Genomic DNA, 72,089 nt, shown 5'->3' with positions numbered 1-72,089 from the left:
GAAAAATAAATACCAGTTTGTTGACTATAATTCAATGCAAATAATTTCATTATAAAATCTAAATATATTTCACTTGCTGTACTTTATGTTTTATATTAAGTGTTTTCATAGAAATTCTTTTATCAAACACACAATTTCTTAGTAATTCATCATGGGAAATAATATTTTTTCTTTTATTGATATCGCTTTTATTAATGACATGATCTAATAAATATAGAAATCAAATAATCATTATTGTTTCATCCTTAATTGTAAAATTATGGCAAAATCTGATAAAGACAGTCTTGTGAAAGAGGAAGATAAGTAAATTGATGGAATTCTAAATCAATAAATATTTTAGAGAATTATGGTTTATGTTTACATGGATACCAAAAGTAGGTTAATAAAGTGATATCAAATAAATGACCCCAAAAAGAACTGACTTAATAGATAAAAGAGAATGATTTATACAGTTTCCCATTTATCATTGCTTATTAATTATTAATGTTGTTTTTAGATTTTATTCTCTTAAATACTTTAGACATGCTTCTTGAAAACACTATTATCAAGGCTTAATTTTTTTTTTTTAAGTTAGCTGTATCGCCAGGGGTTAGAAATAAGTTCTAAGTAAGGAAAAACAGACACTTCAAATTCTACCCTCCAAACCAGTTCCTCTGACACCATAAATGAGAACATATTAATCCTGCTTCCCTTTCTGGTAACTGAAGTCAGAGGCTTATAAGGCATACTCTTGATTTACGTAAAAGCTATAATTCATATAATATATACAGTTTTGAGTAAAGAACTAGGAAAATTACCATGGCTAATCTAAATATTGTTTAGAACAGATAAATGATATCTAACATGCTTCACCTTTTCTTAAAATCTTGAGATTGTTGCAAGGAGACCTATATAACTTTAACATAGTGTCCTGTACTTTTTCCTCTAAAACTAGGGTGAAAGCTGCATGCATTCATTCAGACTTAGTAAAACTGCCAGGCATTGGGCAAGCTACTGAGTACACAGTTCAAAGCAGATACAGCCCTCACCCTCATGGTACATGGAGTGAAACAGATGAGCTGGATTCGACACAATCTACAATGCAAATAGATCATCACAATTGCTGTTCTGCTCTGAAGAAAAAAATAAAGAATGAGAAAAATGTAGGGGAAATTTTTGGTGGCATAGACAGGACCAGTTCTGGAACACTTTTGGATGATCTAGAACATCCACCCAATAGTAGAACCATGTTTCATACCACCATCAACTGTCATCTCCCTTCTCTATGTCCACTACTTGATCCTTCTAAATTTTATCCTAGTTCTGGTTTAACTACAATCCTCTCTTCTGCCTGAACAGTGGCCTTTGCTATGGCCTCCCAACTGGCCTTCCATTTTCCACCCAATCCTACTACCATCTGTTTCTCACACAGATCACCTCCAATTCTTGATTAATATCCTTCAGGATCTTTCAGCTCAATCTAGAATATAATCCTAATTTCTGGCCATATAATTGACTGACTCTTATGTGTTTTTAAAGTTGTATTTTTGCTGTTGCTTTTTGACCTGAGGTTGGGCTTATTTTTCTATAAAATGGAATAAGCACAAATGAGGTCATTAACAGTGACCTGCCCTCACCTGAAATCTATAGTGAGAATATTAGGTGGAGCAAGCAGCTCTGCCTGTTGCCCTGTCTTCCCTCCTGCTGCACCAATCATACTGGTGATCCTTGAGCCACAGATGGGAGGTAATTTATTGTCAATGACAGAATTTATTTGGTGTTCCAAATAAATTGCTATATACTGATATATATATATGTATGTATATACACACACACACATAGATATAGATATAGACATATATATACATAAAATATATTCTTTTAAAATTCACACATATATATATATACATAAAATATATTCTTTTAAAATTTATTTTTAACTAATATATATATATATATATATATATATATATATATATTACACATTTATGGGGTACTATGTGATGTTTTGATACAGATATATGTTGTATAATACTTTAATTGAGTCAAATGTATCTTTCTTCTTATACATTTATGTTGAAACATTTAAATCATTTTTTCCAGCTTTTTAGAATATATGGTCCTTTGGCATTGTCTATATTCACCCAACTATGCAGTTGTACACCAAAACTTTTTATTCTCTCAGAATTAATTATGATCCTTGAACATGTAGGCAAATATTGATAGCCATTATGGCAGCTGTCTGTTTGGAATAGTTTTATTTATTTATCTTTCTACAAGCTACCTCTTTTTCTTGCTGTCTCTCTAGTAATATGTCCAAGGAAAATAAATATCACATGAATTTTGTATATAATTAAAGGATCAATGAGAAGCTAAATTTGGACATTTTAATTTTCATTTTTAAATATCTTTTCAAAATTAGGTATAGGACTAAGGATCCAAAATTGGATAGGGTTTTAATACTATACCTGCTGACAACATTCAATTTGTGTAATTTCTCTAGTAGTTTGTTTGTTTTTAAAGGAAAAGTACTGAAGTTAGTGACCTTTCCACTTCTAAAATTCTATGACATCAGTAGTTTTCTAATTTAAGAAACATCACTTCTTTAAAAAAAATCCTGGATGCCACTTATTTATTTACATTACTTTGATTTTAAGCTAAGTAAATGTGTGTAAACAAAGCATGTATTAAAATTCTCTTTGCACGCATATTTCATATAGTGTTAAATGGAAATAATTAAATTAAATATAGGTAAACTACAACTTCTACAAAGTTAAATGTGAAAACATAAATTTAATATGCTAAGTAACATTATTTTTGTTATATTACAACTTTTGGGTTTAATGATGAAAAGATGTTTTTGCATGTTTTATGTCCCTCTCTTAATTATTTTGATTCTGTGGAACTCTTCAACTATTATGACATACTGATAGAAGACTGTGAGATCACTAGACAACAGGGTGCCAGTTATCTGCCATTGTCTTCAAGAAAAAAAAGAAATTTCTGCCATGGTGTATATTCTTAGGAGAAAAATAGTCTTTGTTTCAATTTTCAATAAATGTTATCTTTGCTTGGCTAGTTTTATGTTCATCTTTGGGAAAAAAACAGTAGGTTTCAAAGTATGAAAGAAAGTTTTTATGTATAGAACTATTTGTTGTTTTATGCTTATCTTTTGTAAAAAAGACTCAAATGAACAATGACTTTAAAGAAGACAACTATAGAAAAATGAATTTAAGTTTAAATCTAAAAAAATTGAACAGTACTTTATATAAGCTATCTGATTAAACCATAGCTGGAACAACTGCAGTGAACTTAGTTCACTTAGTTCCATTTTGCCTTCATATTTTATTATTCTAAGTTAACATTTGCATCAACTCCCTGAAGTATAGACCTTCAAGCTTCAGGTTAGTGAGAGGGTACCCTCAGAGCACTTCACTTGTCCACAGGGTGTGCCAGTTCAACCCTCTAAAGAAAAGAGAATTGAACACATCTATTCCGGCCTCACATTTTATAAAAGAAGGTCAACTCTTTGCTGTGACTCAAACTGCAAAAAACAGACTCATTTGATTCAAAATATGGTTCTTATGAATTGGCAAGATAATCCTAAAATTCCAAAAAGGATTTGGAATTAATTGGATTTGGAATTTGGATTAACTGGATTTCTAAAGATTTTGTTGTATTTATGGTTGTGGCCTAAGAGTCCTTGATTAAAACAAAGATTATTTTCAGGAAATAAAATTCTTTAATCTTGTGTCATCTTGTGTGTGTGCATGCACATGTGTGTACATGCCCATGCTCGCTCTCTCGTTCTCTCTCTCTCTCTCTCTCTCTCTCTCTCTCACACACACACACACACACACACACACACACACCTTAAGGCGATGCTCAATTCTATTGACGAATCTTTAAATTCCTACAAAACTCATACATAGGTTAATATCTAAAAGGGTGAGCACCTGGAAGGAGAATAAGAGATACAGTTATGCAAGGTGGCATCTTACAGAACCTTAGTGAGGTAATTATAAGAAGCACATCTTTGCAGCTCTCCAATTTCTACACACCTTTCAGAATAGCAGTTCCTGTGTCTCTGAAAGTTAAATGAAACCTATGACTAGTCCTAGCCCAGGAATAATAATGGGAACTATGTCTGTCACTTTTATGCCTGAGCAAAAAGGCCCTCTGTTGTCCATTTTCTTTTTGACATGGGAACATAATGTTCCAGAAGATGGATGTTCTTACTATGCTCAGCAACTCCTGGGTAATTTTCACGTACCTTAAAAGCGAAATACACCTTTTGTTTTAATTCACTGCAATCTTGAGTTTTTTACATACCATGATCTAGCCCAATCTGAATAATATATTTAATCATATTTTAATAAATACACAATTTTGCTAGAGCCTGATTTATCTAGAAGATGTGAATATTTTGTCAAATTGTACATACCTATTTCACAGGAAATATCAGAATAATAAGGATACTTTATATGTATATATCTTTTAATGACTGTCAAAATATTTTTACTGGTCTTCTTTATTTTAGAAAGCAATCCTTCTAGAAAATGTGAGAGAGTATTGTTTTATTATCACTGTTTATGAGGAAGTAATCAAGGTTAAGTATTGTAAAATAATTACTATTTAGTGGGAGAGCCAAGATTTAAATATTTCGTTATATCATACTTTGTTCTTCCTCTCCCTCTACCACTCTCCTTTTCCAAAATCATATGCATTCTGCATACACAAAAGATGTTAGCTATGCACAGTCAGAAAGTTAATAGGCCAGATCTTATAAAAGAAGTCATATTAACCAAAACAGAAATATCCTCATTGGAATGAAATCCATAACCACTGAAGTAATTACAAAGGTTTAACACAGCCAGGCTCCCTACATGTAAAAAAATGCAGTCATTAATTTTATCCAAGAGAGAATTAAAAATTATGTATATTATAATAACATTTCTGTCAAAGAATTATGGAAAACCCATCAATAATACTGGTTACCTGCTCACCAAAATAAAAGCTAGATATTTTCATCAAATTGGGAGTATAAAATCAGTCTATTGCAGTAAAATTGAGTAGCTAACTTTGTAATTTGTATTGAGGGTCAAAGCTTTTGTGAAGAAATATTCACATAAACTCTATTTTGGTAAATTTTAGGAGTCTTGAAAACTGGTAAATAATTATTGAAAAATATTGACTAATTGTTGATTATAATGGGTTTATGTGGAAGGGAACAATAGGAGGCACAACAAAAGCATAATTTATTCATTATTTAAACGATTTTTAAGGCAAAAGTACAAGTATAATAAACCTTGATCATTACTTCATGTGTATTGTGCTGTCAATATTGTGTGAATTTTGATTACTCAGATGCTTAAGTTTTGCTTTTCATAGAAAATGCTTCCTGGACTTGAAGAAAAATCTACATTTTGTCTTATGAGTGAATCTGTCAAATGTTTACAGAAATACAGTGACACTTCTGTAAGCCAACGTCCTTCCAAATTACATCTAGGCAGGCGTGAATCACAGGCCTGCATGTGTGACTTCTATCACAATGGAAATAAGGAATAAATGAGGTTATTAAGTGTACACTCCTAAATCCACCACGTTAACATACTCATCTTCAAAGACAATCTCAGTTTTTGCCAGAATCAACCCTATTTTTAAAGATGGCACTTCTTAGGAACATCTCAATTTGAATGTCAACTTAAGATTCAAGATAAACTGATATCTCATTCATCATATTTTGTAGTAAATATGAATTATACACATAGAATATTTAAATATTTATGTTTATTCACAGAACTTGGAGTACAGTCTTGCATTAAAAAAACTGCTTAAAAGTCTCTTCAGTGTAATTTTTCCATGCCATCGATTACCTAGCTACATGTGTATACAGAGTAAGATGTTTTTCCTATGAAAGAATTTAGAAATGTTTTATTAACACTAAAAAAATACTATGCTTGTGGAATTGAAGGTAAGTTCAATCCCTTTACCTGCCCCAGTTTCTTAAGGATCAGAAAAGAAACAACTAATATTTTCAAGTTTCAGGGGATAAAGAACAGGATTTTCTTTACCTTGGCAGAAGTAAGCTGTAAGAATCTTAATTCTGAGGTTAGCTATTTGTTCTGTTTCCCATCTATCAAGGTCTCTTTCAGTGCAGCTGATTGGTTATTTTACAGAAGGCAATTTACACCTGTGATAGAAAATGCCTTTTGAGGCTGATAGGCCTTAAGTCCTTAGGGTATTAGTAATTCTCTAGGGTATGGGCAGGAGAAGCAAGGAACATAATCTGTCCCCCACAGGCTGGGAAAATTGCATACTTAGGTAATGCTAAGGGTTTATGTAAATGCTTCATTAAAGGGAATGGGTTCTGGAGTACAAGTATCGGTAAGAGCTGGAGGTTCATAGGGTGGGTGTGATTGCAATAAACAAACTTTCTGAAAGCTTTGTTTATATATATATATATATCTCTTCAGCCAGCCTGTATAGTTTTTGTTCTATCTCATGAAAATAATAGATGAACACTAGTAAGAGAAGAATATATGTGAATATAAGTCCACAGACCATACAGAGACATTTTAAAAATCAGGCTAATGTACGTACTGTCTAACAAGAAGTCCAGTTTATTGCACATAGTATCAACAGTTGAGGAAATTGGGAGGCAACTATGGCACAGGACGCATAGGGACTGTAAGATACACTGAATAAAAAAAAGGTATCTTGTGAGCTAAATAAACCCCTTTTCTTCATAAAGTTAAAAAAAAAAAGGTATCCTCACAAAGCTAGAAAAAAAAAGTTAATGAATGCCTATATTCATCTTAATTTACTAGCTCTAAGACAGTTATTTTCACTGTGTACCAATAGGTTGGGGGGTGCCGAAGGTAACTTAAATATGTAGAAGTTCATAATGTGCTTACAAATAATAACAGCCCTGGTACCTCCAGAATTATGTCCTTGATTTATTCCACAAAGTTTTATTGAGCATGCTTCATGCAACAGCTATCTGTTGTCCTGATGGAGAGATCTATGAAACACATACTAGCACACACAATTCCAGTTCTCATGGAATTTAGAGTAGAGAACTGGCATTGCTTTCATCTGTCAGTATCTTCTCCCCATTCTCATTTATCTAAGCAAACGTCACCTAAGTAAGCCAATTGTAGGGTTGTTGTTTTTTTGTTTTGTTTTGGTTTTGCATTCTAGAATGTCATTATCATTAGTCTAATCAGGGGTAGGGGAAAGAGTAAGCCAAGGATTTTTAGAAAGTATTTGAAGCTAACCACTTTGTCCTGGTACCTACAAAAGAGAGGCAAGCTCTGGCTAATGTGGCCTCCATAACTGTTCTGCATCCAGTCTGCACTGAGCCTTAGTTTATTGTCTCTTCTCTTCATGCTCAGATAAATTCTGGCAGTTTTTCAATACCACCTTCTATTTTCAACTGAACAGCTTGAATTTTAACAGACTACATAAAAAATCATTTTCTAATCAAATGATTGTATCTCCAATATATACAATCAAAGAGAAATGACAGGATGTTATGGATACTTATAAAAGGAGATGTACCATCTGGAGTTTTACCACAAGTTATCCTTAAGAAAATGGCATTGGGTATGGGTTAAATCCTAGTATATTCCAGGCAGATGAAGACATAGATCTAAACACTTCCCATCTTTTGTTTCTGTATTCTTTTTTTCCTGGAGAAAGGAGGGGTACCGGGGATTGAACTCAGGGGCACTTGATCACTGAGCCACATACCCAGTCCTATTTGTATTTTATTAGAGACTGGTTCTCACTGAGTTGCTTAGCGCCTTGCTAAATTGCTGAGGCTGACTTTGAAATTGCCATCCTCCTGCCTCCACCTCCAGGGCTGCTGGGATTACAGGCGTGCACCACCATGCCTGGCTTGTTTCTGTATTCATTTAGAATTCAAATCTGGCCTGACAATATAGTTGTAGTACCTCCTTCTTGAAAGAAAGCATAGAATGTAAGACCCAGGTAGCTAAAAATGTAGCATATCCTTGAGTTTGGGGGTATGAGAAAGTGAAGCATATTACATAATACCATATTAGTTAGCTTTGGTGTCTTTGTGACCAAAACACCTGATAAGAACAACTTAGATGAGGAAACATTTATTTGGCTTTCAGGGTTTAAGTGGACTCAGTTCATTTATAGACAACTCCATTACTCTGGGCCAAGGTGAGGAGGCACATCATGAGGGAAGAGTCCAGTAAAGGAAAGCTGCACAGCTCACGGTGGGGACAAGAAGCAGAAAGAGGGGGAGGAGGAAGGAAGCCAGAGGAACAACAACCCTTCCAGGACACATTCCCAGGGACTCACCTCCTCCAGCCACACCCCACCTACCTAGAGATACACCGATTATGTCACAGCTTTCATTTTCTAATCTTTTTTTCTCTGAAAATACGAGCTTTTGGGGGACAACTCATATCCAAACCATAACAGATACATTTACGTCCATACTTTAAGTGTCACTCTCCTCATGAGAACTCAGAATCTAGAATTGGAAAAAGAGGAACGCAAAGTATTCTTTGCCTGTGCTTTACCCCTTTGTTCCTTTTTAAGGCTGACTCATCAAATTCCTGATATCTAGCAGATATGAGCTCAAAGGCCACATTTCTTGAGGGGGAAGTACTAAATTGGTAGCCTTTTTGTTTGGGGTTGAGAGAACATGAACTGTTATGCAGAGTTGGGATTTTGTGCACCTTCTCTCTTCCCTGCCTTGGCAGACAGCCAGGGAAATAAAGCTATAATCTGGGTATAAAAACTTAAAGAATGTCAAGCAATTGAAATTTTCTAGACACCTGTTGCTTCTGGATAAACCCTATTTCTTGTGAGAAAAGAATAAATTGATTTTGGTCCCAACCTCTTTATTATACTGATATTCATAGCTTTAAAAAAGACGCTGAGGGCTGGGGCTATTGCTCAGTGGTAGAATGCTTGCCTGGCATGTGTTGGGCACTGGGTTCGATCCTTAGCACCACGTAAAAATAAATAAAGGTATTTTGTCCATTGATAAGTACAAAATTTTTTTAAAAGTTAAAAAAAAGACTTTGATACCAAAAAAGTGTGAAGAATAAAGAATGGAAGTAAGGCACTCTGAGTGTTATCTAAGGCATATGATTAGTTGTTGTTTTTTTCTTTCATCCTTGAAAAGGCAAACTTTTTATGCTTATAGACATTGATCAGTTTGTGTTATAATTGTTTATTTAGAATTAGTAAGTACTACCATCTATCTAGCATTTACTTTGTGTAAAGGAAAGAGTTCCAGCCAATCCTCATGACAATTCTAAGAGGCAATTATTAATGCTACTACTCTTCATTTTAGAAATGGAGAGAATTTAAATAACCTACCAAAGTTTAAAGAGTTTAAATGTGCTAGAAGTAGGTTAAAAATCTTTCTCAGATGCCACAATAACAATCTTCCTTGCAAGTGTTAGTGTATAATTATTTACATCATGTGAGATGTGTATTTATTGCTATGCTTATGTTGATGTTTGTAAATTTAAAAAAAAATGACTTTCTGCTAATTTTCCTTATTAATAGGGTAACGGGGGTTATGATTAGTCACTCTCAACTATATAAATAAGATTGCCTTAAAGAGAGTTCAGTTTCTCAAATCTAATTAAAACTATTATGAGTAGCCAACTGCATTACAACATAAGATACTGTTAAAAGTATGAGTTAATGTGAATGGGGAGTTCTGAGTGTCACTTTAGAGACTATACTCCTTGTGTGTGTAATCTACCATGTAGAGACTTAACTGGTTAAATCTACTTGACAGACTGTGGAGACAGAACAGTGGTACTGAGCAATGGGAACATAAGACATGGAAATTCTTAGAAGGAAACATTGCCTGAGCATCCACTCACGGGAATGGATCTTTGCTAAACAGACTCAAGCATGAAGGTTTCTTTGGCAAGAGTATCCATCTAGCATGGAAAAACAATGCTAGTTAAAAGTCACTTAAGATAAACTGACTTCTCTTGTTCCGATGCCAAGCTCACTGCTGTGGTTGGCCAGCTTAAATATTCTGTTCAGTTTGATGTTTGTAAGGTAATGAATTAATTTTCTGGTTTATGAACCAACCTGTTTGCTGGTTAGTATGGGTCTTTTTCTGTAAACTAAGGAAGGAGAGATCTCTGTAGTAGAACAACCCTGAATATGGTGAGCCCATCATATGTAAGACCAGTTGCTGGGAATTTTCTGATTGGGGCACCCATCTCCCTATCACCCTCCTTCTATTTTTTTTTTTTTTACATATTTTTAAAACTTCTACAATTTGTACAAGTCTCAATAGGTGGATTATGGGGAGAAAAAAAACCTCCCCTGGGCAGAAGTTGTCTGCTGGAATATTTGGATACATATCTCTGACCTAAGTTACCAGTGTATATATCATTTGTTATAAAGCCGTTTTCTCATTAATCTCTACTCTCAGCTATTGTTGATTTACAGTAATCCAGAGAAAAATATTCTGATAAAGTGCTTTCATATATATTTCTAATTAGGATGCATATGCAGGACAATGAAGAACTGAAAAAGTATTCAGTGAATATGTGACTTTCAAACCCATTTTGCAATTCTATTAATGTTAATAATTATATACATTTAATGTAGTATAGTTTAAAAAACAAGTTTGGTAATGCTGTACTGTAAATTAATGTGTCTCCCCAAAGTTCATATATTGAAATTTAATCTCTTATAATAACAGTGTGAAGGGGTGAAATCTTTGGAAGGTGGTTGTAGAATTAGTGCCTTCATAAAAAAGGCTTGAGTGGGCTGGTGAGCAGCTTCCACCATGAGAAAGGGCAGCAGGAAGGTGTCATTCATGAGGAACAGGGCCCTAGCCAGACTCTGAGTTTGCTGTCACCCTTGATCTTACACTTTCTAGCCTCCACATCTGTGAAAAATAGATTTCTATTATTTATAAATTACTCAGCCTAATGTATTTTATTATAGCAGCCTGAACAGCTTAGGACATGTAATCACTGTCTTTGAATGATAGACAGACTCCAGGTGTTGGGAAGAAGCTTGACTCTGCTTACACTACCCAGCTTCTCCACCCTGACATTTATTGTGCTTTTACATACTAGGAAGTTAAGGAAAGACTAGGCAAACTGAAACCAAAGGGGCTGAGACAGAGAGGAGAGACCTTCCCAGGGCATACCTCATTGTAGTTGTTTTCTCTGGCTGGCTTCTGCTTTCCTCCCTTTTTCCATCTACCCCTCTCTTTAGGAGTCACGGATGGAGAATACATAGCTCACTGTGGCTCTGTTGTCATTAGCTCAGGTATGTGCATTCAAAGACACCTTTAGTTCTACCCTGCTTAATTTGAGAACTACTGTAACTGGAAACCTACTGCTTCTTCTCCCATTCTCCATAACCCTATTTTCTCTTTGTTGCTCACTGTTCAGTCAATTGAACATAAATGTCAGTGTGTTCCTACAGTACCCAATGTGTTATGCTATTCCACAGCAAATTAGCCCTAACTTCCCATTGGTGGCTATTTACATTTGCTAGAATGAAAAAATAACACTCACAGATACACATGCAAAAAATGCAGCCTAGTGAAAACATTGAGGGAAATCAAATAAAAAGAGTATGAGACAGGAGAGTAGTTCCAGAAGTGGCACTTGGTAAAGAAGCAAAAGTATCACCTCCACAAAGTGAAATACTTGGGTGGGGAAAGGTGGTTTCTTTCAGAATTCTTTGAGCCATAGAATCCAATTAGCCTGGTGTCTGGCTGATCAGAAAAGAAAATGATTAGAAATGTACTTAAATTTAATTAAAATAGATTGTCTGAGAGAATTCAGAAGTAAACAAGTTTCATTCCAGGAAATACCTGACAATTTGCCTTATACTTGCTTTGCCTGGTTTGCTGAACTTGCGATCCTCATGTCTCAGCCTCCTGAGCTGCTGGGGTTACAGGTGTGCACCACCATACCTGTCAGCATAGGAACATTTACGGCAACGTAAGTATAACATATGATAGTGCAATGAACAGATATATAATTAAGCATTTTTCAAAGGTAATAGAACTGAGTGAGCTCTAAAGTAAATTATGGATTTCAATTATCTGTATAATTGTATCTGTACTGGTTTATCAAGTGTAACAAGTATACTACACTAATATAAGATATTAATAACAGGTGTGCATGTATGAGTGCGGGCATGTGCGTGCTAAGAAGGGAGGGAGGGAGAAAAGGAGTATATTTTAAAAAATAATAAGATGTCACCTGGTAAGTTATAAGTATTTGTCTAGCTAAAAGAACACAATGAATATTTATCAAAAGAAAAGCTGTTTCTGCATTTTTCTATTCGGCATCAAAATATGGTTACTACAGCACATTGAAGAACACTTGAATCTCCAACATTTCTACTTTTTAAGAAAATTAGGTATGGTTTTTGATTTGACATTATTATTTTTTCATATTTATGTCACTATCTCTAACTTCTCAGGCATGTTTCAAGAAGCCAGGCAACAACTAAAAAAACGTGAAAAGTTTGAAAGATAACCTAGATATATTTTAAAACTCAATGGGCTCTGTAACAGCAAAAAGAAAACAAAACAAGTAAAAAAAACTGGACATCCAGCTTCAGAATTTTTTGATTTATTATTTTACTTTTATCTCATAGAAGTGCAAGCTTTTATTATTTCATTGTGCACAAGAGAAAAACTAGACAGGAAAATAAAGTGGCCAGGCCATTACCAGGAGGCTGCTCAGTAAATGAGCAGACAGTCCCAAAGAAAAACCAAATCCCTTGCAATATACCAGGCCCTTTTTGTCTCTTCTTCTCTTCCTCTAATATAGAAAATTTGCAATTCTGGTAGCTGATCATAAAAGTGAAGGAGATAAGTTAATATAAGGTGTTTTCTCAGTAAATAGAACTGTATGCTCACACCACTGAAGATGAGGCTCTTCATAAAGAATGAAAGGGCTAAGTCTTTCAATGCCATCCGGAGGTTCAGATTAATTACCCTTTCAGTCAAGGTCACTGACAGTGTAAAGAATTTCCAGGCCCCCTAGAGCCAAGTGTTATCTTTCTCATACAGCAACCGTGGATGCTTAAGCAAATCAATACATGGCAATTAGCAGGTAATAGGCATGATTTTTAAGTAGAAATAAGATATGATGATCTTGCTGTAGTACACATCTGGCTAGCCGTGAGTGAACACCTGCTGTTTCTGGCTGTTATAATAAAATATCCTTTTCAATATAGAAGGTAAAAGGATGTCAAAAATGGGGGGAGGGGTGCTGGGTTGGTTGGGGATCTGAAGTTTTCGGATTTTTTGGTTTTAAAAAAATATATAGGGAGGGATTTCAAGTAATTTAATGGATTCTTAGGGATTTCAGATATTTTAGCACGCTTTTAGGTAGGAGTGATATTATAATATTGCATTTAAATTTTTTATAAAAGGCTTTATTTTTAGAGCAGTTTTAAGTTTATAGAAAGTACAGAATTTCCATATACTCCTTTCCTTACTCCCTCCCTCCTTAACATACACAGACCCACAAACACACACATACACACACACTCATATATGCACACCTGTTATTAATATATTAGTGTAGTATACTTCTTATATTGGATAAACCAGTACAGACACACTACTTAAAAGAAACCCATAATTTACACTCAGTTCTATTAGCTTTGAAAAATGCTTAATTACATATCTGTTCACTGCATTATCATACGTAATACTTACGTTGCATAAACACTCCTATGGTGGTGACGCACACCTGTAACCGCAGCAACTCAGGAGGTTGAGACAGGAGGATTGCAAATTCAGCAACTTAGTGAGGCCCTAAGGAATTTAGTGAGATGCTGTCTCAATGTAATAAAATTAAAATGGCTGGGGATGTGGATCAGTGGGTAAATGCCTCTGTTCAATCCCTGGTACTAAAAAAAATAAAATAAAATACATAAAAAATAAAAATCCCTGTGCCTCAACCTGTGCCTCTACTTAAGAGTGATACTATAAAACTGCATTTTTAGGTATGAAACCCTAATGTAATTGTATTTTGACAATAAAATTCTACTTTACTGGTATTTCAAGATAGATCTAAGTGCCAGAATAGCATGATTCTTCCCAGAAATACTCTAATATTTTATCATTATACATCATTTCCATTAATTGTTTTGTGTCTACCAATATAACAAAGATTTTAAGATATTGTCCGTAACTCAAAGAATTTCTATTCTAATTTAAATTAATAAAAGAATGGCTGAAAAATTAAATAATAAAGGATCAAATGGCAGGTTACAAAGCTTTAAGATTAAGTGCTGAATGAGTGACATGGGTAAAACTGGGGAGGTGTTCCATGGAACTATCACATACAGAGCACAAGACTAAAGAGAAAGGCTATGTGCCCTAGGCGGGGCTTCAGGAGGAATGGGATACAAGTAGGTTAGGAGAAGAAATGACATTCAAGGCAGGTGACAGAGCTGGTCAAAGCTCTCAGGAAGGGAAATTCAAATGTTATAATTCTGTGTAACTCTCTAAGAGCAGGTAGCTTGTTGAGGCTACCTTTGGTCCCATATGCTAAAAGCCTTTGCCCTCATGCCTCACTGAGATCTTGTTAATTTCCTGGTGGCATTGCAAGGCAGCAAGACCTGTTCCCAAGAGTTACAGTCTTTGTCTTCTCAACTCTCCTTCCTTTAGCCCTGAAAGATCTCTTACAAGTTTAAACAAAAATTTATTATTATTATTATTTTACTTCATACAATTAAGTTCAGGAAAACTAGTATGGATTTAACCTTTCAGAGGGAGAAAAATGCTAAAAAAAAAAAAAAAAAAAAAAAGTAATTTTAGTTTTCTAGCCTGCTTCAAATGCCCTTTCAGGCAAAGATATGCAGAAAGAAATGCAGTGGTCTCTATGTTTGGTATAGGTGAGAAAAAAGAGGGGAGAAAATGAAAGCTGAATTTCAGTTGGTATCTCAAAATTCCCATCGTATCACAGAGATGATTAGACCCAAATATCCCAAACTTTTTTCAAAATTAATTCTGGAACTCAAAATGTCTAATGTTTTTAAGATGCATCTGATCCTGGTAAGTTGGAGGGACAGAGAGCAATTTCTGATGACAAGGGATGAATGACTAAAGAATGAATGAGTCATAATTTAATCTCAGCCCTGAGACAACACACCAAGCCATAGGACAGGTTTAACAAGAAGCCCCAGGACTAGTAACGTAGCTTCACCAGGATTCACCCTGAGAAACATGCATCTAAGGAGACAGAATAGACTTCAAAGGGAAGTTTGAGGCCATTAAAGTAGGCCTATAAGCCAAGTAAGGAAATTACACCAGACAAAAGAAGTATCTTAAGTCCACATGGGCAATTTGTAATGTAGAGAACACAAAGAAATTGTAAAATAATGTAAGGAGATCATAAAAAAGGAAAAAAAAAAAAACCTATGTTATGACCCCAAGACATGAGTTGCTTATAGTGGGGTCAGGGAAAGAGAAACCCAGAGGTTGGCATTCATCATTCTGGAGCAAAGAACTCAGTTGTGTCAGAGGTGAAGTTGGGGGTAAAGTAGAGATTAGGTAGAGACTATTATATTTAAATTGCGCTTGACAAATCAGAGGTTCTTAGTGGTTTCACTTAAACTCCTGTGGGCATTCTTATCTATCCCACTGTCTGGTCTTTGCACTCTGCCGGAAACACCACTTACTACATGGTAATTAAGATATTATGGTGGATATACCTAAGGTGGAATCCACAATTTATTGATAAGTTTTTTAAAATGTAGATTAACATAACACACTTTTATTATCTCACAGTTTCTGGAGTTAGAAGTCCAGGCACAGCTTGGCTGAATCCTCTGGACAGGATCATATCAGGTGGCAAACAAGGTCTCACTGGGTCGTGTTCCATTCAGGAACTCAGGGTCCTTTTCCAAGCTCATGTGCCTGCTAACAGAATTTAGTTACCTGCCTTTGCAGCACTGATGTCCTGTTTACTTTCTGTTATCACTCAGGATCCTTCTCCTCTTCTAGAAACTGTCTTCAGGCCCTTCTCACAACTGGGCTGGTATCTCTGTGAAGTCATCAGGTAGGAATTCTTCTTAGAAAAGGTTTGTATCTGATTGAGTCAAACCCACCTGGGGGATAATCTTTCTCTCTTTTTGACTAGCTCACAATAAAGTGACTTGGGACCCTAATTATATTTGCAAAGTGCCTTCACCTTTGCATTTTCTCATTGTAGCCTTTTAAAATTCAGCCTGGAACAAGTAAAAAAGAAAAAATCAATTTTTCCAAGTTCCTCTCTGATGTCAACTGGTAGAGAATATTGCAATATTGTTATCATTTTCTAAACTTTTATATCTAATTGAATATTATAAAAATAAAATATTTACATATTACAACCATATAATCAGGTATCACAGAATCAATAAATCACTGAAGTTTAGAGAATAAATAGAAAAATAGTTTAGTCCTATTTCCTTTAGTTATCCTTATCTACAAATACAATTTGTTCACTGTAAAATAAAATCCAAATAATTTTTTAGGTATATAACTATTAAATATCAAATGGAAATACTTGAAAATTCTAGAAAATAGAGATTCATTGAGCCTTATTGACTTTATCACCAGGACTCAAATAAAATCAGATTAACCAAAAACTTACTCATATCACAATTTCTTTGTCACATCTGAAGAGGAGATGAATGCAGCATCATTCGGGTCAGAGACACTCAGCTATTTTTCAGCAAGTACTACTTGAATGAACATTTTGATCTGTGAAAAAACAAGGTTAGCTCTTTTCTAATTTTATTTTATATTTTTTTGCATTCAAATCTCAGTGAGAATACATTTCCTGGTAATACCATTCTTGAGGGAGTACCTTAGTTTTCTATGGACTGAGGCTGGTGATTTAGAGTAGTTTCAACACTGTCTCTTTAAAGTTTTATATTCTCCACCTGCGAAGAATGAATGTTCAGCAAATAAAAGTATGTCAGTGGGAAAATGCACAGTTGATTGTTCACTGCTGGGAGGATTAAATAAATGTAAAGTTCCAAGCAGGCTTAGGCAGTGAACTGTAAAAGACCAAGCATGTGAGGGTAGAAAAATCTATCCTCCATCACAACCAGTGGTGTTGCCAGTGCCCTATTCTGAAAATGGCTTTGTGGTTATACTTCTTTACTCTGTCTCTCCAGTGGGTGGGAGGTTCCGGCTTCTGTACCAACACTGGTGGACAAATCAGGACACTGCTACTGTTGTGAACAGGGTAACAGACATGAACCCAGAGCCTGACCAAGCCCTGAGAGCACTGTCAACATGAGTGTTCCTTAAAACTTATAATTTCTGCCTCCTGGTTTCTTTTGAGACTCTCATGGGAGAATATCTACTGAAGTGTTTTGTAAGCAATATATAAATGCTATGTATATTATTATCAGGTATCACATATATGTGCATATATATGAATCTATGGCATGAATCATATGTACATACAAATATCTGACAATATTTAAGATAATATGTTAAACACATATCCAGACATTGTTAAACAGATAGATGTATATTCACACACATGCAGATACCATCAGAATCTTAATCAAATCTTCCTCTTCACAGCAATATTGGAATAAGAACTCTCAGTACCCAGTGTTCATGAAGTCATTCTTAAAACCAGTACCTAATAATAATTTTATGAACCTTTCATAGTATTTTGAAAACATTTAGAATAAAGTCTTTGACATCCTAGAAAATGATTTAAATTCTTTTCCAAATTAATGTCTCATTCATTTCTACAAATTACCATGTGATGTAGGTGTCATTATTTTAATTAGCAAATGAAAATCATATTTTTAAAAATCATACTTTTAAAAATCATATTTTTTATTCAGACATGAGAATCAAAACATCAAATCAGGGATACATGCCTTTGTATTTATGATAGTTAAAACCATAAACTGATAAGGTTGAGGCATGCATAAGAATTTAATAGGTAGATATGATTCTATCATCAGTACATGAGGAAATCGAAGATTGGAAGTTTTAATAATTTGACCAAGTTAAAGACAAGAACCAAGGTTTGAATCCAGATAGACTTGAGCTAAAATATGTAATATGTAATGTTTTCATTCATTGATTTATTCAGAAATATTTCTTGACCTACTAAGATACAGAATTTCTGAGCAAATCATTACAGCCACTGCTATCATGGAGCTTACAGCTAAGGGAGATACAGAAATAATCTAGTAATCATAAAAGGGAATGGAACCCATTCATCACTCAAGTCTCAGCAAATATGTCCCTAGAGAAGCTCTCCTTGCAATACGGCCTCCTCCCTCAATTGTTTCTAACACACTACTCTAGTTTAGTTGCCTCATATCACTTATGTGTTTGTCAACATGTCTTTCCTTTATTTATTGCATTTTTTTCCTACTAATTCAGAAGTTCCTGAGAGCAAAGAGCTTATCTAGTTGACTCTTCCTCCCTAGTGCTTGGAATCATTTCTATCTGCCCCATCATTAAATTATTCATTAAATGTCTGTCTAAAGAAGAGAAGGTGGCTTTTGAGGGGAAGTGCAGGTAGGATGCTTTGAAGAAGCATTTTGCTTGACATTTTTAAAATAACATTGGTTTATTCATATACCATAGTAGCATATTGTGAAAGAGGTTTTAAATAAAACCTCTTCCAAATTCATCTTCCTAAATCTTTAGGCAGAATTGAGTTGTAAATCTGAAGAATGAACAAGGTAGAAGTCACATAAAGGCCCATGGTAGGACAAAATGTCAATACAAAAAAGAAGAGGAGGCCATCAGAGAGCCCAGGGGAAGTTTAGTGCCACGAGTTTCAAGAGAAGGAGGCAAGGCCTAAGGATGGTAGGCATTTTTATTTTATTAGAAGAGCTACAAGAAGCCATTGAAATATTTTGACTACGACTGAAGTACAATGATGTTTGCATAGTCAGCAAGATTCCTTTTTGATGCCCAAATCAAAGCTTAAGTTCACATGGTCTAAAAAGGAAGCCAAAGAAGTTTCAATGACCTTTGGTGATGGCAATATGAAGAAAAATTGTTGAAGTCATGAGTTCTTTAGGAGTTAAAACTATTCCGAGTTCACGAAAGAGGGGAACAAAGAACAGACAAAATGCGGATAGAAGGGATGACCGTGAGGTTGCTACCCTGTGTGGTGCCATCTCTGAGAGGAAACATGGAGGATGGACATGGAAGGAGGGATGGGTCATGGGGTTTCCTCCCCTTTCCCTGGAATACCTCATTTTAATACCTCATTGGTCTTGAAAGCTTTTGTAGAGCACAAATATTACTTGGTGTACAAAAGCCTGAGTTTTTCCAGTAAGGATAAGGACAAAGCCTAACAACCAAACCAAGGTACCCTCATTTCATTCTTTTGTACAGGGAAACTATTCTATTGTTTATTTTAAATAATTATTGTATCTTAAGCAGAAAAAGGTTACAAATTTTGATTTAATTTCAGAAAATTTTTACCTTCTCAAACAAATTCCTACATAGATATCAAGTTCAAGATTGTGTTTTTAGCTACATTAACCTTAAGGATGAACAGCTTCACACTCTCTCAGGGTTTTGTTTTCATTTTAGAATCAAGAATAATATCCTGAAAAAAGTATAATTAACCATTTTCATTTTAATACATGTAACCAAACATTCCAAGGAGTTTCAATGAATGAAGAAAAATTTAAAATGGGTAGACATTGGAATAAGAACACACAGTACCTAAAATCTGAAAGTAGAATTGGATCTCATTATTCAATATAAAAATAATTACAAAACCCACAGCACAAAGGAGGTCTGTTTCTTCTCTTTTGATGTGCCTGTGTAGTGAAACTGCAATTAGTGGTAATAAGAGTTGCATGTGTAGCTCAAAGAGGCTAGATGCAAGATTCTAGTAGGATACAAAATGGTACAAGCAAAATCCTGTTCTCATTACCAACATATAATTTTATTGTCTCCTTTACCTAGTATGATTTTTCTGTTATCAGAATTTCTCCAACCCATTAAACCACAAATGCAATTATGAATGCATTACAAATTCACCCAAGGTGATAAAAAATCAAATATGGCAAATTGATTTGAAGTGAAGGAGGGGGTTAAAAAGGTCAAGTTGTACATGAAACATTACTTACTCCTAAGACTCCAAGGAAGACATCCTTAGAGACAAATGCTCTGTTATTATACAAAAGTATCTTTTTAAAAAAATAGGTTCTCATTTGAACATGCTAAATTATTCTCAGACAACAGGACATTCCTTAAATTTTAAAGTCTGACATTCATTTCCTATATTAATTGCTGCACCGTTTCCCCAGGATTAATCTGTATTTTTAACACTCTTGGATTTTGGTAGCTATGTGTAGAACTTAAATATATGTTAAAATCATTATACACATTCAAAGATGTGTAACCATTAAATTGGTATGCATATCACATGTATATGATATAGACATATAAATACATCACTAATCCAGATGATCCCTCAGGATGATCACTTTCACCTTTGACAAGATTTTCTTGCCCACCATATAATAACTCAATCAACTTTAAGTCATGCTAATAATTTTTTCTGAGAAAATCATACTGAAATAGGCATTAACTAGAATATTGCATCTCTTTTATCCCCTATCTAATTTATTTAAGAAATTACTTGCATAAATATATGTAATGGTGCCACAGATTTACCCACACTATTTTGTCCACTACCTTTCTAAACTTAAAATCCTGAATTTTTGGTTGTGTGTTGGGGGGGAGGGTTGTAAAACTGCCTGATTTAAACATAATTTGAGCCCAAAACTCAATAGTCTCCTTGTGTCAAGCTTAGACTCTTTAAATAAAAACTTTAAGAATTTCAGACTCAATTTACCTCCTCTCCTCTCTAAGCACTTAGCTCAAGAAAAAGTGGACTTTGGAGCGGACATGGTTCAGGGAAGTACCTGGCCTATCCCTGCTTACCTGACAGCTGTGTCACCCATTGTGGGCTCCTTAGCTTCGGAGTATGATGATGGGCTCCATCCTTTCTCTGGTCTTCATTCTTAAGACAGGCATAAACATAGCCTCAAAATAATCTACAAGATAGTTATCATTAATGCTAGTATGCATTTTCAAATACCAAGCCTCAGAGGGGCTAGCACTTTGCCCCTAATGACACAACTTCCAAGTGGCAGAACTGGTTTGAACCTGATTCTACAATTTCCTAAATTCTCTGAAATTTTCTGTAACCACAGCCCTAACATCTGCTCATCATTTAGGTCAATCTCCCTTCACAGAATTGAGGAGCTTGATACCACGGGCTTTATCGAGTTTTGACTCTATAGTGCTTTGAGACTCATGTTAGGCACTTCCTCTTCACCAGGAACCAGAAATACATGGGGAGTTGTTTCTCAAAATGTGAAGCATTCTCCTCTAAAGGTGGATCCAAAATCACAGGGGGCTATGTGAATTGTTCCATCTGGCCTGTCATGAACTACTCTCATATTTTCTCACCTAAAATACCTCTAATATCATAGGGTCTACAGGGTCATATGACCCCAATAGTGAAGGTCATTGCCCTGCAGTCTAGATCTGCTGCTGAGTTCTTGTCCTGCCCTGTGCTGTATTCATCATAGGCAGCTTTTCATGTCAGGAAGTACAGCAGATAGGAGTGGGCAGCCAGTAGTCTCCTAGATGTGGAATAGGCTACTTCCAAATCCTAAGGAGGCTTACCGGGTATTTTGTTTCCTTCTTTGTAGTGGAAGATGGGAGGTGCAATAACTTCTTTCCTTTGAAGGGATTGGCTCAAAATTCCTCAGATCTAAGGAGCTTCAAAAATGTTAGGTATGAGCCAGATGTGATGGCATGCACACCAGTAGTCCCAGCTACTCAGGAGGCTGAGGCTGGAGAATCATGAGTTCAAGGCCAGCCTCAACAACTTAGTGAGACCCTAACCAACTCAGCAAGACCGTATCTCAAAATAAAATACCAAAAAGGGTTGGAGATGTAGCTCAGTGATTAAGCATCCCTGGGTTCAATCCCTAGTACAAAACAAAAACAAAAACAAAAACAAAAAAAAACAGTTACATGCGTGGCAGGCTCTTAATACTCGGTGGGTTTATCTCCTACTCTTTAGACCACACCTATCTTACTACAGCCTACAACACACTTGTCACTGCTAGTTTATTTAGTTCCATTAGCATGATGTCAGCAGTACAGAGTAGTGGCGGGATGTTCCTCAGGATGGGCAACCAGTCCAGATTTATCTGACAGAGGGAGAAAATGTGAACACAGCCTTGGGAGAATGTTAATTGTATTTCTTTTTTTCTGAGATGGGTAAAAAAGGAATATTCTGATCATTACTACTTAAATCACAAATCTCACTTATATCTCAAATATAGTCCCTACAAAAGCCAGATGTTTGTTTTTCAAGTATGCATATTAGGAGTGGTCCATTTTCATTGGGGTTCATGAGCTGAGTGGACCTTGGTTAAAATTAAGAACTGATCTTATATCTGACCCTTCTTCAATAAGGGATTTGTGATGGTACCCTAGCTTCCCAGGGCTCAGTGTTAACAAGGACCACATGTCTTATAACCTAGAAATGTTCAGGACATTTTTCAGATTAAAGGCCTTACACCATGTACTTGAGGCTGTGTTAACAATGATAGAATATCATTACCAGTGGCAATGAGGCTATATCTGATGAAGCTTGGAGTAGCTGACAGTCATCACACAGGAATCACCCAGTTTTTCTAGGGACCAGATTAGTAATTTAAGTGAACACAGATCGAGGACCACCAGCTCTACCTCTTTTAGGGGTGCTAATTTATGTCATTCTTTAAACAATAAAATAGTATTCTCTTTTTAAAATCATGTCTGGGAGAGTGGTTTCAGATGTTACACACTAAAACAGGATCCAGTCAAGGGAGCTAAGGCAGAGGCCATGCTGATTACCAAATACGTCCATTTCAAGTAATGGACCATTACCAGTAGGGTTCATGAGCTGAATGGACCTTGGTCAAGACTCTGTTTAATACCCAGCCTTGTGTATGTCCCTTCTTCAACAGAGGACTTGTGATGTCACTCGAGTTTTCTAGGGCTCAGTGTCAACAAGGACCTGGTGCCCTATGACGTGGAAATGTTCACGTCTTCTCTTTTCATCAAAGATCAGTAACTTACTCTGAGATGGAAAGAAATACAAGAAGTTTAGTAGGCAGTGAGGGACTCGGCCTCTATGGAAGGACAGGGAATGAAGCAGGACTAACAGAGGGAGAGGCTGGGCTTAGTGCACCTTCAACAAAGCGCTCAGCTGCCCCTGAGTGGAGTTCACAGGTTGCCCCATCAAGCTGTCTCACATTTTGGTGAGGAGTCAGCCTTTATATTCCCTCTCCCTAGGATAGAGGCTCTCCAGGACACAGATGTGACCTTGAGCAGTATAGTTCTGCAGCTCTAGGCAATTTTATGACTAGACTGAGAACAGAGTAGGCAGCCTGCAACGGTTCCAGCAGTGCTGCAGATTTTCAGTTCTGAAGATGGATCTGTGTGGCACATGCCAATCCCCCTGCCGTCAATCAATTCTGGGAAAATCTTGCTGCTAGAAATAAACCAGGCATTCAAAATCACAAACATAAAATTATAAATATAAAACTATCTACAACACATCAGCCCTAAACAGTTTGCTACTTTTACTTTTCATTGTTTTAATGATATCTTATTTTTTAAAAATTACAGTTAAAACTATTCTTAAAACCTATCCTTTTAACCATTTTAAATCTACAATTCAGTAGCATTGAATCCATTTACAATGTTGTGTAACCATTATCAATATTTCCAGAACATTTTCACAATCCCACACAGAATCTTTGTACCTAATGAACAATGATTCGCCATCCTCCTATCTCCCCTAACTTACCACCATTCTATTTTCCTTGAACTTATCTATTCTACTAAGTATCACAGTTAAGTAGAATTATACAATAGTGGTTCCTTTGGGTTTGGTTTATTTACCATAATATTTTCAAGGTTCATTCTTGTTGTAGTGAGTCTCAGAATTTCATTCCTTTTTAAGGCTGAATAATATTCTATTGTATATGTATATTGCTTTTTTGAGAGAGAGAGAGATGTTTGGGTTGTTACCTTTGTATATAAATAATACTTCCATGAACTCTGGTGTAATATATCTGAGTCCCTGATTTCCTTTTTTTTTTTTTTTTTAGGCATATGGTTTGAAGCAAATTTGCTAGAATAATAATTATATTTTAAATTATAATAGTACATAATATTGTAATCATAATGTCCACTATTGAGAGAGTATATTATTGCCCACAAAAGTATATTTATTTAATAAACTTGCTTTTATTCATTGAATATATGACTTAGCTAAGCACTTTATATTCATGATGCCTTAGATAATTATCAGCTGATAGTAGATGCAAATTAAATGGTAGTGACTGATATTTATTCTTAATATATCATTGAATGCTAATGGTAACATTTGAAGAAAGGGTATGATTTTTTTTAAAGAGAGAGAGAATTTTTTAATATTTATTTTTTAGTTTTCGGTGGACACAACATCTTTATTTTTATGTGGTGCTGAGGATCGAACCCAGAGCCCCACACATGCCAGGCGGGTGTGCTACAGCTTGAGCCACATCCCCAGCCCAATAAATTTTTTATACTAAGTTTATTAAATGGAAAATCTGAGGTTTAGAGAGGTTAATAACTTGCCTAAGGTTACATAGATTGATGGTAGCAAGCCAGGCTTAGCAACTAGAATGGTTTTCCTCAAAGACAAGCTCTGATTTATTACTTTGTCTTATATTTACAGAACTATTAGACCTTCATCCATATATTAAGGGCCTCATTCGTACCTTTAAATATGTATTAAATTACTTTAAAGTATAAAGTTCCTTAACACAAATTGTGTGGGCTTTTTTTGCTTTTGTTTTTCTTTCTTTTGGTTTTGGTTTTGTTGTCACATATTCTATATCTGATAAAAATATTACTCAATTTCCTCTTTGTCCTCTATTTTCATGAATGTACATGAAATATTTAGGGCTGGCCTAGAATACATGTGATTTTTTATTTTCATATTTGTGAGAACTAAAAGTCAATCAATTTTCTACCCTCAATTCATTTACTCAATGGATATTAGATTTTAGAGTTTGGGGTCACTTACCGGAAATATTATTTTCTTTAGAACAAATAGAAGATTATTTAAAAATATTTTATCTTTGTTTTCAGAAACAGAAAGCTTATATTTTCAGGTAGTTAATTCTTTTCCACATTAGGAATTTTATCTTAGATCAAAACAAAAAGAAAATAATTCTATCTTGCTTTTATCATCTTTTAAAATTCATTTTCTATACTACAATAGCTCAAAAGTACATTGATAAAAATATATAAAATGTTCAAATGATAGTTATGTTTCTGTCCTATTGGTTATTATATTTTTATGAGTTGTTCTATGAAATGGCATTGGTACCTGTCTAAAGGAATCAATATGAGTCAAAGACAAAATGTATGGGTCAAATTGCTTTCATATTATATTGAATTTGAAAAATAACCTTTGATCAGAATAGTACTTTTTGCTATCAGTTTGTTCCTTAATGATCATTTTTATTACATGATTTATTCTTTTTAAAAGCTATCATATTTCATCAGACTGTGGTTTGGATGTATGCAAACTAGAATAACATTAGTTAAGATAGTTGACATCTATGAGTTTATCAGAGTCTTTAACTTTTAATAACAAAAATCACAATCTCATGGCATTACTATTTATACACAATCCAACTGAGACGTTTAACTTCTAATCACTAGTTCACTTAAGCTTGGTAAGTAAACATTGTTTATATGTCAATACTTCGCACTCCAGGTTGATGATTTGGAACAGAATTTTCCAAAATAAACTTTTTAATATTCAGTCTCTAGATGGTTTGACCAAATGTTTGGGGACACCCACACAATTATCTCCTCCTGGAGAATGGCAACAGATATCATAGCTCATTCTGAGTTGTAGTAACTAAATGTGATTAATGTATTTATGCAAAAGTTTTGAAATCCTGATGTAGAAATTGTATTATATATGCTGTGCTTAAACTTTGTTTAGTTTCAACGTGGCAGTTGACCGTAAAACAAAGTGAAAATGTTTGTGGATTTCATGGTAGTATAAATTTTTGCCTTAATATATTTTACCAGTACCAAACTTCAGTTTGCACAGTAGTAGGTCCCTGGTGAGATTGTTTTCAGTTGATATAGTTCTAAATTAACTTTTTTGACTTATTGATACATGGCTAGCATATTAGAATCTGGTGCTGAAAATTAGTTACAGGTTATAAGTGTTTAGTCTGAAATACATTGTGTAATTGAAAACACAATGGAATTTTTGTACTAGAATGAGTGTCGTGCCACACGCCTCAGGCTGAAGCAAGAGGATTGTAAGCTTGGGCAACTTAGCAAGATCCCATCTCAAAATAAAATCAAAAGGGCTGTGGGTATAGCTCTGGGATAGAGCACTTGACTAGCATGAGGGATGAACCCTGAGTCTGAGCCCCAGCTAAATAAGTAAATAAATGTACAAATAAATTGAAGTATCCACTTTTTCTATTCTTACCAATAAATAAGAAATATGTAAACCTACAATATTTTATGAAATTAAATAACTAATTTTGTATCTAATATTGAGTTTTAAAATGAACTTTGTTTATTCATATGGCACACTAGAATATTGTGGAATAGGTTTTATATGAAAGAAGGGGTTATGTGAAATAATATCACAGTCAGACAAAGGAAAGATTCGATTATAAAGTTGTTCTTGCAATTTATTGTAATTTCCTACAGAAAAGACAAGATGCACTAACTGTATGTGAATTGTTACCTATGTGCTTTACATATTTTAAAAAGCTAATTTTCATTTAAAAAGTAAGACATGTTTACATCAAATATGATGAGCATGTAAGATATGGTATAAAACTTTTAGGTGCCTATAATGCATTTATTGAAAGTACTTTAACTTCTTTATTGTACTGCTCAAATGCTAAACTTCATTACCATAATGCTTTATACCTCTCAGTACAAGTATTACAAGTAGTATAAGTAAAAATTGCCTGATAATACTTTGAGAATCCATTTAATGTCTTTGCAAGTGATGGAGTTCTTCACGCATACTTGAGTTCTCAGGTGCAACTAATGATAGGATGAAAATCAGAATTAATTTTTATTGGCTATCAGATATCATTTAGATAGTGAAAATTTCCAGATATTAGTCACTGAAATTCAAAAAGTTAAAGATTCTCTCGACAGATTCTTGCAACTTGTCTTCCTTCCACTCCACTCTTAAAATGACCTTATTTCCTGGGGCTAGGGTTGTGATTCAGCAGTAGACCACTCTCCTAGCACATGTGAGGCACTAGGCTCAATCCTCAGCACCACATAGAAATAAATAAATAAAAAACATAGAGGTATTGTGTCCATCTACAACTAAAATAATATCACGGTCATACAAAGGAAAGACGAACTAAAAAAAATTTTTTAAATGATCTTAGTTCCTTAAGAAGGTTGTTGCGACCTTTGTAAGGAGTGTAATAAATAACGACCTGCATGAGACATGAACAAACTGATAGAAAAAAGTGCTTCAGATGGAGAACAACAAACATTAGCATTATTAGCATATTTATTACTTTGCAATAAGTTGGAGAATGTACTTAGTTTAAGAGGTAGATGAGCTATTAATTCAACTCTAAATTAATCCAAGCATCTAGTTCTGAGTAAAAATTATGGCATAGGGGGCTGGACATGGTGGCACACATATGTAATCCCACTGTCTTGGGAAACTGAGGCAGGAGGACCACAAGTTCAAAGCCAGCGCTGGCAACTTAGCGAAGCCCTAAGCAATTTAGTGAGACCCTGTCTCAAAATTTAAAAAAAAAAAAAATTAAAAAGGGGTGGGGATGTGACTCTTTTGTTAAGGGCCCTAGGTTTAATCCTTGGAACCAAGAAAAACAAGACCAAAAAAGAAAACAATTATGACATGGAAGTACTGAGCAGAAGTTGTGCTATCTGTGTTCCTCAAAACACCCAGCAGAAAAAGGGATGAGCTGATTGAAGCAGTGCATGCTCAATTTGTTTTGCTCAAATTAAGCAATCAGGAGACTCATCCCCTTTTCCATGGGACAGAAAGAATCCAGATTCTTCAATTTGGAAAAACATGTGAGGAGTATGAAAGAAGTGTTCTCTAACAATGTTATTTCAGTCATGTTGAGAGAGGCAACTGCGATGCCATTGAATATACACTGGGTTCTTGAATCAAAGGATCTCAGGTAAGCATTGAGTTTCCTATTCAGGTGATGTTTAATCTTCAAGATGTCAAGACTCCAAGGGGTGGTTTTACTTATTTGTTTCAGTTAATAATAATAATAATACTAATATTTCAGAGTTGCTCTAAGGGTTAGGTAAATAAAGCCTGAGAAACTATACAATAAGTAGAAATATTAAATATTATTGTTATTAAATGGTACAGGTCAACCAAGAATAATTGAGCTCTATGCTAACCTTTGGAGATATAAATATTAAATTATTTTTTGTGTGAGATTTTTGTGTGAGAAATAAAAATATAAACATATCAGATTTTTAGGGATATAGCTGTAATGAGAAATGGCTTAAATACTAATGGCCACACCAAAGTTTCATTCATTAAAATCTCCAGGGACTTCTTAAGTGATATACTAATTTTAATACAGGTCATATGAATCCAGGAAAATAACTGCAGCAAAGCTTTATGTCCAGGGCTGTCTGATGCTTAGTTTCCTCTTCTAAAACCCATATATATATATGCACACAAATTCCACAAAAATACCAAACACTATGCTATCTAGGTCATGTCATGTGGTGGTAACACTGGATTTTCTAACATCAGGCTGTATATTGTGAAAAACTAGGGAGAAAGTCATGGAATCAGCAAGCTTATAGAAAAGGATTGACATCTAGGATGAAAGCCAAAGCCAAGACATTGTTCCTAATATAATAGGAGATACAAAAATGCAAAAGCCAGAATCTGTGCACTAGTCCAGGGTCAAACCAAATAGAAACTAAAAATCAAGAAAATATATGGAAACTATAGGCTTTCACTGAAGATAATTAATTCCTTGAACTGAAATAGTCCAATCCATCCTGCTCTTAAAAAAAGCTGTCATATGTAGACAGCTGAAAGTACTGTTCAGCCTACTTTTTTCCGCCAAATTCATCCATTTTTAAGTTATATTAAAATATATGTACTAGGGCTGAGGTTGTGTAGAGCGCTCACCTAGCACGCCTAGCTCACCTAACGCTGGGCTCAATCCTCAGCACTACATAAAAAATAAATAAATAAATAAAACAAGCAAATGTATTGTGTTCAACTAAAAAAAATATTTTTTTAAAAAAATATATATATACTAAAAAATTTAACATGCAGGGGCTGGGGCTATGGCGCAGTAGTAGAACACTTGCCTGGCACGCGTGAAGCACTGGGTTTGATCTCAGCACCACATAAAAATAAAATAAAGGTATTGAGTCCACCTACAACTAGAAAAGTACATTTAAAAAAAAAAAAGTTTAACATTTAAACATTTTAAGTGTATAATTCAGTATTCAGTGGCATTGGGTACATTCACAATACTCTGTAGCTATTACCACTATTCCAAAACTTTTTCATCATCCCAAACAGTAATTCTGTACCTATTAAATAGTAACTCTCATTCCTCCATTTCCTGAACCTTAGGTTGCCTCTATTCTGCTTTCTGTGTATGGATTTGGCTGTTCTATGTAACTCATATGAGAGATATCATACAATATTTATGCTTTTGTTTCTGGCTTATTTTGCTTAGCATAACATTTTCATGTTTATGTTGCAACATGTATCAAAAATTTATTCTGTTTTAAGGAAAATGCTGCTATGAACACTGTGAACAAATATTTGGTAAGACCCTGCTTTCAACTCTTTTAGATATATACCTGGAAGTATAATTGCTGGATCATATGACAACTCTGTTTTAGTTTTTAAGAAACCACCATACTATTTTTTACTTTGGCTAACCATTTTGCGTTTACATTCCCATCAGGAATGCAGGGGAGTTCTGGTTTCACTGCATCTTCATCAATACTTGTTAACTTTCTTGTTTGTTGTTTGTTTGTTTGTGCTACTTTTAATCACAGTCATTCTACTGAGTAAGAAATGGTGCGGTAATATTCTATCACTGAGAGAATAGCTGAAAAAAAAAATCACTTACAAGGAGGACAGGTTTGTTTTGGCTCATGGTTTCAGCGGTTTTGGTCCATGTTCATTTGGCCCTGTTACTTTGGGCCTGAGGCAGAACAGAACATCATGGCTGGAGTGTGTGGTCCAGGAAAATGCTCACGTTATAGTGACCAGAAAGAAGAGAGAGGAGGGGCCAACTGGGGTCCCAATAGTCCTTTCAAGGGCATAACTTCTCTCAGTGATCTAACTTCCTCCAACTAGGCCTTACCTCTTATAGATTCTACTCCCAATTGACCCATGGTCACAGGTCCCAGTCTTTAACCCATAGGTCTTTTGGGGAGATTTCAGATTCAAAATACAGCCAGTGGCATAGGGTTTCCATTCATGCTTCCAAGATAATTAATGATGTTGGGCATCTTTTCATGTGCTTATTGGCTACTTGTATATCTTCTTTGGAAAAATGTCTATTCAAGTCCTTTGCTTATTTTTTAATTGGGTTGTTTGTTTTATTGTTGTTGAGTTGTAGGGATTCTTTAATTTCTTATCAGATATATTACTTGCAAATATTTTCTTCCTTTCTGAGTTATTTTCACTCTTTTGTTATTGTCCTTTGATACACAAATATTTTCATTTTCATGAAATCAGATTCATTTTTTTTCTCTCATATCCAAGAAATCACTGCCAGCCTACCTTTTTAAAAACAGAAGACAAAAAAATACTGCAAAATGTCCAATATTTTCAATATTATTTATGCTTATTTTCATTTTTACATTAGTAAATAAGAAAAAAATGCAATGGTGAAAACTTACTGAGACATGGCTAACTATATTTTTCTTGTTGCATAGAGAATTTTTACTAAAAATATTTAAAGAAAAAAGACAATGCCTAATATTGTCTCTATACTATACCAAATAAAAAAGAGAAGCTGTCTTTGTCCATTGGGAAGCCCAAATAAAAGATTTTCATGACATTCATGAAATACTACAATATCTGGTTTGTTTGTAGTGATAAATGAAAAGGATTGATTTTATTACTGATGGGTAAAATTGGAAAACGTCTTTCTTCTCAGATTCTAAGTATAATTTACAGGTTAATTGTGCGTCACATACACAAAGTATTTAGATTAGAGAGTTGCTTTCTCTATATTGTTATTGATCTAAACTCACATGAACAAAAAAAGGCATTAATTTGTGGGCAAAAAGTGTCAGAAATGATTTATAGATTTCATGGAGTGTCAGGAAATGGACATCACTATCTAGTAGCTTTCATGAATACTAAGGATGAAACTCTGAAGGAACTAGGCTACAAAGTATCATTTCAAAGAAGTAAAATATTGACATAAGACCAATATTTCTTATTCTTAAATGACTCATAGATATGAATCATAGAGAATACCCAACATTGTTTTTAGGAACAAGATTGTCTAACCAAATCTGTTTTCCAAGAATAACAAAGATTCCTTTGTGCTCTAAAAGTACTCTGAATTCCTGAAGCAAAAACCTGAAATAAGCTGGACTCACCCTCGTAAACAGAATGCAAAAGTCACCCATCTGTTACAGATGAATGACCTCTATGTTTACTTATCCAAAATTACCTGCTTAGAAAGCCATCTGGATAGTGTTACACTGTCCCTGTTTGCCAGAATTCGTATTAAGAGGGCTAGATGCCACCCACAGAAAAGCAAACAGTTCAAATAGGAAACATTGGGAAAGGATATAAATTCCTATATTCTACCAAAAAATTAAAACACAAGACAAAGGAAAATGTTTCAACAAGAAAGAAAATGGTGGTGGTGGTGGTGGTGGTTGTTAGTCATCTGGGTAAATATTTGCTGCAACAACTGATGGCAGGTGGTGGTGTTAAAAGTGAAACCTGGGTAGCAGTGGAAGCTGGTGTACTTTTATATATATAACTGAGTTTCTCCTAAAATGAAGAGCTGACTGTTTTTTAACACATCATTTCTCCAAAAATATTTCCCTCGTTTTCTATCAATTAACAGAAGCCCAAGTCAACATATTCGAGCTTAGTGCTACCTTCTTCAGATACATCGGGGAATTCATTAAAGTAATAAGTAGCAGTTTGTTTCTGAAAGTACCAACTACTTGGCATATTTCTCTTAAACGGCTTTTAATTGAGAGAATATTTTTTCAGGCACCTTAGCATAGCAGTTTTATTTTATTCAAAATGACATCTATTCCCTGCCATAATCTGAATTGTGGCAGGTGAGAGTAGGGAATGAGTGATATATGAGGATGGTGATTATTCGTAACTGACATGTTGAAAATAGAAAAAAGAAATACTTTTTCCAATACTCAAAAATGACGTTTTCTTAAAAGAAAATGATTTTACATTTTGAAGTTGTTTTCACTATATAGTTTTATCATGGCTCATCAAATTTCAGTTTCTACAGTACTTCTGAAATTCAGGTAGAATGTTAAAAATATTACCTTTAGAGTTTCCAAAAGGAAAAGGAAAGAAAAAGATAAAAAGAAAATAAAATGATAGTTTTAATAAAAACCAGTAATATTTAAGAAGAACAATGAAAATTTCCTCATAAGTTGTCTTTATAACTGATGAAAAAATATAAAAATCACTGTCATACAAGATTAAAAAGAGTCACTATATACATCACTATATACATTGTTCCATTTTCTGTTTGTGTCATCTATAGGCCTGAAAAATGGAACCAATATCAACTGTCATGTGCTCCAAGCAACATTCTGACTATCTAAGGGGGTTGAGCTAAACCCAGGATTTTATCAAAATGGTGGAACAAATTACTTCAACATTGCCATTATCTGAGCAAGCAGGACGGGGTTAATCTATTGCTCTGATGACTAATATTCAGCTGTGCAGGCATCAAATAACTCTGTGCATTATTGCTGAAGGTCTTCCTGGCTCAAAGGCATATTTGTTCTGAAAGGGTTTGCATTTATTTGGTTGAGGGTTGAGGGTTTGGTTGTTGACCAGGCTGAGATCACAGGGTAAGACTAGGTATTTGTATGAAATGCACATCTTGATTTCATTATCCAGAAGGTTAAAAAAAAAAAAAAGAAAGAAAGAAAAGAAAACAAGCATTAAAAGGCATGAAGTCCTGCATACAGAGCTAGCTATCCTCACTCCAGTGCTTACTATCTACATGTTTTCCCTCATCCATTCATATTTAAAATAAAACAAAGTCTTGGAATTGATAGGAATTGTCATTATGCTTTTCTCAATTACAATATTTTCCTTTTTACTCTCTGTCCAGAAGGATGGTCAGGCCAGTACGTGAGTTGTCTTTCTTTCCTGAGTCTTTGGAAGTCATCCAAATTTGTTGGCTGCCAGTTTATGTCCCTTTATCTAATGATGTGATAGTCACAGCTGATTCTCATGGCACACATGAAATCTATGATAAACGGGAAAATCAGTTAGTGTCTTGGGAAACAGATGAAATTTGCAAAGCTATTTGTCATTGTCTTGACATTGACTTACATTTTAGTGTTTAGCATGATATGTTATTTGTTAGTTATTTAAAAAGAGAGAGAGAGAGTATTTGACCATGGTAGTGCTCTTTTTTCCTAAAGTTCTTTGGGGTATATTTACTGCATAAAATAGTTTTAAAGGTAAAGAATTCACTATAAATGATTCTGATCCTCTGATTAAGGTACTTTGGAAATATTCTTCATAAAAGAAATGCTTATAACTACTAAGAAGACACCATTTAGGATTAACACTACATAAAAGAAAATTATTTCTTTTGAAAAACAAGTTAGTATTCAGGGGTATGAGGCAAGTTATGTTTCTCATTCAATCTTGAATATTTTACTTCTGTTTGCCTTGCCAAAAACAACGTGATTTGAAAATTTTAGTTTTGGCATTTAAGATTCAGATACGTAGGAAATTTCCTTTGTGTATCAAATATCAATGTTTTATTTCTTTAAAAAAATATTTTAATAAACAAAACCCTTTTCTCAGATCTCAGCAAATCAAAATAAAATCTATATGCTATAAATCATTTTTTCATTAATTCAATAGTCTTTTAATATCTAATATATGTTAGCTAGAGAAACAGACTCAATAGGTATGTTCACACATACATACATGGAAAGATTTATTATGAAGTATTAGCTTATGTGATTTTATGGAATCTGAGAAGTTCCATGGTATGCCCTCTAAAAGCTGAAAACCTAAGAAAGCTGGCATTATTGTTCAAAGGACTAAGAGCCAAAGAGCTATAAATTTCAGTTGAAGTCTCAAGGCCTGAGATCCAAGAGCACCAAGGGCAGGAGAAGATCAATGTCCCAACTCAGCAGTCAAGCAGAGAGCAAATTCCACCTTCTTCCAACTTTTTGTTCTATTCTGGCCCTCAATGAATTGGATGATGTCCACCTACATTGGATAGGGCCATCTGCTTTACTCAGTCCACTAATTCAAATGCTAATCTTTTTTGGAAACACCTTCACTGACACACCCAGAAATGATGTTTAACCAGCTATCTGAGCATCCCAGGACCCAATTGAACTCGCATACAAAATTAGCCATCACATTTACCAAGTTCCAGAAACTTTTGTTTTTGTGGGAATTTTTGTTATTGAAAAATAAGAGAAAAAAACAAAACCTGAGCTCCCTACCCTCATGATAAGACAACATCGAAAAGGATAGTACAATATACAGTGTGTTGGATTGTGATAAATGGCGAGAGAAAGTAATGAGGCAAGGGGTAGAGAAAGTGTATGTGTACAGGGCAATCTCTTAGGGGCTATGGCGATGCAGACAGTGGGTACCAGAAGTTCTCCCTGAAGGGATGATGCTTGAGTGAGTCCCTAAAGGAGGTGAAGGAAGAAAACATGGGATTTCTAGGACAGGACCCATCCAGAAATTCACTCCAAGGACAATACTGAGGCAGAAATGCACCTGGCCACAGCATGGTGAGTCACAGTAATCAATGAGGAGAGAGTCAGGGTGGATAAGCATTTAGAAGTGAGAAGGATCAGATATGGCAGGCCTTGTGCATCACTAGGGAATAATTAAAGATTTTAAGCAGAAGAGTAAAGTTATTTGGCCTTTTAAAACACAATTCTTCTTTATATTCTATTGTGAATAAATTGTCCAATACAGAGCAAAGAAACTAGTTAGATTATTGAAATAATATTTCAGAAGATAAAGCTTATACCTATCAAATTATTAGAAAGTAATGCAAAAAAAAAAAAGATGTAATGGTGCTATAGACTGCTCAGCAATACCAGTTGCTTCATATTGTTTCTTCTTTTCTCATACTTTTCTTCTTTTCCTAACTATAAAAAAATGAAAAAAAAAACGCCTCCAACTTTATAAAAATATTAATTCATCTATTCTTTCTTGAACATCAAATATGTGGTAGGCATAAAGACAGTCACTAGAGATATAGGGATAGATATGTAACAGCTTTTCTTCAAAATTCTTAGTCTCATGAGCAAAACAGAAATATGAAAAGATGTATATAATACAACTTAGAATCCCATTGCCATAGATGTGTACAGGGAATTATAGAAGCACAGAAGACAGAATATGGATATATATTTTACTCTAGGAAATCAGGAAAAGTTTCTGAATATAATTCCTAGTAAACTTAACTTACCTCAAACACTGGTGGTTACACCCTCAGACACAAGAATATTATATATCCAGGAAGTTGTTTTCAGAGACTTAAGAGGATGGATGCTTCTCTAGATAGTCAAGAATCATTTTAAAATATATTTTAAAAATATAAAAATTTCAAAATGTCTCATCATTTTGAAATGTCAAATACATTTTTGAAATCTATTCAATTTCATTTTTTTCTTTTCCTCATATTGTTGCTATGACTTGCAAAAAACAGGCTATTGATACCAAAGTCTGTGTATATTCACCATGGCATTCATCCATCTCTGAAAATCATTCTAGTTTTTCCTTACAATGCTACTCTGCTGCTATCTAATGACATGATGGTCACTGTCAATTCTCATATTACTAATCAAAATGTAAGAAAGGCAATGAATTATGCTTTTGGGAAAAGGGGACAACATCAGCAATAGCAGCCATTAGTACAAGATACAATGGATTTACTTAAAAAGAAGAAATAAAACTAATATTGTCTTGTGTCTCTCTCAGGTAACTATCAAAGATATAATAAATTTTGATTTCAACATGCTTTTTTGACAGATATTTCTCATGAATTTCGTTTCGACATTATATCTGTTTTAATTGAGTAGTGTCAATTTGGAAAGCAGTAGTTATATCAAGAATATATAAAAGACCTTTTCAAAACACCTGCCACACACACCAATGTTTTCAGTAATGCACAAGAGAATGTGTGGAATGTTTGGGGACATCCAAGCAGAGATGTGCTCTACTATGTCATATATACTAATCTAGGGTGAAGAAAGAGCATGAGGTGAAAAGTGGGTCAAATCATTCAGAGTCTGCAGAAAAAGTCCCAAGGTAAGAGTAGAAGTTGCCACTGAGATTGAGTCAGAGTTGCCCAGAAAGTAGATATAAGCCAGATTCTTGTTTAATAGAGAGCACGGATTTCAAAGAATTAGTGATATACAATCATAGTTTGTAAGAATGAATAAATATTTGTAAATTTCATAGAATAATGCCTGAACCATGGTAGATCAGTGCTGTAAATGGTGATCAATGCTGTTGAGAAATTAAGCAAATTTAACCCAAACGTGCCTTAACCCCACCAACCCTTCATTGAAAAAGGAAACATAGTCTTATTCTGTTTGTGCAGCTATAATAACATACCTGTGAATGGGAAACTTACACAAAAAATAGAAATGTATGTCTCACAGTTCTGGAAACTAGGAAGTCCCAGATCAAATTGCTGCTGTTCATTGGCTTATGAAAGCCTTCTTCTTTGTCCTCACATGGCAGGAGGAATGAAGGGCAAAAAAGGGCCTAAACTAGTTCCTTTCATCTCTTTTAAAAGGCATTAATCCACTCAGGAGGGCAGAGCCCTTATGACTTAATTACTTCCCCAAAGGCCCTACCTCTTAATACCTTTACAAAGAGGATTAAGTGTCAACATGAATTTTTTAAGCCTTAGTAGACATATCAGCAATGATACCATATTTTTTCTTGTTGTCTTCATCAGAGCATGCCTTTCATGGAATGACCCTGCTGTTGTTTGGATCTGGAATGTTCCCTAAGGGCCCATGTATTAAAGGCTTAATCCCACAGCAAGGCAATATTGAGATAGTGGAGCCTTTAAAAGGTGGAGCCTAGTAATTGGTCCTTAGGTCATTGGGAGTATGCCCTTTAAGGGGATTATGGGACCTTGATCCCTTTCTTTCTCTCTGGCTTCCTGGCTATCAAGTGAACAATTTACTCTGTTACATGCTCCTACCATGATGTACTGCCTTGCCACAGGCCAAAATGCAATGGGGCCAATCAATCATGGACTGAAAACTCCAAAACTATAAGTCAAAATAATGCTTTTCTCTTTATAACTTGAGTTTATCAGGTATTTGTTATAGTGACCGAAAGCTGACTGGTACAGCGCCTCTATAAGTACTACCCACATTTATCAGCTCTAGTAATTGCATTCCATATTCCCTTGCTAGCTACTCCTATTTGACTCCCTTCTAACAATGTCATCTACATAGGAAAGAACCTCACTCTCCCACCTATCAAATGGGCCAACTCTGTCAATCCAATGCTCTGTTGTTTCCAAATGGTCACAGATAAACCAGTCCTTGAAATGGTAATGGGTTATTTGAACTCATTGAGAAAGATGGCAGGACTTAGCTGGATGAAGAAACTGGTGTCAAGTTCCTGATGACATTAATCAATGAAATAAAGTGACTAGATCCTGGCAGAGAATGATGATGAGAGACACAGGAGTGCAAAGATGGAGAGCAGGAGTATCCAAGGCACAAAGGGTTTGACATAAAAGAGATGGAAAATCATCTGGAAGCCATACTGTGAATGAAGAAGAGGAAAGGATGACTCTTACTTCCTATACTGAAGTGTGTAGAGCTCTTGTGACTGGATAAAAGGTGAACCTGGCAAAGCTCAGGAGTTAGTTATTGCAGAAATGTTCAGGGGTAAAGTTATTAGATTATGATGGCTACAATATAGTCAGCAGATTAATCAATTTGATAGATTAATAATTTGAAAGGATATTAGTAGGTGTAACTATAGCAGTTAGAATGTGGCTGGAGGAAGTAAGTTAGTGGGGTTGTGTCCTTGAGGATTGTATTTTCCCCCCTGGCTCTTCATACTGTCTCTCTCTGCTTCCTGGCTGCCACGAGCTGAGCAGCTTTCCTTTGCCATGCCCTTCTGCCACGATGTGCTGTCTGACCTCAAGCCCAAATGATGGAGTTCACTGACCATGGACTGAACCTCTAAAAGAGAGATCCAAAATAAACATTTCCTCCTCTCAGTTGTTCTCATCAGGTATTTTGGTCACAACAATGAAAAGTTGTGTAACACAGCATGCAAAAACAATCATCAGTGAAGAAAATGACCTCAAGAATGAAGCAGGTTCTAGTTAAGAACAAAATATGTTATTCAGAGACTGAGGATACAGAGAAATTTGCTTACAGTGGGAAAACCAGAGTGCAACCAAAAAAAAAAAAAAAAAAAAGAGAGTAATGTAGGGAAAAGAGAGCAGCAAAAGGATTGACTAGTGATAGGAAGTATAGGTGCATGTGTAGTTAAAATTAAGAGAAAGTGGTCAGAGGATCTGATACTATAAGAGAGTATGTCAGCCTCTCATGAAATAGATGCTTGTGGCATAGTGAGATTTTATTCTATAGAGGACAATGACAAAGGGGAGAGTCACAAACTCTCCTGCCCTACAGCTATGAGATGTTTTCCCAGGTCATCCGTGACATTGTTCCTTCTCTCAGAACTCTCTGAGGCTGTGAGACTGAGGTTGCTTTATTTGTTCATCCATATCTGCGGCTGGGCACTGGGATACCAAGAAGATTCCAAATGGATCCCCACAGTGTTGATTTTAGAAAACAGCCCACCTTCTCCTATAGATAGATCAGCGCCATTACTCTTGCCAAGATGGTGACCACCTTGAATAAAATTAGGTCTAGTATGTACGTTCTACCCTGGATTATGCTTCTTGCTTAGTAAAGGCACCCCACACAGAGAATGGAAGCAAATGTTAATGTATTTTCTTCAAATTTACTTCTGATTTTGTTTCCATTTTTTCTATTGTTGGATTTCTCAGCAACTACACTATTCCCCTATGAGAACAGATAATTTGTTGTTGTGTGTAGAGGAGAGTAGAGGTGTCTTGTGCAATGTGTGATGTAAGGCAGCATCCCTGACCTCTATCAGAGATGCTTGGAGCATGCCTTGAGTGGGACAACCAAAAATGTTTCCAGATATTCAAGAACATCCTGAACATCTCGAACATTCTAGACTCAGTAGAGCCTTAGAGTCATGATTTTTTTTTTTTTTTTTTAACCAGACCAATCAGATATTCATGCAGGTGTCATTTTGGTCACTTACCTGTTGATTCCAGGTTTTTAGTGGGATATGCAAATTAGATATACCCTTTCATACCTTGAATACCTTCTAATCGCTGTCCCACTTGGATTATCCAAGTACTGGATAATCCAATGGTACTGCAATAAAAAGTTTTATGGTTTATTCTTTCTAATACAAACAACTAAATTCACAGTCTTTTAGATGTAGATATATTTAGGTTTTCCTTTAATGGACAAAGCAAGTAAGAAACCTGTCTTTCATTGAACCATTTGGTAGAAACCACATTCATGTTAACATTCTAATAATTTTAGATTTTGGGAAAAAAAGTATATTTCTCCAACTAAAATATCAGGCATTTCTCTCTCTTTTTTTCAGATATCTCCCTCTCTCTCTCTCTCTCTCTCTCTCTCTCTCTCTCCCTTCCTCCCTCCCTCCCTCCCTCCCTCCCTCCCTCCCTCCTTCCCTCCCTGTCCCCCTTTTCCATTTACAAGGGATTGAACTCAGGGGCACTCAACCACTGAGCCACATCCTCAGCCCTATTTTGTTTTTATTTAGAGACAGGGTCTCACTTATTTGCTTAGTGCCTCACTGTTGCTGAGTCTGGCTTTGAACTCATGATCCACCTGCCTTAGCCTCCAGAGCCACTGGGATTACAGGTGTACACCACTGCGACTGGCAAAAATATCAGATATGCCTTCTGTATGTATGAGGATTTCTTTAGAACTTTTTTCTTCTAACTCTATTTCATTAATTCCACTCTAATTAACTTGTTCAGATATTAGAAACTTTGTAGCAAAGCAATTAATTGTCTTGACAATATTTTTATCAAAGAATTAATATACTTTTAATTCCCTGCAGATAGTGTCCCCATAAGACTTTTCAATTTTTTTTAAAGTTATTGAATCAAAATGTTTCTGATACCTTGTCTTTGGGAGAAAATTTAAAAAATAGGATGCACAATGGTGCAAAATAACTAGTATATCAAGTAATTACTAAAGTTTGAATAATGCCATATAAGTCATATTGAATGTGCTTCACAAGACTAGAGTCATATCATAGTCTGGTCATGTTTTGAAGGTTGTAGTAATGATTTATTAATTTATGTATATAAGAAGAAATTTATCCAGAGGAATAAAATAAGAACTCACTGCTTTGAAACTAGATTCTAAAATATAAATATTTTTCTCTGAAATATTTTGAAGATACTCTTTTGGATAGTCCTTTTCGTTTACAAATTATAAGGGTAGAAAATTTAAAATCAACATCCTGGGAAACATTTTACTAAGGACAAATACTGCAGTCCAATTAAAATCTGTCAGTGCTCTATAAACCATAATAAACTAAGAATCATTTCTAAGATGTTTTAAAAAATCAAATGCATTTCTTTTAAAAAAGCCAAAGAAATGAAGACAACAAAAAAGATAGTAAATTATAATTAATCACACCAATGGTAGTTTTAGAACTTCCAATTACTTCTTTACACACTAGACATATACTGGAAAATAATTATTTTAAACTTACACTTAAAATTTAGCACCCATAGAACATTTGGAATTTTTTTTAATTAAAAAAACTGGGGATAGAAATGCAAATCTGGATATTATATATTAAGGAACATATGAGGTACATTAAGTATGAAACAGTAAAGACTTATGCATTTTCCTCAGTGCATCTTTCATTTCTTTGATATGAGAAAGATACTTGTGAATATAAATAATTATCTAACCCATATTTGTAAATTTAAATAATCTCTTGTTTAAAACCATGGTTTAAGGGAATTGCAAAGTCAACACACATACATACCCCACACACATACATGCACACATCAATGATTATTTTCTCTTGCACTTTGGCTTCAAACCACATTTATTATAGCTTTTACAGAACACTACACCTATGCATCACTTCCCATTACAACATAGATTCTTCTTTGATTTGAATTTTTTTATAACTTGATAATGATACTCTCATTAGAGGTGATGAGAATTAATTCAAGAAAATCATCAGCTTTAGAGAATGAATCGATTATTCAAGAAACACTAAAGCTCCAACGTTATGAGGTGATAGAAATGGAAAGAAAAGGCAAGCGTACAAGATTATGAAACATGTTCCCTTTGTCTTCTGCTTCTGACCCAACAGCAACCATTCCTAGAATAATGGCAAAAAATGACAGACTTCAAAAGTCACAGTGCTTCACTTGATTTTAGAATCAATTTGATTCTAAAAATTAAATCTCTCAAATTAAAAGAAATATATGAAATTCAACATTTTTTAAAAAATAGGAAATGCAGTGCAATGATAAAGAGAATAAACTTTGAAATCACACAGACTGGTATTCAGTTGAATTTATTAGGTATGGAATTTATTAAAACCATTTCCTCAGCAGTAAAATGGATACATCATCATACATACCTCACAGAGATATGTTCTGATTAAACTAACCAATGAATGGAAATTAGTTGCCATAGTTCTTGTAAAATAATAAGCATTCAGTAAGTATAAGCTATTTTATTATTATGTAAGAACTGGTTAAAGTTCATATACAAAACAAATAAAAATTGTGCATTGGATACATTAAAAATATATACCATAAACTGTACATACTTGCTCTTTTTATTTAATTTCTCAGTTGGGGAATTCTTGATGCCAAAGACTATGGGTCTAGAGATGGATGAGTGGGCTAGTCTCATACTAAACTGTCAAGAATCATTCATGCTCCTGATTGTGAAATAGATTCTGTCTTCACATAGACTGGACTCTGTTAAAATTTTGAATTGAGGTGATTGTTTTTTTTTTTTAGTTTTTCTGAATCTAATCTTTTTCTAAACTAAAAAAGATGATGAAGGATAATTTCATATAAAAGCAAGTGCTTCATAGTTATATGTACACTATACATAATTTATGATGCTAAATTCATAAATTTAATATATAAGAAAAACAATAATCCTATTTATTTAATATAACCTTTAGTGGAAGGTAAAATTAATTTCTCTTGGAAAAGATGTGAGGAAGATATAATTAATGTAATGAACTGTACTTTATGAACTTCAAGAACCATAAGTCAATATAAGATGTTATATATAAAAACAGAAAGGAATATTATGAACACTGTTATTTTCTTTCCAAACAATAACCAATTAAACTGTAACAAACACATGTATAAAATGAAAATTCATTTTAGTGAATATTACATATTCTGTATTTTATCTCCAAAATTAGTTTTTCAGAAATATAATTCTGTTTATGTATACTAACTATCACGTTTCATTTAATTATACCTATTCAGTAACTCAAAAAGTCCAATTCATGGACTGAAATTTACAGGAGGAAATGAATAAAAATGATTTTAAAATAATTGTAATAGTTATTGACAAAAGATAATAAATTTTTTTTTATATTTTATTTGTTGTTAATGGGCCTTTATTTATTTATATGTAGTGCTGAGAATTGAACCCAGTGCCTCACACATGCTAGGCAAGCACTCTACCATTGAGCCACAATTCCAGCCCCATATAATTAGGTTTTATATTTCAAGTTCGACCATGAATGTTACCCTTGAAAATCCTCAATACTGATTATTGATCGTGTCTGATGTAATGTGTCTCAAAATTTTTACAGAGGAAATGGAATTTGCTCCATTCTCTCCGAATTTGAAGTGGGGAATATGATGTTCCTTTTGGGGTGATATCCTTCTAGAAGAATGAGGGCAAATATTGGAAATCTGCACATCTGGTACCTAAATTGTGACAAGATTTAAGTCCTAAAGTTAACAGGGAACTGGAGTTAGTTGGTATGATCAGCAAATGAAATTTCAGAGAAGGCAGAGCAGAGTGGACAAGGAAAGTGGTGTGGTTCACCACTGGAGATGCCAAAATGGCTTTCTGTTCATTTTCCATTCTCAAAAACCAAATCAGATCATAAAGGAGGCAGGCTGGAAGAATTATGAAGCCACTTCTTACTAAAGAAAAATTCAAATGCCCTAGAATGCTCAATTTCTCTAAATCTGCATTTATTTCATCCATGCACTCATTTTTTATTCACTCTCCAAATGCATCAAGCTCCATGTTTTTTCATATGTAAACTGTGGATGTAAGCCCTATAACAATTCCAAACAACTCCACTTAAGAGGTGGTTCTGATTTGCTGGAATGTCTTTGCCCCACTGGAAGCAGGAGTTGGTTCAGTATCTGTAATAGAAGACTAACTCTGTTTCAGCTTATCTGAAGGTTTTACAATTTTTTCAGTACGTTTTAATTTTTTTTTTTTTTTTAAATTTCTGAGACAGGGTGTCACCGAGTTTCTTAGAGTCTAAGTTGCTAAGAGGACTTTAAACTTGAGGTTCTCCTGCCTGAGCCTCCTAAACTGTTGGGATCATAGGTGTGAAAAATCGAATCCTTAATAAAATTAAAGGAGAGTATCAATACAGTTTGTCTCATTTTTAGCATTCATTGAAACAGAGACCCCAGAAGTACTCTTTGTTGGGTCCTCAGCCTTTCCTTCCCTCTCCCCTTTCAGAGCAGCTGTGGGCGGGGACTTTCCACCTGGCTGAGGAGACCAGAAATGGCCAATCAGAAGATGACATGGCAATGGACCCCAACCATCATGGGTTCCCAGCAGCTGAAACAATTGCCCTGTGAACTCACATCAGCCCTGACCAACCCACGAAAGACAGGATCCCCCAAAACTCAGCTCAGCCAAACTACTGTGATAGCTGCAATTTAGAAGGTCTAGGCCGTCCTACCTCCAGTTTCCCTTATTAGCATTACTTTTGCCTTTCATGCCTGCAACTTCCCCTGCCCACCTGGGAGTGCCCCTCCCAATAAACCTTCTTTTGGTGCCTCATTCTTGTTCAGTGGTTCCTGATCTCCCGGGCCCCTTTCTACTTTACACTCTTAATTACTAGATGTGACTGTGCACAAATCCAGATTATGTTTTCATCCAGAGGTGATTCTTGAGAGTTTTCATTAGAAGGAAGTTTTTGTTAGTGCATGATTTGAGATCAACAGGGGCCAGGAAAAGCAGAGTTGACATTGTGTCTAGTATACAACTTTACCACCACGAAACCCATCAGCACACAATAGTTGGGGAGGCATTGTATATTCTAGGAGCTCTTAGGTTATAAAACCTCCGGAAAGTGACTAGTTGCAAATTTTACTCATTTGACCAAGATTCCTAATTTATAGTGTGATCCGATCAGATAAATGATCATAAATCTGTACCTAAAGTGTTGTTGTTGTTGGTGGTGGTGGTGATATGTATGTGTTTTAAGTTGGTCTCTATTCCCTTATAATTTAGCTAAGTTTTGAGGATTTATGTTTATAAACCACTTAGGAAAAAGGAAGAAGGAATAAAAGGAAAATTGGAAGGAGCAAAATAGGGGAAACTGTAATGCATTATAGAAACATATAAAACTAGATGTCATGATAGTGATTGAAAGAGGGATAAAAAGAGAGTGCAAAAAGGAGACCAGGAAAACAAAGAATCATGATGTGATTGATATTGAATCAACCTGGCAGTGAGATATGGAGCTAGAGAAGAGGTGGGGAACTGATTGAGATTTGAAAGGCACTTTCATGTGCTTTGAATTTTCTAATTTTCCCATTGAATGTGCACTGCCTTACAGTTTGCAAATTTTGTTGAGTTTGGCAAATATTCCAAACAAGAATGGCTGGATACAGTATTCAAGGTCACCTTTCCCATATTCTATTCTGACTACTGAAATTAGCTGGAATGCTGATAATAGGAGAGCAGTTTTCAGGATTGACGGAAGCTCTGCAATTACTGTTCTTTCTAACAAAGCCCTAGTTTGCTGATGTTCAGACCAGAGGAAGAAAAGAGGTTATCTTTAAATTTACCCTTTTCTAATTTAAAAAAAGACTGTGCCATTGAATGGAAAACAGGTTTCCTTTGTCTTTTTAAAAATGTATATTTAAATAATGCCCTACTTAATCTTTGTGCTGTTCATACATCTCTCATAAAGTAAAATAATAAAGAATCCGCCTAGCTTCATTATTTGTTTCCTTTTTACACTCATTAAGCTTGAAAAACACAACTACAAACGTATTTTGAATCTGAGGTTGGTAAATTCTTCCAAATAAAGACTTGTTTGCCAGCAGCCTTATTTATATAATTAACCTTGTGAAATTTCTGGCCCTTGAAATTTTTAATAACTTTACCAATAGAGCCATTCAAGTGACAAATATTATCACGTGAAAGATCTAAGAACAGACCAGAGTTCCATCACAAGTGTTTGCTTTTTATTTCCTCCTAGAACTCTGACCTTGACCTTACCTTCCATATAAAAATAAGACAAAAAACTTCCAGAAAAAAAATATTTTCCTTAGGAGTATTTATGTTAGATTAAAAATTCTGTTGGGCTGGGGATGTAGCTCAAGCGGTAACACACTTGCCTGGCATGCATAGGGCACTGGGTTTGATCCTCAGCACCACATAAAATAAAATAAAGATGTGTCCAACGAAAACTGAAAAAAAAATATTAAAAAAAATTCTCTCTCTTCTCTCTTTAAAAAAAATTCTGTAAAGGAAACTATGACATAAAACATACAAATAATTTTACTATTTAGAAAGAGAAAAAGGCAGCAATAGATATTTATGGAAATAATACTATCATTATAAACAGTTATAATTATCTCCTGCTGCAGGCAAAAGGGAGTCAAATGCAAACAGTTGGCTCTTTCTCCACACACCTACTCACACACATGCAAACTGACTGAGTTCTCTCCACAGGGTGACTTCCACTTCAGTTTAATATGCACCTTTTAGGAACCAAACAAAACATTGTCTTATTTAAGTTCAGACTGAACTATCAACATAAATGTAAAAGAGCTTTGGATATTTCTACTTTTTAAAAAAGTGTGCACTTATTTATATTAGAACAGGAGAGGACACATCCTATATATATTACAAAAAAGAATACTAGAAACCACTTAAAATTCCACTTGTATTCTCAGGGATATAATTTATTCTAGCATGATTCAGCGCTACTCATTTATTGTAATAGCCACAAATTCACTCTATGTTTTCACCAGGAATACCACTTCTTTGAGCCTTTATATTTTAAGACGTATTTAAATATGTTAGCTTTAATTGTGATGGAATTTCAACTCAATACTAAATTAATTCCAAAATCCTTCTAAAGACAGTTGCTTACTTCTTTGCAATTTATAGTCTTCTAAAAATCTACTCAGATCAGTTTGAAAATATATAATTATTCAGGTTTAAAAATCATCTGTAATAATCATATTTCTGTCTTGTACTTTGGATACGAGGGTTGTATCTTTCAAGCTACGTTACTAATATTATTCAGGGTGAATTTCAAAAACCTACATTGCTAGTCCACCTTTTACTTTAATATTGTCACCCATATAGATCACACAAAGGATTTTTCCCCCTGAGGCCAGTCTTTAAATTCAACAGCTAGTAGTATTAAAAAACTGTTGGGGGTTGGTGGAGGGCTGAATATGTAGAGAGAATATAGGACTAAACAAAACTCCAGCAGAGAGAAAAACACCTCCTGTGTGTCACAAATAAACAGTGCATGATCTCATTTGTACCTCAAGACAACCCACTAAGACCTCTGTTGAATAAACGATGAAGGACTTTAACTATAATACTTTGGAATTTACTGAGGCTATTTTGATATTTATTGCAGTTTCACTCTGAGTAAATACCTATGTATATATGTATTTATATATATTTATATAATTAATAAGAGCTTTTCTATGTGTATTGTGTTAGTATGGGGTAAAACAGCTGTCGTTGAAGATAGGGAGCTTTAACAACACAGAGTGATATGTGAAAAAAGGACTTGTCTTTCTTCTATTGACTTCCCATAGAGTCTGAAGACTTTATCTCTGATAAGCTGATTTTTAATCAAAGAGTTGTGAATATGAAGGGGAATGTTGGAAGCATTTTCTCTTAGTTCTCTTTTCACTGTTTCAAATTGGCTTCTATTTCCCGGTCATTTCTATGATATTTACATTCAGGTAGCTGAGTCAGCAGAGGGATTATTGGAGCGGACTAGTAATGGAAATGATTTGCTTGGGGACCCCTGGCAGAGCAGGCTTTAGTCCAGAGGTGTACTGCTACATGATTTGCATGCTAGTGGGGTGGGGAGAGGACACCACAGTGCCTTGTTCTCGATTTTTCCCACTACCTACTTCTGTTCTTGCAGATAGAAGACTCACTGAAATGTACTACTGAAAAAGAGAATTGATAGTTTTCATGGGAGATATTTAAACTTGCATGGAATAATGTTTTCCAGCCAATCTAAAACCTCAGGAATTCTCTTCCCTGTCTTTGACATATAATTTTGTTGAATTTTTTAACATGGCTAAGGATGTCAGAATGCACCATGAGCATATTTTAGTGTATCACAGATATCTTGCACTGAAAGGAAATGTTTTTGGCTAAGAGTAAAAATAAACATACCTATTAAATACAAACTGATTGATGCCCATAAAAGTGAAAATAGGGCTGTGGATGTAGCTCAGTGGTAGATCACCTGCCTAGTGTGCACAAGACACTGAGTTTGATCCCCATCTCTGCAAATAAATACTTGATGAATAAATGAATGAATAAGCAGATATAAACAAACAACATTAAAAGTGAAAGCAAATGAAGCACAAAATAAATTGTTAGAGCATTACTTTTCTTCTAGACCACTGACTCTTGGACACACTGGCCTAGTTTCTTTTCCTCCAATGGGGGAAAATGGTAGGCTTATTTCTAAATCAGGATTTTTTGTAGTACCTGTAACTGGCTCCTCCTTATCATTCAGATCTCAGTTTAAATATACTTTCAAAGACAGTGCTCTTCTGATATACCCAAACCAAAGAAGCCATGCAATTACACACTATGCATCAATTTAATTCATTCTCCTCATAGTGTTTGTCCTTTAATGAATATATATTATTTATATATTTGCCTCCTTCCCTGCTGTAACCCATTCCTCTACTGACTACAGTGTGAACCCCAGGAGAACAAGAAATACCTGTATTATCCACTGCTTTGCCTTAGTCTGGTCTCAGAATAGCAATCAAGAAATTCTAAGTGTTCATTAAATATTTGTTGAATTCTTGGAAGCATATTACTTCTTAAAAAATGCTTTGCTTAGGAGATAAAGATAGCTATTTTTCTAGCAAATTGCAAAAAAAATTCAATTTATATTTTTCACCACTTATTTCTATTAGAGAGGGTAACTGGGAGTTATTTTTCTGTGGTAGTTATCGTTTTGTTTCTGGAACACAATACTTGAGAAAATCAACTTAAAGGAGGAACATTCTATTTTGCTTATGGTTTCAGAGGCTTTAGTCCATGGCCAGCTGGCTCCCTTGCTTCCAGGCCTGTAGTGAGGCAGAACGTCATGTCAGAAGAGCAAGGCAGAGTTAAGCTGTTCACCTCATAGCAGCCAGGAAGGGAGGGAGGAAGGAGCCAGGGACAAAATATACCCTTCTGGGGCTCCCTCAGTGACCTACTTCCTCTAACAAGGTTCTGATGCTTATAGTGTTGACCCCTTCCAATATTGCCATTAAATAGGAATCCCGCTATGGATTAATCTGCTGATGAGGTTAGAGCTCATCAGCCAATCATTTCCCCAAAGCCTCACATCAGAACATTGCTTCATTAGGAACTAAGTCTTCAACACAGGAGCCCTTAGGGGACATTCCAGATTCATAGCATTCCATGATACACACACGCACGCACACACACACACACACATATGTATGTGTGTGTGTGTGTGTGCGTGTGTGTATTTAGCTGCCCAATGTGTAGGAAAATTTTATATTGTAACTGACTTAGCAATTTTAGCTTCTATGCATATGAATATTAATAATAAGCATCTAATGAAAGTTAAGTAACTAATCCCAAATTATTCTAATTATGGATCCTGAATTTGAACCATGCTATGTGGGATGTACAAAACCAGTGATCTCAATCCCTTCGTTTTGCAACCTCTATTGGACAGCTGTTTTACTTACACGTTTTCCTTATTTACACAGTTGAGCTATATTTTTTTTTATTTTTCACAAATTCTGCCCACAGTTTAAGTAACAATCAAGCACATGCTTTTCCTCCTCCTTTTTTCATCTTTTGTTGTTGTTTTGTTTTGTTGAAGTAAAGATGCGCAACTTTTAATCACACATTTTCTTTCTCAACCAAGACTATGTCTTTCTTTTTAGGATGATTACACCACAGTGTGGGAATGTGGCAATAGAGAAGAATGTGAAGGGAGAAAACCTCAAAGGTGGCCTTCCTTCTGTAACAGCATCAGCACATACCTAACCAGCATACATTCCCTGAAAATCCCTCTCAGGTCTATTTTACAGTCCTGTGGGAAAGTTTTTCTAAGACTTTGGAGGCAGGCTAAATCCACAAATAGTAGATTAAGCTATCATCTCATAGCTTTTCCTTGCAAATGGAGTTTCATTCTTAACACAAGAATGGATTTTATCTTGTGTTTGGTTTTATGTCAAACTCCATTCATTTTGCATTATGTAAAATAATAAGGATGTTCTCCCACAATTAAAAATAGTACTATACCAAGATCCAGCATTCACTCTACTGGGTTTATAACCAAAGAAAATGACATTGGTATATTGAAGACACATCTGCACTCTCATGTTTATTGTAGCACTATGACTATGCACCTATAGTTAAGAAATGAAAGCAATCAAAGTGTCCACCAAGTGATATGAGTGGATAATGAAAATGTGGTATTCATTCTCTCAGCCATAAAGAAGAATGAAGTCCTTTCATTTGTAACAATGTGGATGGTACTGGATATCATTACTTTGAGTGAAATAAACCAGGCACAGAAAGATAAACATTTCATGTCTCATTTCTGTAGAATAATAATAAAAAAAAATCTTGTAGAAGTTGAGAGTAGAACAGTGATTACCAGAGACAGGGGAAGTAGAAGAAAGGGAAAAATGGGAAAAGATAGACTGACAGGTATTAATTAACGTATAATTAAAGGAAATATAAGTCCTGGTGATCTAATGCACAGCAGGGTGACTGCAGATAGTTTACTACATATTTAAGAAAAACTAGAAGAAAAAATCTTGATTTTGTAGTTTTTTATTTTACCACAAAGAAATGGTGTTTGAGGAGCTATGGATGCTTACTCTGATTTCAACATTACATAAAGTATACATACATAGAAAGAACATACATGGTATCAAAAATATGTACATTTTTTGTGTCAACTTAAAAATTGCTTACTTAAAGCTGGTGTGGTAGCACATTCCTGTAATCCCAGCGACTTAAGAGTCTGAAGCAGGAGGATTGAAAGTTTGAGGCTGGCATCCTCAATTTAGCAAGACCCTGTCTCTAAATTAAAAAAAAAAAAAAAAAATTGAAAAGAGCTGGAAATGTAGCTCAGTGGTACAGCACCCTTGGGTTCAATGCTCAGTATCACAAATAATAATAATTCTTAAAAATATTAATTTTGATTAAGATATTTTCAGAAAAAAAACAGTATTGACCATGTCAATAAGTTCTCCATTGAAGGAAGTCATTATGATTGAGGTAAAGAAATAGGATTAGAAAGAATGATAACAAGGAGAAAAAAAGAAAAGGTAGCAAAAGGAGAAGAGAAAGGGGAAGCTATTGGAAATACAGAAAACAAAAGAAATATATTTACCTTTAAAATACTTGCTAATATTTTTTAAGTAAAGGATTTTTTTCTTCTAAAAACTATTAGATGAAGGTCATTTTGTACTGCTATGTATTCTGCAAATAAATTAAATTCTGCTATTAAACACCTAAAAACAGTTTAAATTTAGGGAAAAAAAACAGAACTGTCTGCCAAAAGTTCATGTATGTTAATATGTTTCTATATGTTTTTATAGTGTACTAAGTGGAAGAATATTTAGGGATGTAAATTCACACAGATTATTGAGGCATAACTTGCTATTGCCCTGGAGATGAAAAACCATTCTTGTTTTTAATTTATTTTTGTTAATGAACACATATTTAATATGATAGCATGTTCTACATGCTTCAGCACTTACGTTACCCTTTTAAAATAGTGTTTTCCGGGAAGTAGTTAATCACCTGGGTTCCAAGCATACTTTTGCTAGGAGAACATTGAACATTAACACAAAAAAGCACAAGTATCTTTGCATTAGAAGAAAACTACCAAATTGAATGGTTAACATAAGTAGCACAGTCCTGTGCCCTGAACTAGAAGAGCAAGTGAATCATGTTATTCCAAATACCATAATATTAATCTGGGCAGTACATTTACAAGGAAAGAAGTTACATTTTATAGGTAATCTAATGCTGTAGAGATATAATCTGATCTTATCGAGGTGTGGTACTTTCTAAAAGATCCAAATCAATGCATAAGCCTTAAAACTTAGATACGAATTGATTTTAAGCAGATCCTTAAGGTTTATACTCGATGTTCAAATGTGACCATATATTAACGATAAAGACCTCAGAGATTTTATAATATAACATCCAAGTAACAAAATGTCTAGACATCTCTCTCTTTAGATAAGACTTTAGGAAAATGAAATTTTCTCAGCTTGTACTTGCTCTAAGCAGTTAGTAACACCCTGACATACATTTCGAGGCTGGATATGAATAAAAATAGAACTGCTTTGAGAAATTATGACATATAAAAATATTGGGTGAATCATACATATTACTATAACCATTTGAATTCAGAAAGAATAGTAATTCAATTTAAACGTGTTCATTTTTCTTCATTCTATTAGTGTCTCCTTTGAGTAGTATTCCCAGAGTTTGTACCATACACATAACTTTCCCAAAATATGATGATTCTATAACATCAGATTATATCTTTACATCTATCATCTTCTTTTTTTAGGCATTTTATTTGAACATAGTACTTAAAAAAACAAGAAATTAATATTTTTTATGTCAACAACTTAATACAAAATTAAATAACTTAGAAGGTAACTACAGGGGTTGGGGCTCTAGCTCAGTGGTAGAGTGCCTGCCTCGCACCTGTGAGGCACTGGGTTCCATCCTCAGCACTATATTAAAAAAAAAAAGATATATTTTTTAAAAAGAAGGCAACTAGAAAATAATGGGACTTATTTTTTCACATGTATTGAGTCTTAAGATGAAAGAGGAAATAAAGAACTGCCAGATGTTTTTTGTTTTGTTTTTATCATTCTCAGAAATGTGTACATTGTGTTAGTTTTCCACGAGCAGCAGAGATTTTCCAATGTATAGGTGTTATAAACATTTTCATTATGTCCTCATGGATCTATAAAACAAACATTTAGGACTTCAGATTGATCAATTTCATCATATTTTAGATTAGCAATAAAGGTTTAAAATAAACTTTGTATATTGAAATAGCTTTAATCACTAATTTTATTGACTCTATGACTTATAGCATAACCCAATAATACTTGAACTGGGGTGTAGCTTAGTGGGTAGAGCACTTATCTAGCAGGTGCAAGGTCCTGGGTTTAATTCCCAGTACTGCCATAAAACAAAACAAATAACAACAACAAACCCAAACTTCCAAATACAAGAATTATGTATCAAATTCAAAGAATAAATATAAATGAATATAAATAATATTATACTGCCACTTGTCTAACAAAGTTTAAATAACCAAGTACAATTTTTTTAGAACACAGGGCAGATATCCCAATTGCTTGGAATCCTTCCCTAAGAACTACCCAAATTTAGATTATGTGTAATTCTATTGTATGATACAAACATTTTTAAGTAATCACATAGTTTAGTAATTGCCTATTTATTTATCCATCTTTTCTATTAGATTCTAAACTCTTTAGATGGTATTTTTTAATATATATCTTTTTTATTTTATGGCTTAGCGCTCTGCTTAACATATTGTCACTGGTTAATAAAATTTCATAGATATTGCATTATTCACCTTTATATTTGGCTCCTGATACATAATAGTCACTCAATAAATATTTGCAGACTCTGGTGATTAATTTTTTATGCCCACATGACTGGGCTAAGCAATGCACAGATCCCTGGTGAAACACAATCATTGGTGAATCGATTAGGGTATTTCTGGAGGAGTTTACCATTTGAATTAGCATACAAAGTAAAGATGGTTGCCCTCACCAATGTGAGTAGGCACATGGAATGTGTTGAGGGCCTGAAAAGAACAAAAATGCTGAAGAAGGACACCCCTCTTTTCCTGCCCTTTTCAAATGGACACTTCTGGTTCTCAGACCTTCGGACTCCTACGAATTACAGCATCACTGCCTTCCCCACCCTGTCTCAGGATTTGAAACTTGAACTGAATTACTTTATTGGTTTTCCTGGCTCCCAACTTGCTGAAGGAAGATCATGGATTTAAGAGAAATTGGGATGTTAGAGTGGGTTTAACATTTAAGACCTCCTCATAAACACAGGGAGAGTCCAGAAGACATACCTATCATCGATCTTTTAAAAGTCAACTTTATGAGAAGAGCCCCATTATCCTTGATGAGTTAAATAAATGTTCTTTCCACAGAAGGCCTTTTACCAGGATAACTGGGCATTGGAAAAAAAGAAACAAGCCAATCTCTAAGGAACAATTGGATTCTGATTCCAAGAAACCCAAAATGTCATTGTGGCCCTCCTTCACTGGGACTCAAGGAGGACAGGCAATCTATGGAATTTTAATTCAGGTCCATTTCACAGCTGGCACATTTGGTCCCCAAGCTAATCCTGCAGTCATTTCCCCAGTCCCAGAATGCATAATTAGTATGGACATACTCAGCAGCTGGCAGAAACCCCATTTTGATTTCCTGATTTGTAGGGTGAGGACTATTATGGTGGGAAAGGCCAGTGGAAGCTGTCAGAACTGCCTCAATATGACATTACTAAACCAAAAGCAATGCTGTATCCACATAGTGATTGCAAAGATTAATACCACCATCAAAGACTTGAAAGATGGCAGGGTTGGTGATTGTCGCTATGTCCTTATTCAATGTTCCCATTTGTCCTGTGCAGAAGACAGATGGATCTTGGAAAATGACAGTAGATTATCATAAGCTTAACCAAATGGTGACACCAAATGAAACCACTGTACCAGATGTCATTTCTTTATTTTGCAAATGAACACATTCCCTGTTTCCCAGTATGCAGCTTTTGGTCTGGCAAATCTTCCATCCCTTTCCATGAGGCCCACTGGAAACTGTTTGCTTTCAGCTAACAAGGCCAGCAATACACTTTAATTGTCCTACCACAATTGTATCATTTCTCCAGCTCTATGTCATAACAGTTTATAAGGATCATAACAACATTTTTCTCCCACAGGTTCATTATATTGGAGAAAAAAAATGATGAGTAGACCTGGTAAGAGGGAAGTCAAAAGCACTCAAGAAGTATTTAAAAGAGATCTGACTAATTTGATTAACATTCAGGGTTTTGTTCTTCAGTAAAATTTCTGAAGGCCCAGTGGTGGGGATATGTAGAGATAGTCCCTCAAAGGTGAAGAATAGGTTGTTAAATCAGGTCCCTTCTAAAACCAAACAAAGGGATCAATATCCAATAGAACTAATATATTAGCAATGTATTCCTAATATATATATAATATATATTATATAATATATATTATATATTATATATAATGTATTCCTAATATATATATAATATATATATAATATATACATATATATATGCCTCATTTAGGCATATTAGGCATATTACTCCAACCCATTTATTGAATGATCTGAAAAGGCTCTGCAATAGGTCAAGGCTGCTGTGCAGGTGCTTTGTCACTTACACTCTGTGGTGCCTGAAGTGGCAGTGGCAGACAGGGATGATGTTTTGGATCTTTCATGGGTCTTAATAGATCAATTACAGTGCAGGTCTTTATTAATTGGGAGGAAGGTTTTCCCATCATGCATAGGTAACTATTCTCCTTGTAACTGGCAGTTCTTTGTCTACTAGTGGGAAGTGAATACTTTACCATGAGTCACCAAGCTACCATGCAACTTAAGCTTCTCATCATGAATCAGGTGCTATCTGAACCATCAAGCCATAAAGTTGGGTCTACATAGTAAAACTCCAACACTGAATAGAAGTGGTGCATGTTTATGAATTGGGCCCAAGTGGGCCCTGAATTTACAAGTTACACCATAAAGTGGCCCAGTGCCTGTGGTTCCCATGCATGCTAGTCGTTCCTCTCTTCTCCACCTCTACCTATGTCCCCATGGGGAATTCCCTAAAACCACTTGACAAAGAAAGAGAAATTTTTGCTTAGTTTCCATGATATGCAGGTCCTACCCAAAGTATTGAGTTATGAAAGATTATCAGGGACCAAAAAATGCCAGCAGTTTGAAGGAAAATAAAGTCTATCAAATGTGTAATGAATAATAATGCATGTGTATTACTATAATTTTTTTCAAAATGATAAAAAGAGCAAAACTGCAATCACATATACCACTGCTTATATTATTTAGTACCCATTATTTTGCATTTACTAGGCATTGGGGACACTATGATGAGCAACTCAGTCATGAGTCTATGACTGGCTTACAGTTTAGTGGTAAATAAAGACTTAGGGAGGAAAGCAATGGGCAGAATTCTACAATAACCCCTTGGTAGCCCTTACATTTGTATAATTCCCCTCTTTAAAAATAGAGTTGGAACCTACAAATAGAACAGATTTTACTCACATGATTAGGTTGCTATATGGCACAGTTGACCTTAAAACAGAGAGATTATCTGGATGAGCCTAACATAATCTAGCTCCTTTAAAAGCAGTGTCTTCTCTGTTTGGTGGAAGAAAAGGAAGCTAAAGATTTGCAGTATAAAGATTTGAAGTTGCTACTGCTGGCTTGAAGATAGAGGGAGCCATGTGTCAAGAAACAGAATTCCACCAAGAATAAGCTTGAACTGAATTTGTGTCTCAGAACCCCCAGATGAGAACTCTGATTAACATCTAGATTTCAGGTTTGTTATATAGCAGAAATCTAATCTCATTTTATCAGACCTCTTACATACAGAACTGTGATCCAATAAACTAGCATCCTACTTTAAGTCACTATGTTTATGTAATTTGTTTTGCAGCAGTAGAAAACTAACACAGCTTGTTTTTGTTTCACATGACTGACTACAGTGCATAGATCAGGAACTGGGGAACCTAGTTCCAAGATGGCTCAGGACATGGTTGGCAAATTGGTTCTGGATGCATGTGGGTCTGTCAGATGGTGCTAAGGACCAGGAGCATCAGTTTTCCTCCATGTGAACTGCTAGATGAGGTGTTTGGCCTCCCTAAAGCAAGTACCTTTGTTCCAAGATAAAGTATTCCAAGAAAATAATAAGAAAAAGTGAATGTCAATTTTATGGCCTAGTTTAGGAAATCATCTAACATTTTTATCAATTCTATTAGTTGAAGCCATCACCAAGGTTGGTTAAGGTAAAGAGGAAAGGACAAAATTCTTACCACTAAAAGATGGTTGTGGGATGTAACATTTTTGACAGTCATATTTAAAATATGCAATTATGTGGTGATTCAATGACTTACTCCTACCTTGATATCCATTCTGTTTTAGAAATATTAATATTTAAAGGAAAATTAGAAATAATGACAGTGCAAATAGAAGCATTGTTACACCCCTATGGTAAGTCAGGGATACAATATGTTTGAATATATAATATACCCATATAATAATACATTACATAGTAACTAATGTTAAGAATATCTACTTACTGTAAAATTAACCAAAATTTCTAGAAAAAAGCCAAGATACTAAGAATGGGAACTAAAAATACAAATTTTGACATTTTTGAATGTGAATGTGCTATTTCAACTTGAAATACACTACTATTGCTTTTTTGTATATTTATTCAATATATGTAGCAAAAATGATAGTAACATTCCATATGTTACAAATTTCAGTTTGCTTGATAATCTAAATGCTAAAACATGGGAACACTAGTATTCACCCAGCTATAAAATGTGGGCAAATTTTTTATTATAGGGGTAAGTATCTGGTTTAGTCCTCCCCCCAGCAAAGAAAAAATAAGAAAGAAAGTGAATAAAATTTGATACTCTTTTTATCTACAGAACATAATGGTAAATAAATGTAAAGCAATAATATTAGTCCTCAGCAGATCTAGACTGACTGCATAAAAATGTACAAATTATTTCTCTTCATCTTCTAGACTTGAATGATTAAAAAGTAATTGAATCTCATTACTGACTGAACCAGACCTAAGGAAAATACTCTTTCATTCATGAAAGCCCAGGCATCATTACTGAAGATATATTTTGGTCAAATTGTACATAGATTTGGCAAAATAAAATGACTTCCACTTTGTATAACTTCATAAGCCTAAATTTCACTCTAAGAGGAGCTTTGTGTAAATGACAAAAGCTAGGAAATTCAGTTTTCACATTTTAATTACAATTCACATGTCTGTATCTCCTGCTGTGATGTTTTGTTAAAGAGAGATCTCATTTGTGATATTGCCAGTATAAAAACTGACAGATGGTAAAACCAGTTTCCAGCCTGCTGTCGTACTGGTTTAGCCTGGTTTAGATTATTTTATTAGCATTATTTGTTGACTATATATTAAGTAGTACAAGAGTACTTTAGTATTACAGTTTTGTTTCTTTTATTGTTAAAATTAAATCTATTATATGATAAAGTATTAATTTCAGATTTTATCAATATACTAATTTTAGGATGATTTGATTGATGCCCTATTTTGGTATGTGTCAAATTCTACTTGTTTTAATGAAATGCCTATAACCACATAGATCTGGGAATAATTATAGAAGAAAGACTCTAAAGCCTCATTAAAAAAAGTAATTTTGTTACATATAACCCATAACAGTCACAAAAATTAACCAATTAATTGGGCTAATTTTTAAAGACATTACAATCAGAAAAAAAAAAAAAACGACAATAAGTATTTAAGCATAAATGTATGCAAAGACAGGGACTACTGAAGCAATTTCCCTGAGCACCTCATTAGTAATATTAGAAAATAGAAACAAATATAAGCTAACTATAAAAAAAGCAGTTTCAAATAGTGAATCTGCTTATAAGAATCCTTTTGATTTATCTGATAAACATTATTTTAATGTAGTTTACCTACCTGAAAAAACAGAGAGGCATAAATTCAGAGAATACTAGTTTCATCGTGCTGTTGTCAGCTCTTAACTTCCTTCCACCACCTCAACTTTTTCACCTTCTTGAACTGGGTAGCTGTCTTTGGAAACTTAGGATCCACTCAGTTGATGGGTCAGACATGCATTCCACAGTCCTTTTCTTTCCAAGCCCTGGCCCAGTAAATGGGCTTAGAATTATAACACTTTATAAACCTGGAACATGGTAGCCCAGATACAAGGATACTGGCTTACTTGAACCTTAATAGACTTGTTCCCAAATCTGCCCTACAGGATGGATCCTAGTTGTCTGTGTAGTTTCTGGATCAAAGACAGCTCATGCAGTGAGTGTTTTGACCTAGTAACCTGGGTTTAGCTTCTGCATAGGTTTTTACATAAATAAATCCGGCTGTCTTGCCACTGGGCAGAATTTCTGCTGTAAAAGACAGTTTACTAAGTAATAGATACCATTACCAAATTTCGGGAAAATAATTCTAAATTCTTGTCTACTGGGCCTTGTCTACTTGGCAGATTGTCCCAATTCAGAGAGTTTTCCATATTAAGATGGAATTTTTGATGTTGTACCCAGAACTGCAACTGAACAAATCTGCATATCATCATCTTATACTTTCTTATCAGTCCTTGTCTTGAACCAAGAATCAGCTTCAGCTCTCATCTGGTTTAACTGCTCCTGTTGCTCAATTGGTACCCATAGAGTCCCTTTCATAATTCAATAGTCACCACAAAAGGATAACTTACCTCTTATTTATATGGAAGAAATCCAGAATACTAACATTTTTTTAAATTTCTTTCATACTGTTAGTGTCTTAATCTATTTTTGCTGCTATAAGAGAAAACCACAGACTGGGTGATTTGTAAAGAAAAGAATTTCTTTTCTAAAGCTCTGGAAGATGGGAGGTTCCATATCAAGGTGTTGGCACCTGGCAGGGGCCTTCTTGCTGCCTCATAACATAGCAGAGGGCATCACGTGGTAAGACAGCATCCAAATTCGGGTCTCTTTTTCTTCTTCTTTCTTTCTTTCTTTCTTTCTTTCTTTCTTTTATAAAGACACTAATCCCTATCATGCCACCCCCCAACCCCATGACTTCATCTAATCTCAATTATCTCCCAGAGACATTACCTTCAAATATCATCAACATGCGAATTCGAGTTCAGGTCTACAATACAGGAATAAACTTTGGGAAACACATTAAAACCATAGTAATTAGGATAAAGCAAAGGAGGAAAATGATCTTTACTTTCCTCCATCATGATTGGATAATCATAATGGAATTCAAAGCAAAAAACAATAAAATACCAGGGAAAGAGAAAACCAAATGGAGACAATTTTTAAATTTTTAATGAAATCTAATTTACATTGTTTGGCAATTGTATTAAAAAGTTAATTCACTTCCTAAGATCTGACTGGTAATGAGGTTGGAAATAAAAATGATATCTTTTACCTTTCCTGAGTTCTAATTGTCTTTTCTAGGTACTACTACTGAGGAATCTCTAATTTGGCTCATCACTTCAGTGGGAATTCAGTGCACATAAGGGGCACATATGTAATTGGCAACCTAATTTTTCTGCTTTCATCAAATGGTGCAATGCCAAGTCTTCATTGAACTTGCCAGTTAAATGCACTTGGGAACCAAACAGCAGCAAGCATACAAGAGATGAAAATGAACAAATTGGAAAGAGTCATTAGCTTTCTGTTTTTCTATCACAACAAAAATTATATCATTGAATGTGTTGCAAAGCGGGAAATTCTACTTGAAACATTAAACAATCTTAAAAGAGAATAATTCATTTACTAAACTTCTAAACTGCTGTTCATTAAAATTTATAAATGGAGTTTCTCGTGCTCATTTTTCAACAAAAATACAAAATAGTTAAAATGAATCAACTTTTCAGACGTGTTTTAAGTCATATATTTTTGTGTATCTTTCTGGGTAGTGCATATGAATTCTAATCTTCAGTTAGAAAGAAAAGTATCAGAAAATAAGCAATAAATGTTAGTTTTATTTAATACCTTAATGAAAAAGGCAATTGACAGATTGTCATGGTTCTCACTAATTATAAATGCAATTTGAGAGTGTGAAAATTATAATCAGTTGCGGTTACAAAAAATGCCCTTGAAATATCTGATCTAATATATAATTTTGAAGTATTCATTATAGATCATAATCAAATTATCATTATAGGTGACAATTAAATAGAGAATCAGGACAATAAAACTACCAAAATTTTACCCAATATGATTAAGCATTGCTATTCAAGGGGGAACAGAACTTTTAAAAATGTCTACTTGCAACTCCTAATAAATCACATATTCATTAACTAGATGCAAGTGTTCAGAAATAACGTTTCTGCAAAATTTCCTTTGCAATGACAATTTCTTTCATTAAAGCCTGTGGGGAAGTAATTCTAACTCCATCTTTGAGTCCAAGTATGTTAAGACTTTATAAATTCTTGCCTACATCTAAAACATGTATATTTTATAAACTTCTCTTGCAATATAAAAGGAGGATGTAGAAGGAAAATGCCCGAAGATTACAGACCAGCTGATTTCATGATTATCAAAAGCTCAAAGGAAACTCTTTTAAGATTTTTAACTGATCTAGGAGTTTTGAACGGGAAGCCATGTGGACAGTAGAGTTAAACAGAGCTGTAGCTGCATCACTTGGTAGTTGTTTGATCTCCTGTTAACTACTTACCTCCCAAATCCTGACCTGTCCAATTGAGAAAATATCAATAGCTGTTTCATAGGGTGCACATTGACAACATCCTGTGTTAGTACATATCCATTTTATAATGCTTAATCAAAGAAGTTACAATGTTTCATACTTATATATATTTGATATTTCTGCACTGGTCCTTATCCATCCACTTTGTTGCCCTTTCTTTACAATATCTCTGCTTTTTACACACTCCTATTAATATCTCTATTAGTCTTGCTTGTATGCTTAAGGCGTTTTAAAAGAACTCTAAACTCATTGTATGAGACATGGAAGAACTGGAGGTAGCAATGTCAATGTGAAAAAGGTAAAGTATATGGAGAATACATAAAGGGTTGGCATATGATGAAATACTGTAGATATAGCAATGGTCATCACCCACAGAAGAAGATTTGAAACATGAATTGTCAACCTTGCCACCAACTCCATATATTCTTAAATGTTTTCTTTTGTCACATATTTAAAAAAAATCCCAAAGTTGTTACCTCAGAACTGAGTTGTTTCCAATGCCAAAGTACACATTAATCACTAAGATTCACACAAAAAGTACACATTGCTTTTACTCCCAATATAGGCACATTTTAAAAGTCAGACTGTGGCTAAACTCTACAGAAAACACACACACACACACACACACACACACACACTTGAAAGAAGTGTAGAGTGCATGTTTCCTGTTTTCCAATATAGAAGTACATCAGATGATAAAGATCTTGCAATATGTGCAGGAAATAAATAAGGGGCTAGAGAGGAGAGGACAGGTGAACAGACTCAGCATAACTTAATATCGGGGATGTATTACCTACCTAAAAGTGGTATTACATTCCATTACAATGGGTTAACAATAATGGTTCTTACATACACAAACACACACACACACACACACACACACACACACAATATGCACTATATTTGCTGTAGTGGCTACTAAAGGCAAAATATGTAGGAGTGGAGATAAAGAAGGGCATGGAGGGGAAAGAGTTCCAGGCCCGATGCAAACCTGAAAGGAAATGAGGCAGTGCAAGAAGAAAAAAGACCAAGGAAAAATAAATTAGGTAAGCAAAAGCATCATGCATCAGAAGTCTTCTCCATCTCTAAACTGGCAAATTTTCTCTAGGGGGCTATCAGTCAAATGATGTCAAATCGTAGCTAGTTCTGTTCAAAATGCCTGTATTGTTGAGGACCTTACACATAGGAACACAAGTCCCACTCAGTCATAGTTGCAATGCTTCCATTATCTTACAGAAGAATTGATTGCTGCAAATGGTTCCTGGGAGGCGTGACCTGCTTAAAGGAAAGAAGCCAGGTTTCTTTTCTTGTTACTGTGTTAGGAAAAGACTTGTCAGAATATGAATGGGGCAGCTGACAAGAAAAAAAAAAAAAAAGGAAAAAGAACCTCATAATTTCCTCCCTTAGAGGTGGAAGGGAGAGAAGACAACATCAGTGTCTTGGAGAAAAACAGGTACAAGTGCATTTCCAGCATCCCCGCTTTGCTTCTCTTCAGAGTCCTACTAGTCTCTAGTCCTTGACCTGCCAATGCACTTGGACTCGACATATACAAGGATGGGCTGGGGGGAAAGCCAAGTCGGCACCGTCGGATATTGCTTCCCCTAAAATGAAAACTCAACAGCGGGCCAGCAGTGGGTGTGCGCGCTTTAATGTGAGAGTATGCGTGAGCGGTATCTGGCCACTCAGTTGGCCCGGCACCGCCCACCAGGCTGCCCCCGCCCCAGGCCAACTCTTCCACCGCGTCTATAAAGGCCGCGCTCCTGACCACCCTTCTCACAGCTCCGGAGCCCGGCCTGCCAGTGAGGTGGCTCTCTGCACTCCACACACAGTCACACTCCGCGCACTCACACACTTGGAAGCGCCTCCCCACGTCCCTCCCCTGCCCTCCTCTTGCTCTGCTCTTCTCTTCCTCACCACAAATAGTCGCCGATCGACTGCCAATCCGCCTCTTTCTCTCAACAACATGACTGACTGGGAAGAGGTGGCTCAGGCAGAGCGGCTCTGCCGGCGCAGGCAGGAGGAGCAGGAGGATTATTAAATAACGCAGCTCGACTCTGTGCAACTGGGAGTGGAGAGAAGGAGCCCAACAGTCGAGAAGGGGAGGGAGGACAGAGGAGGGGGACCAGGAAGGACAGCCCGTGCCCCGAAGACATAAATCCCTGAGTGCCCGGGAGGAGCCTTAACAAGCGGCGCGGAGCCCTCAAGGTAGTAACGCCTCCGGTGCCCCCGCGCCCGGCGGGTCGCGCGTCGCGTCGCAGCTGCGCCGGGGCCGGCCTCTGGGGGACGCGGGAATGACCGCCCGGCAGGTGACCGCGCAGTGCCCGGGCCGCTCCGGAGCAGCCCCCACCCAGGCCCCGGGTGCTGGCCGCGGGCCCCGAGGACGCGGCGCGGAGACCTGGCCTTGTGGGCTGGGTGGGAGGGAGGAGGACCGGCTCGCTCGCCGCTGGCCCGCGACTCCGGGTGCGCTGCGTGGCCATTTCCTCTGCGCTCCTGAGCGTCCTGTTCCTTGCGGCCCCGGCGGCCGCTCCAGGGCGACGCGGAGCGCGGCCCGCCAAGGAGGCAAGAGTTGGAGCAGGCTCTGGGCCGCTCCCCTCCTTCGCGGCTTGCGTCCCGCAGGTAGGGGCGGCGGGCCAGCGCTGGCGCCCAGGGCTGCGGGTGCCAGGGCGGGGACGGTGAGGAGGAGGGGAGGAGGAGAGGAGGGGAGGAAGGGGGAGGGGGCGGGGAGCCTGGGGCTCCGGAGGGAGCCGCAGTGCTGGATCCCAGACCGTCTCTTGCCTGCGCCTGGTTGTCCTTTGGCTTCCTGGATTGGAGGGGTGACCCTCCCCCGTGGTGGCAACAGCGGCGACTTAGAGTGAACAAATTGCTTTGTGGTGGCGCGTCGAGAGAGAGAGAGAGAGAGAGAGAGAGAGAGAGAGAGAGAGAGAGAGAGAGAGAGAGAGGAAGAGAGGAAGAGGGAGGAGGAGAGGAGGAGAGGGTGGGAGGAGAAGAGAGAGAGAGGAGAGAGAGAGAGAGAGAGAGAGAGAGAGAGAGAGAGTGTGTGTGTGTGTGTGTGTGTGTTTTTCTTCGTGTGTGTTCGCACTCCGGACTAATCAGTGCCTTGGTTCACCTGAGCAGAAAGTCAGCCCTCATCTGAAACTGCAGGTGACTCCCAGGCCTCTGATCTTTTGGCTTGTGTTCCAGGGAATCATACACACGGTGCCAACAAGAGGTAGGGGTGCACGAAGGGGTGACAGAGGGATTTGTGAATGGTGCTTCTCTGCGCGTGGAGGCTGAGCCTTGCTGATGTAAAGGAGGAGGTATCCAGAGTGAGAAGAAAGGCTATTTATGGCAAAGAGTTGTGAAATTTCTCAGGGTTTCCTTCAGTGTTTCCTGAGCCTCTTCCTTCTATCCCCTTGTCTCACAGAATTTGAAGCAATTTTGCTTTTTTTCATCTTCTCATGGGACCTGCAATATAAAATGAAGGAAGTCAGAGAATCACAAGTTAAAAAAAAAAAATAAGCTCCTTATAAGTCACAGATCCCTTGCCCTATAACGTTTCTAATGCCCTAGTCTCCACTCCTCTTACCTCTGTGGGTCCTGGACCCACAAGACAGAAAATACCTGCTTGTTTTCATCAGCTTTCATTTCTGAAATCTTTGCAGTTGAATACTTTTTTACTAAAATATCACACATTTTTCATTCTCCCTCCTTCCTAAAGGCTATTAAAAATAATATGTAGACATTTTTTACATAAAGCTAATTCTATTAAAAGCCTTGTGAGGAGAGAGAAACAGACTACTAAGTGAGGTTATATATATTTCTACTGATTTTAAAAACTAGATATTAAGGGAAGACATAGCATGCTGTTAATTTAGGCTACAACATAATTAGTTTATTTTGGTTTCTCATTCTATTGCTTTGTAATAAGTTCACATTCCAAAGACATAACCTGAAGCTTAGAGATGACTTGGGACAGTGTCTGTCACTTAGCAAATTTCTGTTTGTCCTTAAAAGTAGCAACTCCAAACTGCTGACTGAATTGTGATAGAACAGCACCCTTAACTTAATTTTAAACTGAGATGTTTCTAAGTTCTTGCCAAACACAATATTCTTACAACATTGAAATTCCATATTATAACTATTTCACAGAGAAGTAAACTGATCAACCCTATTGTCAGAGTGATTTGTCTTCATTTGGTTTAATTAAGAAGCTTGATGAAAATTTTTTTTGCAAAAACTATCAATTGTTGTTTGTCCCCATGCCCCCCAGCACCACCAAAATATGAAGGTAGATTTTAATTTCCTGTACTAAGGAAATTGAACTTAAGTGAGGTCACTCTCAGCCTTTTAATTTTCAATTTTGAGACAGAGTCTTCCTAATTTGCCTTGGCTGGCCTGGAACTTATGATCTTCCGGTCTCAGCCTCCTGAGTAACTGGAATTACAGGTGTGCACCACCTCCCTGGGCCTAAGGTGGCATTTCTTGACAGTCCTGTTCATTAGAAACAAGAAGCTGAGTTAAGGACTTGATTTGGTTAGATTCATATTAGTTTAAAATATATTTTCAGCACTGACACATGTGCAGTTTTTTTTTTTTTCCCTTTTGGTCCTGAGGACTGAACCCAAGGGTGCTTTATGACTGAGCCACATCCCCAGTCCTTTTAATTTTCTTTTCTAATATTGGGAGAGGGTTTTGTTAAGATGCTGAGGGTCTGGCTAAGTTGTTGAGGCTGGCTTTGAATTTACAATCCTATTGCCTCCGCTTTCTGAGTTGGCACGAGCAGTTTTATATATTAAGTTAGAACTTAGATGGAGAATCCCACTCTGAGAGTCATTACCTTAAATATCTGAAACCATTGAAACACAGGGATACTTGGTGATTAAAAAATGTCATTGATGAACCGTGTAACTTCAATCATTGAAAGTTGTATTTATGAATATCTGTTCTTTGACACTCAAAGAGTGAGCCAATTGTTACTTATTTTAAAATTATCATTTACACCATTGAATGTTAATTTACAGAAAGTCATAAAGTAGAAAAGTGAACCATTTATTATTTCCTACAATAAGTTTATTCAATTTTTATTGCATTTTATAACTCATAATACTCATTCTAAAAGACTTATCATGTGAATTGCACTGTCTAGGCATTGTGGGGGTTCTTGCTCCTATCCCTAGGAACTAACTGGCCAGTTGAGAGAAATCTGATGTGCATGCTTTAAACAGAGTTAACATGACAATAAAAGATTGCATATCTAAAAAGGGCTACAGGAATTCAGAGCATGACAATAACATTTCATACTGATTGTATCTGAAAAGGCTTCAAAGGGTAGGTAAGACTTGCTTGGTCTTAATGTTAAAGGATAAGTAGTTAGTAAATTGTGGATGAGAAGAAATCAAGGTCTAAGCAGTTAGTTTCCTGGAATGATAGAAAAAGAAAAAACAAAGAGAAGACAGAAGTGAAAGCAAATTTGTTTTGCAATAGATTTAGGTATTGCTAGATACTGTTGTGCAATGTGCAGGGCAAATCTGTTTTAGATGTACAACATTCTGAAAGTTTCACTCGTGGAGTTCATTGTCAGTATTTCTGAACTTGAGAAGACAAATATTTATTTTGATTTTAATAAACAGCATATACTTATACTGCTTACTCTAAGTACAGTAGAGTATTTGTAGAGAATATGCACTTTAAATCTTTAAATATACTTATATCACAATAGAGCATTGAATAACAAGATTGTGCAGGTATAGCCCCTTTATAGTGGGGTGTTTTAGGTACTTCCTTACCCAAACCTCCTTACCTTTGTTCTAAAGACTTGTGATAATGTGTAAAACAAAAGCATTAATGAGCATTCCTTGAATTTTTAATATTTTATCATCATAAAACTATGACTCATTAAATACCATACTTTTATATTGCTTTTATTTTAAAGTTGTTAGATTTATTAGATTATGTTTTAAAGTTATTATATGTATCCACATAATACTTTACCTATTCTTATATCATTTGCCCTGAATATGGAGCCATGATACTGGGTTTGTGGGGAACTTTTTAGAATTGTAGAAAGAATTTTAAAGTGTTTTTATCTATATTCTTAAAAATGAACTGTACTCATAATAAGAGGATGACCTTTCTCTATTCTAAACTTACTTTTTTGTTGCATGAATTTATTTGTTGTTTTTACATAAATACAAAACTGCTTAGAATGCATTTCTTCATTTTTAAGAACACAAAGGGAAACATCAGAACTGACTTTGAGCCTGTCTGTTCAATATGACAGCTCAGAAGTATGTTAAGGTGACACTGAAGAAATTGTACAAATATTAGATAAGACTTTCAATAGCCAAATGGAATTACTTTCAGATTAGTTGAATTAAAAGATTTTCTCATATATATTTTGTTGACAGTGCATAGATGATAAGAGTTATTATAAAAGTGAAAGCCTATTAAATCACCAATTTCATATTCATGCAAGAATGGAATGATTTCCAACATAGGGTATATACCAGCCTATCTTTAATTAGTCCCTTTTGAGTTTGATTTTGGTCTATATGTCACAGGTGTATCATTTTGATAATGTAATCTTGCCTACTGTGTGACTGACAGCCTCTGCATGATTTCCCTATTGGATAGTGACAAAAATCTGCTTGCTTTATATTGAGTACATAGGCTTCTATCAGTAATATTATCTTTACCATGCACAAGTGTCAGTTCACAATAAAACATGAAGTCTGGAGTGGGAGGACAGGTGCGGGATATTAAGGGAAAAACACTATAACAAAAGTAACATGTTTCATTATGATGCTTTTTCTAATTATAGAAACATATAGCTAAGCATCTTACATTATAATACATAGAGTACCAAAATATTATTATTGGTCTTATTTTAAAAACCACATTACATTTTAGCTATTTACATATGGGCTAAATTAAAAGAGAAGAAAAGGTGATAGTTGAAAATATTTATGAGAGTCTTTGATGAGATATAAAAAATTGCTCAAAAATTTTTGCTTAGGTCATTGATGAAAAAAGTTGATTGGCTCAGTTTCTGGCCCTGTCTCTAGATAACTTAAAACATGGTTTTTGGTAATTTGTAAAATATTAATTAATCTGATTAAAACATTTGAATACCTTAACTGTCCTCTGATACTGAATAAAATACAAATGTCTTTTATAAAGAAACATTTTATTATCTAATGGCTAATTCCTAACCTAGATCAAGGGTTCTCAAAACGTGTTCCCTGAACAACAGCTGCACTTGTTAACTTGTTAAAACACCATATCTGGAGCCACACCACAGAGTGAGTGCATCAGAAACGCTGGCAGAGGAATCCTCTGCTGCGTGCTCTACCATTAGACAACCACCGGTTTTGAGTAGTTTAGAAGGAAATTTGAAGCTTGCTACATTTTTTTTTTATCTAAATATTTTTTCTCAGCTGGCGGTAAACTGTAGTTTTACTGTTTAATCTTAGAAAATATTACTGTTTCTATCAAAAGATTTCATCTTAACTGTATTTCTTGACAGAATTTCAAATGAGTTTCCTATTCTTGTGCACACATTTGCTATGGATTGGGAAGGGAATACCTGAGAATTTAATTACACAGTAGTGACCCCAGGCTAGATCTTATTGGTAGTCACTTAGAAAGCAAAGACTATGCATGATGTACAAAGGTTGACAGTTTGTTTAATCTTCCTCATGCTTATGTGATATTTTTGTTCTTGGCATATAGTAATAACCTTTCTCTGTATAAGGTTATAGTTATTTTAGCCAAACAACAAAGGATCACAATCACACTTATTGAATATTCTTTAAACCTTACTATTGCAATAACTTTAGATTCTCGAGATCCTCTGAAATCTGAGATCTAGTATTTACATCCTGCATTTCCTTTGGTACCACTTTTTTTTTCTCCATCTCTTCCTACACCTTCCCACTCCTTCTCTGTTTGGGATATAAACTTAATCCTCACTTCCCTAAAGACTCCTTTATTTGCTTCTTTTTCTGTGTCAGTTGCTCTATATTATAATATCTTGGTTCTGTGTTCCTCTGCCATGTGTTACTTATTGAAATATTTTATTTACATGTATGTGATTGGTTTGGTATTGTGTCATCAGGAATTAATAGTGCACAGTGTTAAGAGTAGATGCCCAACAAATATTGGATGAGTAAATATATGAATAAAAATTAAACAATTATGCCATCTAAGAATGTTTTATTAGTTTTCCAAAAAAAAAGACTCTTTAAGTAAGAAAGGTTTAAAAATAAAGGCATTCCCAGAACATATATAAACATTGGCGTTTCTTTCCTTTCTTTTTGGCAAATGCCAAGATAGTATCTTATCAACAGTTGTCTATAGTGTGCTGAACACTTTTTACACTTTATGTTATGTCACATAATTCTTCTAATGTTTTAAAGTTGGTTTGTGAAAATAATGTTTTCAGAACAGAGACTTATAGGTCAAACTACATCAAACTTTATTTTTTTTGTTACAATGATGCAAACATTATGAACTCAGTAGGGAGAGAAACTATTAAGAAGTATATGTCCACTTTATTCCTGTCTTCTCTCAGGGCCAGGTAACGTCTGTGCATTGCCTACCTTGTTGCCACTGTCTTATGCTGCTGCTGTTGCTTCCTGGGTGATTGAAATAGATGATGGATGTCTTTCAAGATTCTTACTTCCACCATATTGCTTTTTTCAATACTGGTAACTTCAGTATCATTCAATCAAAATTCTCTTCCCCTATCTGGTCAGTCTTTGAATTCTTTAATGGAAATTTAACACATAATCAAATATAATTTGGAGAATGTGTGCCTTTATGCAGAGATGGTTCAAACTTTAGAAATACTCCTCCGTATTTGGAAACATAAAGCTTGTCTTTTGAATAGGTTCACACAAAGATTTGAGCACCTTGCTCAAGAAAAGTTTACCTTAAGTATAATTTTTGAATCTGCTTTTTTTCCCCATGAAAATGAAATATATTCATATGATAGTATCAGATTAAATTTAGTTTCTTTTGACTTTTAATCTTCAGTTCATCTGTTTAAACCATTGTTCAAGTGTTTGTAGCAAAATAAATATTTAAAGACTGATTCAGTAGAAGGCTATGAGCAGAGGTAAATTTGGTTATTCTGAATTCTTCTGCTAGACTGACTTCATAAAGTTATACATTTGATGGTATGTTTAAATCAGTCAGTATTATGAATAAATTTAGGTACATTATATCAAGTAGAAAAAATAATTGGTTGGTTAACTGAATATTTCACCTGTGGCCTGATTTGTAGTATGAGTCAAAAACTGATTTTTGTTGCCATAACTATTTAATCATTGACTGAAAGATTCTTCCTATCTGGATTTAGAGCATTCTTCTTGTGTGGCGGGAGGATTGATTGGTTTCTAGCCCAGCATTTTGGGACTTAGTATAAAGCAACTCTTAATATTCTGCTCTAATACTGTAACATTTTTAGTAATTAATCTTCTTTCTTAAATTTCTCCTTCCAAAGCCCCCCCCCTTTTTTTTGCCTGGGTCTTCTCTATTTCTTTGAAGACTGGGTTCCTGCCTCTGGAAACACTTCACTATCTGAGCCCTTTGTCTGCCAGCAGAATCCTCAAAGTACAGCCAGTTTCCTGGATTGCTAAACATTGCCAGGTCTTAGATGTATGTTTCATTTCAACATTCATTCTTGGACTTTCACCATGCCAACTACTTAAGGCACATTGCCATAACCCCTTCTTGGAGGTATTTATAGCTTAGTCTTGATTGGTTCGATTTGATACATTTTCCTTTTCTGGCTGTGTCCTGCTGTAGAGGTACTCATTCATTACCATTGACAAAAACATTCTATAAATGCTTATTAGGTATAAGTCAGCCTGTTTCAAAAAGTATGAACCTCCTGTGAGATAATCTTAATATATAAATTAGAAGTAAGTTGTGATGGCTGCTGAATAGCTTAATCTACAATAAATGAAATGAAAGTTATTCTATCTTTTGTTTTATGCCCAAATATGATATGTATATAATTGTATGCATACTGTGCATATGAATTCTTTAGAGTTTTCTCATTTCTCTTTTTCTGGTGTCTTGTGAGTTTCAAGATCATCTGGCTCTTCTATATTCTCTCTTCTTTGATGACACAGAAATCTCCAAGCCTCAGAAGTCTAGTGCAAGAAATAAATGGATCTTTAAAAAACCAAAATAGATGTAATTTGAATACAAGACAGATTGGTAAGTTTGAAGTTCAGATCCTCTTGATCCTTCTTCCAATGTAAATGGACCTCAGTCTATCCAATCATCTTTGCTGCTAGGGAGCTATCCAGGGTACTAGAAGTCTGCTGACTGTCTTGCAAAAGTGCAAAATCTGTTATATTGTTTATGCCAATCCTAGAACCTGCTGTTGCAGATGCTGCATCTTTCACTTGGAGTCACTAACCTTCCATCATTTGATTTATTCCAGTGAATCCTTCAAGGTTCAATTCAAATGTAAGTTCATGGAAGCTCACGTCTATCTCATGCTAGAAACTTCTGTTGTGTTCCTATACTAGTCTGTGAATTGCTCTTAAATCTTCTTATACCCCATGCCCTGTGAGGACAGGGCATTTTAATTTTATTATGTTTACCCACCAACTGA

This window comes from Callospermophilus lateralis, chromosome 8 (assembly GCF_048772815.1).
Source record: "Callospermophilus lateralis isolate mCalLat2 chromosome 8, mCalLat2.hap1, whole genome shotgun sequence".
Lineage (NCBI taxonomy): Eukaryota > Metazoa > Chordata > Mammalia > Rodentia > Sciuridae > Callospermophilus > Callospermophilus lateralis.
This window is presented reverse-complemented; position numbering follows the sequence as displayed.